The sequence below is a fragment of the Schistocerca cancellata genome, chromosome 6 (genome assembly GCF_023864275.1).
Source record: "Schistocerca cancellata isolate TAMUIC-IGC-003103 chromosome 6, iqSchCanc2.1, whole genome shotgun sequence".
Lineage (NCBI taxonomy): Eukaryota > Metazoa > Arthropoda > Insecta > Orthoptera > Acrididae > Schistocerca > Schistocerca cancellata.
In genome coordinates, this window is record NC_064631.1 from 400,885,143 (window position 1) to 400,957,231 (window position 72,089).

At 39.3% G+C, this 72,089-nt stretch overlaps 2 protein-coding genes across 3 annotated transcripts; one reads left to right on the top strand and one right to left on the bottom strand.

The window, feature by feature from the left end:
- Positions 1–13,107: 13,107 nt before the first annotated feature.
- On the bottom strand, positions 13,108–18,033 carry LOC126190734 (60S ribosomal protein L35). Of its 2 annotated transcripts, none has more exons than XM_049931223.1 (4): positions 17,965–18,033; positions 17,613–17,749; positions 13,375–13,456; positions 13,108–13,297 (listed from the first exon to the last, which is right to left on the bottom strand). In XM_049931223.1, exons 1-4 carry the CDS (start codon positions 17,965–17,967, stop codon positions 13,148–13,150), a joined length of 372 nt encoding a protein of 123 aa, XP_049787180.1. In that variant the 5' UTR covers positions 17,968–18,033; the 3' UTR covers positions 13,108–13,147. The 2 variants fall into 2 exon arrangements, with proteins under 2 accessions (XP_049787180.1, XP_049787181.1); XM_049931224.1 differs by having other exon boundaries at positions 17,863–17,991.
- A 192-nt stretch (positions 18,034–18,225) lies between these two features.
- Positions 18,226–44,809, top strand: LOC126190733 (actin-related protein 2/3 complex subunit 5-B). Its single transcript, XM_049931222.1, has 3 exons — positions 18,226–18,473; positions 21,639–21,711; positions 43,685–44,809. The coding sequence occupies exons 1-3, from the start codon at positions 18,328–18,330 to the stop codon at positions 43,922–43,924; spliced, it is 459 nt and encodes a 152-aa protein (XP_049787179.1). The 5' UTR covers positions 18,226–18,327; the 3' UTR covers positions 43,925–44,809.
- The last annotated feature ends 27,280 nt before the right edge of the window (positions 44,810–72,089 follow it).

The window sequence follows — 72,089 nt, forward strand, 5'->3', positions numbered from 1 at the left end:
ATAAACCTATAGGTCGCAGTCTCTGTTCAAAAAATACACATAGACAGCATGCAAGTACATTAATAAATATAATAAATGAGATACCAAAGCATGCTTGAGTTGTGGTCTTACTAACGAATACAGGAAGTACTAAATACTACAGACCAGTTTGATGACTGTCTTCATTCTCAAAAATACTGATCACGAAAGAGAGACTAATGAGTTACATGAATGAAGCACAGTATGGTTTTTCAAGCAGGAAATGTACAATAATGGCCATTACAAGAGTTCACAAATGTGAACTGGAAGCTCTCGACAAGGATGACTGTGCTACAGGTATATTCTTAGACTTGCCGATGGCTTTTGACTAAACAAGCTAGAAGCACTAGGTGCCTGAAGAATAGCAATAGAGTGGTCCCAGTCGTACCTGTAAAATTGGTTGCAAAAGGAAGACAGATTACACATCTGCACATGATAAATTTTTACTAAAACAATTGTCAGACAAGAAACTTGTTAGGTGTGTGTTCCTTAGGATAGTGTTTTGGGTTCACCCCTACTAAACAAAGCAAAAGAAACCCTCAAGGACATTCCCAATTGAAACTACTTATTAAATAAACATTTAACATAAAGAAACTGAAGAGTGTACACTTCAGCACAAGAAGGGAAAACGAATGTCGCATCAAGCATGAATGATAAATCAATAATAATAATAATAATAATAATATAATACGAAAATAAAGCTTTAGGAATGACTGCTGACTGCCAGTTAACATGGGATGAACACACACAAAGATAATAAATAAAAAGCACCAGTTTGCTTTTGTTCTACAATATTATTTTTATTGCTAACCGGTTTAAGGAAACTGGTGCTTTCCATTTATTATTATAATGTTGTTCTACCAAGAACCGACAGAATATTCTGTTAATACACACAAAGAGAGTGACAAAAGAATGTCCTCACCATGTTAAGCTGTTAGGGTTCTCTGTCGTCAGTTTGTAGCAGCTAATGAGTTATGGTGACATTCTGTTACAATATACACTAAATTCTTAGCTAAGGATTCTTTCTCAGGGACAAAAGGCATGAAACATTGACACAAACTGCAGAAAAGAACCTTAAGAATAAGTAGAAGCAATAGTTTGCCTCCCTGTAAACAATTTAAAACATATATTTTATCCATTTTGTTGGATAACACCGCAGCTGTTTTCGTAAATTACACTCTAGGAAGTACTGCAGCCATAAGCTTTCTTGAAATGTTATTTATAACATTACTTGTTTCGGACCTGAGCCCATAGTCAGATGTTACCACTGATTTCTTGCATGTTTCACATTTGTATCCTGTGCATAAGTTCAGAAGGTGCAAGCTTAAAAAATGATTCCAAAGTATATCAAAGCAAACAACAGCAAAAGTGCACAACTAGCAAGAAGTCAACATTACCATCTGACAATGGACTCAGGCTCAAAACTAGTAATGTGATGATAAAATCATTTCAAGAAAACTTGTGGCTGATTGCAGTACTTCCTACAGTGCAACAATTTAATAGTGGTTCTAAAAATTATCATGGAACGAGAGCCAGTTTGGACGCAAATTTACCAAGGAACACAAAATTCGAAACAGCATTTTCTAACAGGGAATAAACTTGCATAATTAATTGCCCAAGGAGATGAAAACAATAATAAAATATAGCTGTTTAAAAAAGACAGCTGAACTGCTCATAAGTAATGCATGCTGCACAAAGATCAATTAGAGGGCCCAGCCATGGTTAATAGTGAGTGAAATGGGACAACTAAAACAACAGCCACATTAAAATACATGGTCACAAATTTCTTGTAAAATCATGTGCAAAAATCTATAGTGCACCATAGTGATGTGGTCATCCCTTGTGCTCAAGATATCTCATCATGGTGTCGGGGGAGGATAGCAAATGACATGCATGGGGCATAGTTGCTTGTTTATGAGCCTATAGTCAGTTTTCCAAACAGACTGGACAGAATGCAAGAGGCATAGCAGCAGGTTCATAATCCAGGAATCACCAACTTGTGTCAGGGAGTGTTTATCTGGTGAAAACTGTAAGTAAGTCAAAGAACATTGCAAAATATGGACTAAACAAATGAAGCAGTACAGTTGTTAAAGCCATTTACACTGACTGACCATTGTGATTTTTGTTTTCCTAAAGCATTTCAGGCAAATGCTGAGTCAGTCCCTCCAGCGTGGCCACATCTGACTATCTGTCCTAGCCTCATACAAACACACTTATAAATTCTATGTATATTATGAGCTATTTATTTTCACTGTATTATGATGACATGCTATATCATCATGAGATGATCCCTGGATGAATAAATAAATCAAATTCAACTCCAAGTATGAACAGCACTTATCAGCATAGCGATGGTTTACTGTTAATACAGTATACAGAATAAGTTTCCACGTTTTGCTTGCCTTTGTATCTTGATTTGGTCCACATCCCCCTTCTTCGCACTATCTACCTTCAAACCTGCTAACACCCCCCCCCCTCCCCTCCCCCTGCCATATACGGTAATCCAAAGACCTCACCTTTTGCCCCAATCCCAAATTCAATCATGCAGGACTTGTTAAAGACCTTCTCTCCTTCTCCTGGTCCCTACTATTTCACCCACCACCCTACCAACCAGACTCAACCAAAGACCAATATTGAACCTTGCCTAACTCAGTTCACTCCTTCATCCAACTGTGATCCACTCCAACTGCCCCCAAACAACTCCGTTAACTTTCCAGAGTTTCTTAACCTCAAACTTTGCCTCACTATCATTCACCAAACCCCTCAACATGCAGACTAACCTTACATCCACAGAAATAAACACAGTCCACCATCTAAAAACTGATCCCAACATTATAATCCTACCTGTAGACGAAGGCTCCACCGATGTTGTTCTGAACCGCAAGAATTACCTAGCGAAAGGACTCTGCCAGCTGTCAGATACTTCCACCTACAAACCTAGCCACAGTTACCCCATTCTAGTAATCCAGCAGGATCTTGAGAACTACTCAAATCCTTTGGCCCATTCCAAAACCTCTCCCCCGAGTCCATCTCTTTACTCACACCTACCACTCCTCGTACTCCTACCATCTACATGCTTCCTTAAGTCAATAAACCTAACCACTCAGGATGCTCTATTGTGCCCGGTTACTGTGCCCCAATGAAAAAATCTCTGCTCTTGTAGGCCAACACCTTCAACCTACTTCTCAGAACTCAGCTTCCTATATAAAACATACCAACCATTTCCTCCACCGACTCTCCACAGTTCCTGTTCTTTACCACACAGTGCCCTGCTTTGTCACTATTGATGCCACCTCCCTGTACACTAACATTCCTATTGCCCATGGCCTTACCACTATCGAACAACTGAACACTACCTTTCCCAATGCCCGACAGATTCGAAACCAACAGCCTCTTTCCTAATCAACGTGACAAACTATATCCTCACCCACAATTACTTCTCCTTTGAAGGAATTACCTACAAACAAATCCAGAGTATGGCTATGGGCACCTGCATGGCACCATCCTATTCCAACCTATTCATGGGCTATCTAGAGGAATCCTTCCTAAACACCCAGAATCCTAAACCCCTCACCTGGTTCAGATTCACTGGTGACATTATTGCTATCTGGATCAAAGGTGATGACACCCTATCCACATTCCTCCAGAACCTCAACAACTTCTCCCTCATTTGCTTCACCCGGTCCTACTCAACAAGCCACCTTCCTAGATATTGACCTCCACCTCGAAGATGGCTACATCAGTACCTCCGTCCATATAAAACCTACTAACCACCAGCAATACCGCCACTTCGACAGCTGCCACCCATTCCATATCAAGAAGTCCCTTCTGTACAGCCTAGCCACCCGTGGTTGTTGCATCTGCAGTGAAGAGCAGTCCCTCTCGAAATGTAACAAGGGTCACTGAAGCCTTCACTGATTGTAATTATCCTCCCAACCTTGTACAAAAACAAATCTCCCATGGCTTATCTTTCCACTCTCCCACCACCTCCCAAAGCCCCCCCCCCCCCCAATCCAGCCATAGAGGAGCATTCCCCTCATAACTCAGAACCACTCAGGACTGGAGCAACTGAATTACATTCTCTGCCAGGGATTTGATTACCTCTCATTGTACCCTGAAATGAGAAATGTCCTGCTCACTATCCTCCCCACCCCTTCCACAGTGGCATTCCACGATCCACTGAACCTACACAATGTACTTGTCCATCCTTACACAACCCCTGCTCTCAGTCCCTTGCTTCATGGTTCATACCCCTGTAATAGTCCTAGATGCAAGACCTGTCCCATGCATCCTCCTCCACCACCACCTACTCCAGTCCGGTCACTAACATCACCTATCCCATCAAAGGCAGGGCTACCTGTCAGACTACTCATATGGTCTACAAGCTAAGCTCGAGGCGCTGTGCTGCATTCTAGGTAGGCATGACAACTAACAAGTTGTGTGGCCACACAAATGGCCACCGACAAACTGTGGCCAAGAAACAAGTGGACAACCCTGTTGCTTAGCACGCTGCCAAACATGATATCCTCCATTTCAATGGCTGCTTCACAGCCTGTGCCATACGGATCCTTCCCACCAACACCAGCATTTCTAAACTGCGCAGGTGGGAACTTTCGCTGCAATACATCCTACATTCCAATAACTGTCCTGGCCTCAGCCTCCGTTAGTCACTGTCCTCACCCATCCAGCCCCTTCCCTGCTCCCATTCCAGCACTACAAAGCCATCATACCCAGTCCTTTTTTATTTATTTCTCTCCTTTTCTGCTACTCCCCACCCTCCCCCTGCCCACCGTCCAACCTGCAGCACTGCACAGCCCGCCATACTATCTTTCCTCACCCAGTCACCACTCCCATCATGCACTGGTGCTGGTGCTGCTGCTTGCAGTGTGGTTTCAGTTGGCTGAGACTGCAGTCGTGTGTGTGAGTTGCGTATGTGGGTCTACTGTTGGCAAAAGCTCTAAGTGTGAAAATCTTTTTGTTGTGGTTGTCTGCAACTCAGCATCTCCACTATATGGTGAGTAGCAACTTTCCTTCTCATAATATAGTCACATTCCATTCTGCATTTTCCATTGTTTAAAATTTCTAGAAATGGTGGTGAATTGCACTTACTCTAAACATAGAAAAATGTTAGTATGTGGATGAGTAGGGAAAAAAAAAACAATCTTGTTTTGTTTGAATACAGGATTAGTAGTGTGCTGGTTTACACGGCCATAGAGTAAATATACTGGCATAACACTGCAAAGTGACACGAAATGTAACTAATATTTTGGGTTGGTAGTAGGGAAGGCAAATGGTCGACTGTTTTATTGGGAGAATTTTGGGAAAGTATAGCTATTCTATAAAGACTGCATATGTAACAAGTAACTCATCCCCGAGTGATGCTAGTGTGGTTGCGATCCACAACAGGGCAGATTAACCACATATATCCCATCGTATGATTTATCATATGCTTCCTCTTCTCAGGCATATTTGTTTTCAGAAGCTCTTAACAACTGAAATATTTCTTTCATGTTTTATTATTAGTTTGAAAGTCCATTGTTGAAACTAACAGTATCAGTGGAGATCAGGATTGTTTATTTCCTGGTGGGAAGCATTTGTTCTAGTGCTGTTGACTCTCCTGCCACTCGTGGACAGGCGGTAATAATAAAATCATAATTTTCAGGTTCATAATTTTTGCACCTATTATTATGGATTAGTAATCTGAATACCTAAATGCAATATACAAGCACAAATTGGAAGAGAGTACTTTGTTTGCTTTGTTGTGGTTCTGGCTTATATCTTTACAAATGAAATATAGGGTGGGCAGTAAGGGGTCCTATATTTTTGCAGATGTAATTTGGAAAAGAGAGGGATTTAGAAGAGGTTCTAAGTATCCCGTTCTTCACAGAAGATGATGATGACACTGTGTGACATATTTGATTCATGTCAGGTGCCTGAATTTGTACTTGTTCCACCAAACGATGGTGAGGACACTGACAAAGATGATGCAGGTAGTGATGCAGAAGGACAACCCACCACTGTTGCTTGTTTAGTGAAGAAGGTTCTGGGACAAATTGCAGATATAAGGTCAGTAAATACTGACGGCTTTGTTGAAAATGTTACATCTTTATTCACTTAAGGCGAAAACCCCTGCTGTTCCAAATCGCAAGGCGAAAATGCCTGCTGTTCCAAATCACGATCGCTTTCCCGAGTTACGAAAACAAGACCCTGAATAATAGAAAGACTAGACTCTTGACAAAAATTTGGGGTATCTCGTGATCTTACACTTGATATTATAGAACATCTCCACACATCAAACTCAATTCCAATAAATCTTTTTCGTACAGTTTCTGATGCTTATTTGGTTGAGATTCTAATGTGAGAAACTCTGAAACATGCTACTCAAAGGGGGACACGACATACAAATATGTCATGATGACCGCTACAAATATATCACTATTTTGCTGTTATCTAGATATTTTAAGTCATGCATAGACATACGTATTGGGAGACCAGACCTGACAAACAATGTCCTTGTTTTGAATTCTATCTCCAGAAATACTTTTGTCAAAATTTATAGATTCTTCCATGGCAATGATAATGACATCATTGAAAACAAAGAAAGTTTATAAGGCTCAGCCATTAATTTCACATCTAAATAAGAAATTTCAAGACATCATAGAGCCTCTAGGGTCCAACTTCTCCTTGGATGAAGCCATGGAGCCTTATTATGGACACCACTTTATGAAACAGTTTAAAAGAGACAAACCAATTCATTATGGTTTCAAATGGTGGTGTTTAGCTAGCTCTAACATATCTCACCAAATTTGAGCCATATGTTGGGGAAAGTCAAAGAGATCCCCATAAGCCACTGGGACATTCTGTAGTTGAAAAGTTCTGTGTGGGCTACATCCCTCAGAATAGTACAGTGTACATCGACAATTACTTTAACTCTTTGCCCCTACTTGAATCTCTTACTTCAAATGAAACCAAATGCATAGGAATCCTGATAAATAAGTGCTTGGAGAAGGCACCCATGCCAGATACAAAGCAGGCACCATGAGGTACTAGTCTTGTTGCACAATACAGAGAATCCTATCACACTTGTAAGATGGAATGACAATAGTCAATTGACACTGGAGATAAATCTATTAGATGAAGGTGTATTAGGTGAAAGTACAGGCTTGAGGTGTAACAGAGAATCAAGAAAGGTTTCCATACCACAACCTTCACTTGTACAGAAATATAATCGCCACATGGGAGGTGTAGATCTTTTTGGCAATCTACGATGTCTAACACTTTAATAAGATCAAAGAAATGGTATTGGCCAATGAGCAGGTTCTGCGTAAGTGGTGCTGTTGTGAATCCTATACCGGCAGCTAAATAACAGTTTAAGCTTATTGGAATTGTATTATACTTTCAGTTCTGACTTCGCCCAACACTGAAAACCCAAGATGTTTGAGGCCATGGTTTCTGTCACAGGTGCAAGACAGATTTGATAATGCTGGACACACGATTGATGAGCAGAGCACACAAAGAATATGTGGAGATTGTGGTACATGCATAAAATTACACTGTGTAAAATACAGGGTGGGACTCCATCCAAAGGGATGTTTAATTTTGTATCTGCAGCGCCAAGAAGACTAAGTTGTCTAATAAACTTATTTTTGTCATTTGTTCTTTATTATTGCAATGTCTTACTTTATTCATGTAATGCAGTAGTTATTTTGTTGGTTCTACTATATGAATTTGCCATGTATAAATAATGTAACCTTAAAATGTAAATAAAACTAACATTACAGTACATGTTTATTATTATTGTTGTTGTAATGACTGACAACAAAAAAAATCAACATATTACTTGTGATAAAATGGTGTAAGGAATTCTACCCCTTACTGCCCATCGTATATAATAATAATAAAAATGAATTTAAGGCCACCATCATAATGTGATTATCAACCCATGCAGGTAGAGCATCCGAAATTTTATCAAAATCTAAAAAAAATATCATGGGATATAATGGGTTAAAGTCATCAAAGCAATTCTCAAGCATGCTCCAAGATTTGTTACTATAAGGTTTGATCATCATGCAATTATTATGGAGATGTTCTGTGAACTCAAATAGAAATCCCTGGAGACAAGACTACATTCTTTTAGAGCGGTACTGTCGAGGAAATTTAGAGAACCAGAATTTGAGCAAGAGTGAAATGATTCTACTGCAACAAATGTAGATTTCACTTAAGGATCAAGAAGATAAGCTGAAGACTAATTAGGGTTCACGTGAAGGCTTAGAGTGTCTTTCCCTCAGCACTTAGGAGTGGAACAGAAGAGGATGGGAGGTAGATGTTGCCAGGGTGTATCTTTCACAATGTGGATGATAGTACCCTTTGTAATTTAATTTTTGAACTTTTGCAGGTTTATATTTCATATTTAAATAAACCATATTGTTCTGACAAGTTGATGCATGGAAAAGCCTTTGTAATGGACAAATTTTACTGACTCCCTCATGTGACTATGGAGATCAGGAGCCTCAATTCATACAATATCTCAATTTATTATTTAGCCACTTGCATGTGAACAGTAACATGGCATCTTTGGGGGCAATTACTTCCTACTTTTCCTCCATACTAGGGATAAGGGAAATTCATTGGCTTTTTTCAAACTTGACCAGCAGAAGTGAGCTACAAAGGCAACAACACACATTCCTACTGTTTTCAAAACCTGGTCTTTTGAATGGTGTGTGGGACACCAGATGCGGAAGCTTCCGGAAGGCCCCCATCCTCTCAGCTTTGAGGCTGTTTGCATCTTGCACAATCACTGATTGGCACAGATGGGCATGTGTAGTGGACATTTGAGATTGGCTGACACCACCCCTCTATAATATTTTTGTTAGGGACTCTGCATCTAGAAGAGGATGTTAGCCTCTAAGACCAGGCACTACTATCCCAGGCTTCACATAGTATGTGGGTTCTAAGAGTAAATTCGTGCTGAAATTTACAAGTTAGATTGGGTTCAAACCTGATGGCAACAGTGACTTCATTTTGTGCATTTCAACAATTTCATGAAGTCACGTCAAGAAGTCAGTGCAGTGTGATACTGACTCCTTTAGTTTCACAATCAATTATGGTTACGACGCATTTCACAATATTTCTGGAATTAAAGTTGAGTGAGTCTACATTCATTGTAAGATGGGATTGATTATTAGATGCATGCAGGACACTATCATATCAACCATAGTTTGTGCTGCTACAGTGTACCATCTGTTGCCAGTTTAAAGAATGCCAATTTTGCCTATGTCAGGTTTTCAAGATTACAAATAGACCTCAAAAATAGTAACTCCTGTAAACACTTACTGCTTACAAAGAGTACTTACACAGAAGCAATACAGTGCTTAGGATAATACAGTGTAAGGACTATCTTAAATTTCCCTGCACATTTTAAAAATAAGCCATTTTTTCAAATATTTTTGTATGTTGATACTGCCACAGAAAATCAAATCTACAAGCTAGGTAGGGTTAATTTAGAAGAACTCTGGGACAGAGATGGAACAGGTTTGGAATTTTTCTACTCTACAATGACCCTACAGGTATTCAGGTTTCCAGCACAGAGATATGACGTTAAGTCAATGAGGTCCGACAGGCGAAAAGAGGATAAATTGGCTTCTATACGAAATGTATTTGGTTTGCTTACCAAAAACTGCATAGCACAATATTCTCTTGGAGAATATGTCACTGTTGATGAAATGCTTCTCAAATTTCAAGGACGATGTTTTCGAATGTACATTCCATACAAACCTGGCAAATATGGAATAAAAGTGTTCAATCTAGCCAATGCAAGAATGGTGTACACATCAAATTTGGAAGTTTATTTAGGTGAGCACCCAGATGGACCGTATAGGATGATGATGTCAAAAGGTAGTGTAATCATATTTCCAAAACATCAAGGAACATAACAATGGATAACTGGTTTACGAGCTATGAAATGGCCCGGTCACTTCAGAAACACTATAAATTAACACCTTTGGGAACAGTAGGAAAACAAGACAAATTCCCCAAAATTCATGAACACAAGAGCTAGAAATGATTTTACAAGTATCTTTGGCTATCAGAAGACATGCACATTAGTGATTTACATACCAAAGAAAAACAGATGCCTACTTCTGATGTGTACTATACACCATGACAACAAAATAGGTACAACAACTGGGGAAGAAATGAAGCCAGAGATGATAACTCTGTGTAAGGCTACTAAGGATGGGGTAGATTTAGTAGATCACATGTGTACAACCTATGATGTAGCAAGAACTATAAGGTGGCTGTTGGCCTTATTCTTTTGCTTACTGAATGCAGAAGGCATAAATAGTCTCGTCATCTTCAGAACTAACAAGCAGGGGGAGACCCCAAGGAGAGACCTTCTGAAATCACTTGGAAAGGCTCTTGTTGGTGGGAAGGCTCTTGTCGGAGGCCAATTACTACACAGGGCTGACAGTATGCATATCACCCGACCTCTCAAAAGATCTGTCACCACACTGGCGGGGGTCAAACAGCAAGACGATGGGATTGTGAATCAGAGTATGGTGCCTAAGAGGACAGTCCTATAGGTGTGAAGATGGCACACGCAGTGTATTTGTTACAAACGCTCTAAGTCTGTGTTTTCAAAAAACACTCACGTTTAATTTGTAAAGTCTGCATGTAGTGGACTGGTGTGGTAGAACGACATGTGGAAACAGTACGTTCAAAACACATTGTGGAGACTCTGTCTCCTTACATTGTCTTCGTACATGTTTTCTATTCATCTGTTCATACCTGAGGTGGTTTTTCGTAGCTTTCATTGTTCCATTCTGTGTGCTGTGACACACAACAGTCACATTAGGCAACCATTTTTGTCCTTTACAGTATATAAATGTTAGAATCACTATCCAATTTGCTTACATAGTAATAAAAGGACAACAATTTACTCAAACCCAAAGCAAAATGTATTTGTTTACTTCATCTAGGCAACATACATGAATGTGAAGCCCCTTTTGTGCTCCCTATCCTTAACAAATCAGACATGTCCAGGTCAAGTCTGTGAGACCCCTCGTAACAATGGCAGTACTAACACAGTAGCAACACACGGTTAAGGGATCTTACTCATTTTGGAGGGACTCCCCCTTCCAACAGACTTTATTTGTGAAATGACTATTATTTAATAACAGGTGCCAGTAGGCTCACAAATTGTGTGTGTGATACGTGCATTTGCATGTGTGTGTTTAATTTTGACAAAGGCCTTCCTGGCCGAAAGAATTTACTTGTGACCGTCTTGTTGTGCCTGTCTGCAGCTCAGCATCCCACTACATGGTGAGTAGCAACTTTCCTTTCCACAATAGTGTCACAAAGCATAGTTACACATAACATTCGCACATTAGCCACTGACACTTCTGCCATCCACTGCAATGAGAACAAGGCAGCTCACACATGAGAATTTGAGTTAAAATAATCTACAGACTAGTAGCATAGTTTATCTACTCTAGTGCAACTACAGAGATTAAAAGTGTTACACGTCAATAAGTGATGAGATCTCCAGGTATATTTAAGATATGTTCAGAGTAGCTTCTTACTGCGTTAAATCCTTGACATACGAGATGGGCAAGTGTGTGTGTGTGTGTGTGTGTGTGTGTGTGTGTGTGTGTGTGTGTGTGTGTGTGTGTGTGTGTGTGTGGTCGCACGCGTGCGCAGAAATTCAAAATCTCTCTATCCATTGTCATGACTGTACATTGCATGCATTCAATTAGTACTGTAAGGGATAATTTGCATATTGAATCAGATTTCCAGAAGTAAATACGTAAGTATTTAATATCAACACAAAGATGCCAACTAACAAGTAAATTAGCACTTTGCAGAAAGGGCATTCCGCAACCTTTATTAGTGACAAGGTCAATAGCTTAGCAAACAAGGACGAACTATAAATGCTGTTACTTTACCTGGGATCATTCCACATGCCAAATTGTTCATAAAGACAAGCAGATTTAAAAGAAATCCTTGATCACTCCATTACATTACTCAACTACCTATCTGCAATAATTCAACCAGAACAAAATAAGTACATCATGAAAGTGCAACCATTGCAAGATCTGTGTCCATTAGCAGCAAGGAAAAGCACTGTAGCTTCACACCAGAAATATTTAGATTGCTTGCAGAGGTTTCATTTGAAACAACCCTACTACTGAAGCTTGCCACTGCTATTTTACCCAGAATGACATTTTATATTCCAAATATTGGCTTAAAATAATAATAATATGAAATTATAGGTGTGGTAATTTACAAATCCACTTAACCATATTGTTCCAATGATATTAAGGTAAGTTAAACAGCCAATACATCACAAATGGAGCCCTGAAATAATTATTGGGGCTAGTCTCTAAAACTTTTTTAAGTCTCCGTGTCTCAGTTATGAAGTTGTGTCCACCCCACCAGATCTTTTAGATTACAGAACCCTTCTTGTTGTATTCTGAGCAATTTCCACTATGGTAGCATTGGAACTGTTCACTGATCAGTTTCAACCAACTCTATCTCATTTGTTAAAATGCTTAGGTCTTCAAAAGTTTCACAGATAATCAATTTCCCCTGAACTTTTTGCAGGCCCAAGTTGGAAACATGTTAGCCATTCAGTTTTTCTCAACATTTTCAAGAAATTCATAACCAAGTCCTAATTTTAATTTTATAATGGTAGCAAAGGAACAAAAAGAAGAGGCTTTTAACATCACATGGTACCAGAAACCCTTTTTGTTTATTAAAAGATAACCACTGTGAAAAAACTGACATCAAAACCTTCAAGCTTATCTACAGTATTAATATTATCATATGACTTCCTATAACTCATCTGACCTCTCTGACCTAATTACCACTTCACTGTGACGAAGCAAGCTTGCTTCTGTAGGTACACTTTAATCTGTAATGGTACTCACTAGATGTTCAATGGGACTATTAATCTCTAAGCAAAAACAAATCTCTAATTGCATTGTACCTTCACTTTCAGTAAAGCTGACAATGTTGAGAAAATTCTTTATGGAAAATTGACAAAAATGTATCGAAAGGAAACAAAAAATTTTGAATAACTGCAACAAAAAGTTTCTTTTTACTTTTAATGCATTCAGTAAAGTACAAAAAATTATGCTTTTACAGCAAACTTCCTTGGGGGGAACACACGCTTTCTCCAGATTTCTTTCCTTGTCTTCAGTTTTGCCTCATGTTTTGTTAATGCACGGCGCATAGCACGAGTCTTCTTTGGCCTCAGATCAAGGGGCTTGTATTTCTTATCCTAAAAAATAAAATACATATTAATCTGTTGCCAGATGGCCTGTTTTCCATACTAGATATATGAACACTGTCACTCACCTTGAAAAAATTTCTTAAATTTTCCTTCTGTTTCTGATGCATTACAATGTATACTCTAGCAATAGCTTTGCGAACAACACGTCTGAAAAAAAAAAAATTCCAAACTGTTAAGAACAGCTAAGAATACAAAGATATAAGATTACAATTTCACAATACCACCTTTTTACACAAAAAAAGGCCATGTCACTGGCAGGCATTAAAAAATTCAGTACCTTCCAAACCAAAACAATCACATACTTAAAAACCATAAACATAACACTGCTAATTCTTCTAAAACCAGTGGTGCCTTATGATCATAAAAAGCATTAGCACAACAAACTCAGTAAAGCGATGAGAATATGAAAGGGAAAGTAGCTACAAAAATACAGAGTTTTAAGTAACAAGGAGAAAGCAACTGCCACAATCATGTGAGCACTTTCATAAATGATGCAAGAAACAAAGCAGTAATTATATTGATATCTGCATACATTCTTCCTCACCAACGGCCTTGCTGCAGTGGTAACACTGGTTCCCATCAGATCACCAAAGTTAAGTGTTATCTGGCTGGGCTAGCATTTGGATGAGTGACCATCCAACCTGCCAAGCACTGTTGACACGCAAGGTGCACTCAGTCCTTGTGAGGTAAACTGAGGAGCTAATTGATTGAGAAGTAGCGGCCCCCGTCTCGGAAATTGTCATACAGTCAGGAGAGCAGTGCTCTGACCACATAATCCTCCATATCCGCATCCAGTGACACTTACGGGCTGAGGATGATATGGCAGCCAGTCAGTACCATTGGACCTAAAAAGCCTGTTCGAGAGGAGTTTTTAATTTTTATACATTCTTCCTCTGTTCAAGGGTGTTTACCTTGCACATCAGAATAGCCATTGCCATATCTAGAAGTGACAGCATGAGAGCTGTAAGTCACCTACATAGAAAGTATTATGAGGCTGCTGCAACAAAATTTACTAATTAAATGGTCAAATCTATCTCTTCCATCCACAAATCAAACAATAATTAGAAGGCAGCATGGTCATCAAGAACTGACAACTCTGTGGGTTTTCCTTCTAACTATTCTTTAAAAAAAAAAAAATAAAAATAAATCATTGCCTCATCCCCTCTCCCCCACACAAATTGGCAGTTCCCATTATACCTCACAGCAAGCACTGACAACATTCCTGCACGGAACACAGAAGTGCGCAAATGGCACTATTCTACATTTTTACTGCCCGATTGAAATGAACTATTTCTGTTACCCTCATTTTATTTTGCTGCAATTCATCTTTCAAACTGTACGACTGCTCAAACTTCAGTACGCAAAAGGATTTTTGCAATCAGCAAACCCAAGTTTTTATTTGTTCCACCTGAACTTTACTCTCTTCGCAAATTTCTACTTTATTCCCTTCACAGCTTACTCCCCAAATTCCTTTTCAAACTATCCTAAAAATATACTAAAATGCTTAAAATTTTCATGTTTATAATAGCCATAATTACATGTCACCACACACTTTAAAGCACAAGTATGTGTGAACATACACAAAGAGCAGATGTTCGTAAATAAGCCTTGCTGTACCTGTTTTCCATACACTTGTTACTACTACTTTGACAGTAAGGAGTAACAAAATTTTAATTCTAATGTACTGCTCGCCCTGACAATACATACCCTGTTCTTGGGCTCATTACTAGAAGGTTGTACAAATTACGCAACCAACAATTCATATCAGGCAGATCCAATAGCAATTTCCAAAAAGCCTCGAGTATCTAAGTCATCCTTCACTGTGAGCAATATATAACATACGTGTGCCGAGGCACATTGAGTTAGTGGACCGGTGTAGTCACACATATGATATATTAATAAACATTGATCCACTCCAACGACTTAAAAAACTAAAAATATTATACCACATTCCCTTGTGAATGGACAAAATAATGTAAATACGGAAGCGTCCGATCCGGCCCGTCTGCTTTGACCCATGACTTCACAAATATGGCGGAAACGGCTATAAACCAAGATTCAAATATGGTGCATATAAAGTCGTTATGTACACATTATGAAGGCGAAAATATATCAAAAAACAAACACACACACACATACACACACACACACACACACACACACACACACACACACACGTTCCACAAAAAGCCTAATGACACTAACGGGACAAGTGCAGGAAATAGGGGTTTTTTGGGTGGAGACAAACTAAATATAAACAAATTTAGACACCCACCCCCATACAAAACCACGCAAAATGACAAAAACGACATCACAAAACTCCCCAAATACCACTAAACACAATATCATCTGGAATCGGACACTTCCCTTGAGCTATATAGCTCAACAGCAGCTCCTGATCCCATAGATTAAGACCTAACACTTCCCTTGAGCTATATAGCTCAAAAACATCTCCCAATACCAATATTCACAGCCACACATTGGGATCAAACACTTCCCATGACCTGTTATCCTTACGACATCTCCACATACAGCCGTCCCTGCTCTGAGACGCCGGAACTTTAAGCAAGCCTCATTTCTTCACGACTTCATCCAAAAATCCAGATAGTTGAAGAAATTTTACTAGAGACAATGCACTGTCCCCCATCATAGCCAACAACCGAAAACTGTTGACCCTGTCAGTCATATCCATACCTACCAAAGACATAAAAAAAAGCAATTTACCAAAATTCACACGACGCCACACTCGCAAACTAAACCACAAATATCACTTAACACATCACCAGAGAGCACCACCGATCACATCAAAACGACACCTACAAACACGTCACTCTCACAAACTAAATTCTGCGCCGTCGTGACGTCACACACCATTACAGCCTTATGTCATGGGTCAAAGCCGATGGGTAGGATCAGATGCTTCAGTTGACCCAAAATAATATTCAGGCTCCTACCTCCAATTATTTTTAAGTTCTCATTAATCCTTCCACCCAAAAGGAACCAAATGCTTGCTACTATAAGATGTTTGCATTAATTTAAAAAAACCAACGGGAGTCATATCCCTGCTCTTACAAAATATTTCTTGATGTATATCATTTAGGACTACTACACTGATAGGGGCCTGAACTAGCCTATTACTAGGTTAGAATGTAGTATAATTAGTTCCCCTTTAAATTTGGTGACATGCTTATTTGAAGCATATCTCGAACTCTAGGTCGAGTGGAAAATTGGGTGAAGCCAATGAATATGAAGCAGTTGTGGAAACAGACTATGTTACACCTAAAGGCCAAGTTCACAACACGTTTAATGCACTTTGTTGCCAACTACAAGATACATGAAGAAAAAATGTAAGACAAATATAAAGAGTATTTTCATGCACATTATGCATGTATAACTATAAAAAATGCAAGCGGGCATTGTGTAATTAACCTAAACACTGTAATCCATGCTCAACATTCCTACCCCAGAAACTACAACTCATTTCCTTGTAAGTTCCATACATGTAAACTTGCTCCACGAACATATCCCTGAACATTTAACAGCTGTGATGGTTTCAAGCAGTTTTTTTTGTGAATTAAGGTAACTTCTGCAGGTCTTCCTGCATTACATTTTCTGGCAATACAGTGTTACTCTACAGGACAGCACTGTAGGGATTCTAACAAACCATCCCCTACACTCTGATGGCACACCACACCATGTATAGCAATGCATTTTATCTTATAGTCATATCCTAACTTCTTCTCACAGCATGTGAATGCATTAAGCAGCTTAGCTCTGGCTCTGAGCACTATGGGACTTAACATCTATGGTCATCAGTCTAAGAAGCTTAGCCACTTTAAATACAATAATTGGCAATACAGCAGTACTGATGCTGCCAATTCTTTTCCTGCCTTTAATGCATTAAATATTTTCAGCAGGCTTGTTCCATTGAATGGTAAAAGTTTCTGAGGTTTAGTAGCAGCAAGACAATTTACATTGTATGGTACATTACAATTTCACACACAACATATTAGCAAACCCAGAATCATGCACTTATACCCCCGGCTCATCACTAATCAAATTTTGCTCAGGTTTTCTAGCAAGACTACAACATTATATTAGCCATTATGTTATTACTGACAGATGAAAGTTCCTCTGTATCAACTTATTTGGTATACAAACAGTACAACCATGCACCATTTACATCTTAACAATTCAACACAGTGAGTCGGATCCTTTAGGGCTGTATTCCTGTGACAATGGGGAAAAAACTAACTTGGTTAACAGAACGACAAAGATTCTAAATACTTTCGACCATACATACATTTTGGACAATTTCGACGCCGCCCCACCAGTAACCTTCGCAACTCGAAGATTCGTGAGTTCTGTTTTCAGCTCATCGAGCTGCTTCAGCAGCTCCTTCTTGTCTTTCGTACGAAGTTCTGAACACTTAACTTTCCCCTATACCAACAAAAAGAAAGAATTTGAAATAACGTGTACATTTACATGGTAATCTACACATCTGTAACTGCTACTGTAAATTCTAACAAACGAGTATAACAATATTATACTACCATTTCGTTAATATTCTATGCAAAGTTTCACAATGAATTTATCGTAACTCAGGCTGCGGATTGATCGGATACAGAAACATTCAAGAACACATGTGTACTCACCATTTTCGCTGCGTTGAGAACCTGAGCGAAGCAGCGATATTTCTTATATCAGAGATGCTCTGAAACATTTGGTACCAATATTGCACAACAAAATTCCGAGAAATTTTTATCATAAATTTATGTTTTTAAAAAACATTATTGTAGTTTCATCTAAAATAAGTTCATAATATAAGAATTATATTTCTGAAAGACAGCAATCACCAATGATTCATCCAGCTGGTGATAAAAGTTGCACCTGTGTTGACTTCCGTAGGCGTGGTTTTCAGATCTCTGGTTGCGTGGAGTGTTGTTGTTGATGTCATGTTTAATGTTTGATTGATGGAAGATTATATGTAATATTGCTGCAATTGTAATCGAGAAGTAATGGCGAAAAATACATCAAGTTCTGCGTTCCGGAAGATAGATGTTGATCAGTACAACGAGGATAATTATAGAGAGGAAGAGCAAGTTGAGTTACAGTCGACGCCCATCGGTCCGGATGAAGCAGAAGTCGGTGGCCTCATGAATCAGTATCCTTTTAAATAAAAACGACCACTATAATCCAATAGATTGTTAATTTATATAATTTTGTCTATAAGAAGGACATGCCGTGAAGTGGAAAATGTACCAGTTGTAGCGAAACGGTCACGAAGCCCCAATCTTAATGAGGAGGATCGATGTAATCAGATTGGTAGTAGTGCGGCATTTGCATTTACAAAAGTGTTGGATTCATTACCATACTGAAACTTTGTGAAGAAAATTATTTCATATAATGTAGCTGACCAGATATGTCTGTAAATGGTGGGTTATTTGACAGGCTGGATGAAACTTATTTCGACTTCAAGTTTATCGCATTTTTCTGCGTAGAGACAAGGAAATAATGTAAATTGTAGTATTTTTCAACAGTGATGTAATTTCAAAGTAGCACACATGACCGGAAAATGTTTCTGAGTAGCCAGCCACAGTTATGACAGCGTTTAGATTTGGTGTAAAAATTGGCAACTGACATTAAATTTTGTTATGTTTTAATGTCTTTAATTTTCCATCAGTAAGTAATAACTTATGTAACATGTATTCAAAGAAAAATTAGACAAGTTGTTACCTGTGTCTATATTAGAGATATAGAACTGATAATCACTTGATAAAGATAACTGACACCTCACAAAAAGGTATGGTACTTCATTCATGAATTTTGGAGGAAGAGCTTAGAAATGCAGTGGAGCCTACAGTCCCTTACTGCTTTCATACAGACCATTAAAACTAGACAAAGATAATAATTGTTGCAGGGGAAGGCTTACTGAACAGAGGTTCTTCCTGCAATCTCCTGTTAACAGAACAGGAAGAACAATTTCATATATTTTGACTCAATAGAAGACACCGACCAAAATACACATTTTAATGACTCTCAGAGTGAATTGGTGATTCATGATAGGAAACAATTTCTAATACCTACCGAAAGTTCTGAAGGGAAAGAGTTACCAACTTATTCAAATGTGGCCACTTTTGTAGTTGAAATGTTTGCTCTTTTAAATAGAAATTCTTGCAGCTTGAGTATTTTACATCAGACTATGTATGATACTCCTTAGAGTAGCTTATCAGTAGGAGAAACATTTTGTAATTGTATTTAAGTGCCATGTGAAACCAGGAAATTGAAGTTTAAGTCATTCCATGTCTTGTGGTCCAAATTTTAGACACCATCCCCAACATACCACAAGAGAGTTTATTTGTATTTTGTATGTGGATATGTATACGTAGTTCAGGTAATTCCACAAATTTTAAGCTCTCAGTACACCGTAGATGGATTTTAGGAATCCCCAAGTTGAAACTTTGAACTAAGGTGAAAAAGTTTTTTGTGATGATATTTATTTGCTGGAACACTGATTGGCAATTTTTTTTAAAAAAGGAACTAGTTCCGTAAGCATCCTCTCTGGGTAGATGTAACAATTTCCCAGAATGCTCTTTTAAGTAACTGATGCACATTAATAAACAGGCAATTTAAGTCATGGAATTTCTGCTTGTAATCTAGTAGACACCCATCCTGAAGTTTTGTAATCCTGGGTAGACAGCGCACTCTGGAGCTTCACAATCTGTGTTAAGCAAACTACCAGTGTTCTTGGGACCCTTGGAAAACTTCCACACCTGTGTCTGAACATGTCTGCCTATCAGAAATTGGTGCTTGGTGGTTGCTTGATTTGGGGAGGGGGACCAAAGAGCAAGGTCTTCGGTCCCATTGGATTAGAGAAGGATGGGGAAAGAAATTGGCTGTGTCCTTTCAAAGAAACCATCCTGGCATTTGCCTGAAGTGATTTAGGAAAATCACAGAAAACCTAAATCAGGATGGTCAGGCACAGGTTTGAATCGTCGTCCACCTGAATGCGAGTCCAGTGTGCCAACCACTGCTCCACGTTGCTCAGTGGTGAATGGTGATGAGAATACTATTGACTTAAGGATTGTAGTGGAAAAACCCACTATGGATAAATGTAAGTTTGTACTCAAAGATAGCTTAAGTATCAGAAACAAACCATTGCTAAAATAGACATAGCAAGTTTACCAGTTGATTCAAAATAAGCTGACAAATCTGCATGTAAAACTGTTCTTTGCAATTGTTTTTAAAAATTGCAACCTTTAACTCAGCAGGGTATTATGGGATTACTCTTGTCATCAAAATACATTTTAAAGCGTTAAGCAACAATATTATGAGAAAAATTGTCAATTATGTTTATTCATTTATGAAATTTTGATTTGAACCTATCTTGGATAATTTTGGAACCAGGCTACTTGAAACATGCTAGAATGAAATTCAGGAGTCTATGTGGCATAATGTTCTGTTCGCTTGAATACTGAATGCTTAACAAAAGAGGTGGTGTTTCTGAGATGTAAGAGTTGAAAATTGATAAACATAAAACAAAAAGAAAAGTCTGGATCAATATTTACCTTCTATTATATCAAGAAAGATCTATTACGGAAAGCTTAATTTTTGCAGAGCTCACAAAGAAAATAATATAGAACAAACTGTCAAAAGCAGAGCTTTTTACAGCAGTTACTTCAGAAAATAAACTTGTCATACATGAACTTTGAATGTCTTTCCCTACGATAAATGTTCTTGATGCCTTTGAGTGCCCTGGTTGCAGTGAATGGTGTATTAAAACTTTACAAGACTTGAGTAGCTTGTACCCTCAAAGCTGATGAACAAGCGTGCCAACTCTCACAAATGTAGTGCAACTATGCAGTGAATGAGATCACCTTCCTAATCACAAAATGTTGACAGCTTTGACATACAGAGCTCTTACACCAATATTGGAAAGCAATAATTTGTGGAATAACCTAAAAGACATATCTACGTACAAAATTTGAACAAAAACTGAGGTAGTGAAGTTGGGACCATAGACCAGTAGGCAACAAATGACCCCTTTGTGTCTTTTTCATTCCAGAGTTGTAGGCAAGTGTTATTCTGAATCAATGAGTCACTTGTTGTTGGATCTGTGTAGTTAACTTCTGTGTTTGTTGTTATGTAAATGAAAAATGAAAATTAAACATCTAAAATGGCTACAGCATTGACTTGTTTCCCTTCCATTGTTAAGAGATATGTATAATCAACTGTTGCAATTGTTTTTAAATTGTTTCCACTGTGAGAAAAGTTATTTGTAGATAGACTAACATGCCTGCATTGGGTATTTTTCTTGACAACTTTGTAGAGGACGCTATGTGGATGCATTGAAATTAGTACTAAAGAATGCTCCATTAGGATCTAAAAATCAGCAAGTTAAGGTATGTAGATTATATATATTATATGATTTATATATTTACATTATGTTGGCGTTATCAGAGTAGGTCAGGAAATAAATCTTGCATAGGTCCATTATAGTTCTTAATATGAGGGTGGTTTGAAAAGCTCTCAGAATCACCACAAGAGGTCAGTGCTACCACAACGAGTTGTTCACGTGATGTTCATTTGACTGTTGCGTGTAAACACTTGCCACATCAGTGCTCTTGGAAGAGAGCTGTAGTGGTGGCATGGCTCTGTTGTTGTTTTCGCATAGTGATTTGTGAATATGGAAAAAAATCGAGATTCGAGCAGTAGTAAGTACTTCGGAAAGAAAGGTATGAAAGCAAAGGACGTTCATGCAGATTTCGAGAATACACGAGGGGGGACTCTGCTCCTTCATGTCTAGCAGTTGCCAAGTGGACAGATGAATTTAAATTTGATCGGAAGAGCTTAGATGATTATCCTCGCAGTGGTCGGCCAAAATCTGTCACGACTCCAGAAATCATTGCAAAAGTGCACAAAATCGTCATGGAGGATTGCTGATTGAAATTGTGTGAAATTGCTTATGCTAGCCAGACCTGAAAGGGTACATCACATTTTAAGGAAGAATTAAAAATTAAAAAAATTATCTGCAAGATGGTTGCCGCGACTTGTGACGCTGGATCAAAAAATCAAAAACGCATAAGAATGGACCATCGGAACAATGTTTGGCCTGTTTTAGGAGAAATGAACTAGATTTTTTGTGCTGTTTTGTGGCCACAGATGAAACTTGGGTGCTCTGCTGTACCCTAGAGACAAAACAACAGTCAAAGCTGCGGAAACATGCTGATTCTCCGCCACCAAAGAAAGCCAAGACAATTCCTTCAGCATGAAAGGTCATTGCATCAGTGCTCGGGGAGGTGAAGGGGATTCTGTTTGTAGATTATCTCCCCACTGGGCAAAAAATTACTGGAGAATACTATGCTAACCCGTGGACAAATTGTAACAAAAGATATGCGAAAAACGTCAGGTTTAGCAAGGAAGATATTCATCTTCCATCAAGACAATGCGTGCCTGCACACATGCCATTGCCATGGAAAAATTACACGAACTATGGTATGAATTGTTGCCACACCAGTCTGCTACTTTTTTTGTGGAAATGATCTGTTCAATGTGGTTTACAAAAATATTTCCTAAGGCTTCTGAAACTGGGGACCCCATTGGTAATCCATCTAATCATAGCGGGAAGGTCGGGGAAGAAGGCCAGTGTTCACTCTGTCTGCTTGCCGGGGGGTCTCATCCGAGATGTGGAGGAGGCCCTACCGGCGGCGATAGAGAGCACTGGGTGCACCCGACTGCAAATTGTTGCTCATGTCGGCACCAATGACTCCTGCCGTCTGGGTTCAGAGGTCATCCTCAGTTCATACAGGCGGTTGGCGGAATTGGTGAAGGCGGAAAGCCTCGCTCGCGGGGTGGAATCAGAGCTAACTATTTGTAGTACTGTTCCCAGAACCGATCGCGGTCCTCTGGTTTGGAGCTGAGTGGAAGGCGTAAACCAGAGGCTCAGACGATTCTGCAGAGATCTGGGGTGCAAATTTCTCGACCTCCGCTATCGGGTGGAGAAATGTAGGGTCCCCCTGAATAGGTCAGGCGTGCACTACACGCCGGAAGTGGCTACAAGGGTAGCGGAGTACGTGTGGAGTGCACATGGGGGTTTTTTAGGTTAGAGAATCCCCTCCCTAGGCCCGACAAGACGCCTCCTGAGACGCGGCAAGGTAGGAGTAGGCAAAATGCAACAGGGAATAACAATATTAATGTGCTAATAGTAAACTGCAGGAGCGTCTACAGAAAGGTCCCAGAACTGCTCTCATTAATAAACGGTCACAACGCCCATATAGTACTAGGGACAGAAAGTTGGCTGAAACCAGACGTAAACAGTAATGAAATCCTAAACTCAGATTGGAATGTATACCGCAGAGAGAGGCTGGACAGTGAAGGGGGAGGCGTGTTTATAGCGATAAGAAGTGCAATAGTATCGAAGGAAATTGACGGAGATCCGAAATGTGAAATGATTTGGGTGAAGGTCACGGTTAAAGCAGGCTCAGACATGGTAATTGGATGTCTCTATAGGCCCCCTGGCTCAGCAGCTGTTGTGGCTGAGCACCTGAAGGATAATTTGGAAAATATTTCGAGTAGAGTTCCCCACCATGTTATAGTTCTGGGTGGAGATTTTAATTTGCCGGATATAGGCTGGGAGACTCAGACGTTCATAACGGGTGGCAGGGACAAAGAATCCAGTGAAATTTTTTTAAGTGCTTTATCTGAAAACTACCTTCAGCAGCTAAACAGAGAACCGACTCGTGGCGATAACATATTAGACCTTCTGGTGACAAACAGACCCGAACGATTTGAAAAAGTTAACGCAGAACAGGGAATCAGCGATCATAAAGCGGTTACGGCATCGGTGATTTCAGCCGTAAATAGGAATATTAAAAAGGGTAGGAAGATTTTTCTGTTTAGAAAAAGTGACAAAAAGCAGATTTCAGAGTACCTGTTGGCTCAACACAAAAGTTTTGTCTCAAGTACAGATAGTGTTGAGGATCAGTGGACAAAGTTCAAAACCGTCGTACATAATGCGTTAGATGAGTATGTGCCAAGCAAGATCGTAAGAGATGGAAAAGAGCCACCGTGGTACAACAACCGAGTTAGAAAACTGCTGCGGAAGCGAAGGGAACTTCACAGCAAACATAAACATAGCCAAAGCCTTGCAGACAAACAAAAATTACGCGAAGCGAAACATAGTGTGAGGAGGGCTATGCGAGAGGCGTTCAATGAATTCGAAAGTAAAGTTCTGTGTACTGACTTGGCAGAAAATCCTAAGAAATTTTGGTCTTATGTCAAAGCGGTAGGTGGATCAAAACAAAATGTCCAGACACTCTGTGACCAAAATGGTACTGAAACAGAGGATGACAGACTAAAGGCCGAAATACTAAATGTCTTTTTCCAAAGTTGTTTCACAGAGGAAGATTGCACTGTAGTTCCTTCTCTAGATTGTCGCACAGATGACAAAATGGTAGATATCAAAATAGACGACAGAGAGATAGAGAAACAATTAAAATCACTCAAAAGAGGAAAGTCCGCTGGACCTGATGGGATACCAGTTCGATTTTACACAAAGTATGCGAAGGAACTTGCTCCCCTTCTTGCAGCAGTGTACCGTAGGTCTATAGAAGAGCGTAGCATGCCAAAGGATTGGAAAAGGGCACAGGTCATCTCCGTTTTCAAGAAGGGACGTCAAACAGATGTGCAGAACTATAGACCTATATCTCTATCGTCGATCAGTTGTAGAAATTTGGAACACATATGATGTTCGAGTATAATGACTTTTCTGGAGACTAGAAATCTACTCTGTAGGAATCAGCATGGGTTTCGAAAAAGACGTTCGTGTGAAACCCAGCTCACGCTATTCGTCCACGAGACAGGGGTTCACAGGTAGATGCCGTGTTTCTTGACTTCCGCAAGGCGTTCGATACAGTTCCCCACAGTCGTTTAATGAACAAAGTAAGAGCATATGGACTATCAGACCAATTGTGTGATTGGATTGAGGAGTTCCTAGATAACAGGACGCAGCATGTCATTCTCAATGGAGAGAAGTCCTCCGAAGTAAGAGTGATTTCAGGTGTGCCGCAGGGGAGTGTCATAGGACCGTTGCTATTCACAATATACATAAATGACCTGGTGGATGACATCGGAAGTTCACTGAGGCTTTTTGCAGATGATGCTGTGGTGTATCGAGAGGTTGTAACAATGGAAAATTGTACTGAAATGCAGGAGGATCTGCAGCGAATTGACGCATGGTGCAGGGAATGGCAATTGAATCTCAATGTAGACAAGTGTAATGTGCTGCGAATGCACAGAAAGATAGATCCTTTATCATTTAGCTACAAAATAGCAGGTCAGCAACTGGAAGCAGTTAATACAAAAAATTATCTGGGAGTACGCATTAGGAGTGATTTAAAATGGAATGATCATATAATGTTGATCGTCGGTAAAGCAGATGCCAGACTGAGATTCATTGGAAGAATCCTAAGGAAATGCAATCCGAAAACAAAGGAAGTAGGTTACAGTACGCTTGTTCGCCCACTGCTTGAATACTGCTCAGCAGTGTGGGATCCGTACCAGATAGGGTTGATAGAAGATATAGAGAAGATCCAACGGAGAGCAGCGCGCTTCGTTACAGGATCATTTAGTAATCGCGGAAGCGTTACGGAGATGATAGATAAACTCCAGTGGAAGACTCTGCAGGAGAGAAGCTCAGTAGCTCGGTACGGGCTTTTGTCAAAGTTTTGAGAACATACCTTCACCGAAGAGTCAAGCAGTATATTGCTCCCTCCTACGTATATCTCGCGAAGAGACCATGAGGATAAAATCAGAGAGATTAGAGCCCACACAGAGGCATACCAACAATCCTTCTTTCCACAAACAATACGAGACTGGAATAGAAGGGAGAACCGATAGAGGTACTGAAAGTACCCTCCGCCACACACCGTCAGGTGGCTTGCAGACTATGGATGTAGATGTAGATAGATGTAATTACCTGTCATTTCTGACTGCTAGTGGTCAGCACAGCTACTGATTAGAAGATTGGAGAACTGAGTGAAAGGCGGTGGTTTTAAATTTTCTGTAGCCTTATGTCAGTGTTCGTTTTAACTGTATCATGATGCTTTTAAGTTTACTTGAGTTATGGATCTGAGGCAGTTTCTCAGCGTAATTGGGTGAGATTTCTGAGCATAATTTTCAATGAAAATCTTAATTATCTGCCACAACCAAAGGTTTTCAAAAGAATGAATGGCCAAGTTGGTTGGTATCTTCAAGCACTTTGGGTGAGAAAAAAGTAAAAAATCATGGGGAGGAAAAGTGCATAGTTTAGAAATACTCCGCACATGCCAAATCCCAATTTTGTGCACCAAGACTCAAAAGATCCAAGGGTCTATGAAGAGTCTGGTGAACTTTCACTTCCCATATAGCACTGGTGAACTTTCACTTTCCATACAGCAGCTGTCTCATATTTCCAATATACTGTTGAAGTTTTTTCTGTCCCACAGCCACCTTCTTCCTTCACCATTGCCCAGATGCCACAGGAATGATTATTCTTATCTGTTTAGGAGGAACACAGCCATTAGAATCAGAATGAAGATCCATCTATCTGCTCTAGTGTGGGTCAAAGTCATGTTGTTTGGAAAAAGGTCAGCAAGTAAAGCTTGCGTCATCTGAGGTTCCCAAACAAGCTTTGTAAGATTGAGGTTAGGTGATCAATCTGACCACTGATTTGTTCGCATTTGAAGCCTAACATGATCAAGTATTATTGTCGTTGACCTGTTGCATCGGCATAAGGGTGTTTGTCTGCTACCTTCAAACTCACATTTCAGTGGAGAAATATTTGAATGTTTGTGTGTTCATCACCTCACAAAATGCTCATGCTAACCAGAATGGTTGATTGAGTACAGCTTGATTGCATGTTGTTGTACAGCTACAATGTGGTTACAACACATTCGTCTTTCATGGGAGAGATTGGCTTTTCCACATAATTGTTTTATTTATTAATTTTTTATTTTGGAATGATTGTTGAACAGGAAATATTTGTGAGGTATGGGGTGCAATCAATCATCCAGGCATCCTGAATTAAGTTTTCAGTGGCATTCCCAAGTAACTTCAGTACATCTACTGGTAAACCCACTGATGATTCCTGCCATTTTCATGTGAAATTTTTCTCTGATTTTATCTTGATGATATTGGCAGACCTTTAAATTGTAACCTGCCCTATGGTTTAGGAGGAGATTAACTTTTGCTGTTGTGTGATTGTATGGGGAATAGAGGCAATGAACTGCTTAAACTGCACACAGCAGTGTTCAAAATAGGACTTTTACTCCAGAACTGAACCTCAGTTTTACGTGGAGACTCACAGTAGCCAGAAAGTGGAACAGTGGTTTATTTTGTTATACCACACCTCCATCGACTGCAACATAGCACACAACTTTTAGTTTTGCACTTTTAATGTGGCAATGTACATTATTATTTTTCGTTTTACATCTTTTGTACTAGATTAAGTGCTCGCTTGAGTAAAATATGTCTTGGTTGCACTGATGAAGGATGAAAAATTAAATGAGAAGAGGAGGAGCACTTGCTATCTCATTCTGTGACAGTCTTCTAAAGTGGATGCAAATCTAGTAGGCAATTTCAAAACTTCCTCCAATGATACAAATTTATTTACTGTGATACGGAAGTTAGACCTCACATTTTGCAGGACTGGCACTGGAATTTGATTAACTTCTTTGTGAATGTGATCATTCCGTTCCTGGATAGTGTGTGGTGTGTCACTCCAGGTCATCACATATTTCAGATGATTCCAAATGAAGAAATTACACGCTGAAATGTCAGAGGTTCTTGGAAGCCAGGAAAAGCCCCCATCCTTGGAAATGGAATGACCAGAAAAGATGTTCTGTAGCATGTTAATAGAAAGCTATGAGGTATGGTATGGGCCCCTGTTTTGTTAGAAGAATGTATTTACATTACACGAATATCAGCAAGCTGTTGAACTAGTAAATGGTGCAACATGTGAACATAACATTCTGTATTCACAATAACAGCATTACCACGAAAAAAAAAGGCCTTATGATTCCAAACAGTGGTATGCTGCACCACGCTAGCACTTTCTGATCATACTCACTGTAAAGTGGTGTTTGATGAAGTATTGCAGGATTTTCAAGTGACCAGTATCTAAAGTTTAGTTTGCTAACACAGCCTGCCATAAAAATTAACATCATCACTCATGATCAAGTTATTGAAAAGGCCTGGTGATCAAATTGTTGAAAAGGCCTGGGTTGTAATTCCAACAATTTCCAGCAAAAACATAGTCTGTTTGGGATGTCATCCACAATCAGTTTTTGCGCTACTTGTATCTCGTATGGGTGGTACTGCAGTTCCTTGTGCAATATTCACCATATACTGTGATCCAATATTTGATGCTTGCATGCGGAATGCCTGGCACTTTGGCTGCAGACTTCTTCCACTCTTGCAACATTCTCTGTGTGCACATGTTTTGTACTGCCACTCCTCTTTCGCACTGTACTATCCGTTTCATCAAAGTTTTGTATACACACTTTGATAGTCTGTGCAGATGGTACTGGGGTGGGATGCACGAGATTTTAATGAGCAAAAAATACTTTCTGCGCAGCCACATAGTTGTCATGGTTTTTATAAAATGTCTTCATGGCAACAGCGTGTTGTTCATCAGTCCATGATGTCGTCTGGACTGAAAATTTATATCAGGGTCAACGGCAAAGGTTTTTTATCCAAACAGCACTACTCTTGTTTGCTGATTCATGACATAACGCGCTATTTCAGGATTGCCATATCACCTGTTTCACTGTCACCCGTGTTAAGAGCTTGCTAGATTTAAGGTATATGTGGTGAGTTTTATCATATTTGTGTAGGATACTTCATTTAAAAAGTCATTCTGAAATTTTTGTTTCTAATACGGCATAGTAAAAGCAGACTGTCAGCCTGCAAAACCATGGAAGGCAATATATTATAACAGGAAATATTGCATACCTAAACGTATAACCGAAGTTGCATTTTCCTTATGCAGCGGGCTGCTCTTAGCCTTCTCCTGCAGCATTGGAGGTTAGAAAAGTCTCACAGTAACTCCTGCCTGTTGTAAAAGTAGACCTACCCTAACTGAGCTGCTGCATTGACAACATGGTTACTGTCAGGACAACCCTTAGAATTAGCTCTGTTTGTGAACTCATCCTGATACTATTCAGTTTAATTACTAAACAGTCCCATTCACGGTCTGTTCTCCATAACTTTTACAAATTTTACAGAAGTGTGGACTACCTGCAGCAGACGAATAACCCTTCCACTTTTTGTGAAGATCCTATGCAGTATTCATTTGTGTAGTTTTATGAATGCATCCAAAAACCAGCATGATAGTGAATCCATCTTGGCTGGGTTATCGTGTCTCCTCACGGGCATTGACAGGACAGCGATCACATTACTGAAGCCTGAGCTACAAAGTCCTACTCTGTGCCAAAGAGTAGGTACCTTTTCAGTCTGGGACAGCAGGACCCTAAGCAGTGGCAATTATGCAATGTAGTTATTGCCATGGCAGTATGATGCTAATTTGGAGAGCTTCTGAATGAAGGGAATGTCATGAGGACTGATGGCTATGAAGTGGAACAGACTTTCCCGAACAATATTTGAAACCAGTCAACAGAAGGAAATTGATGGAGTGATACAGGAAACTATTAAGAAAATTTTGCATGCTACAGAAACAAAACCCTGCATTTTTAAGGTGCTGCACTGAAAACATCTGTACCATGTTGGTTAAAGGGAATAGTTGCAGCTATCAGAGAGCATAGACAAGTGCTCCAACAACACACATTCCACACTTTCATTGACAGTTTAATTGCATTTAGAAGGTGTCGTATGTGACAACAAAAAGGGACGAGGAGAAGTGCTAGGAACTATAAGAGTTCACTATCTATCCTCCCAGTTATGGAAGTTCTGCTGCATTTGCAGCCATCATCTGTCTCCAACAGCTTCAGGAAATATTATCAGCAGCAACATTGGCAATGACCTGTTGGTCAGTGCAGTAAGCTACGTTGAACTACCCACATACAGCAATTACTACCTTCTTTCCTGACCTGTAAACACTTTGCAGAGGGTGCAACTTATGATTATCTACACAATGTCAAGAGCCATGCAATATTCTCATTTAGTGAATGGTAGTTCCACCATTATTTAGCAGTATTCCAAGATACAGCTTCTCTACCTGACAATATTCACAATCATGCATGATTTTTTGTCATATTTGGCAAGAAGGAGAATTTTCCTTCCCATAATGGGAGAGTATTATCATCCATATCCCGAGACCACAAAAAAGATCCACATATTTTAGATAACATAGACCAGTCTGTTTTGTTAAAAGAAAAGAAAAAATTCCTTGACGTCTATATTTATGTGCTGCTCCATGACTCTGCTGTCAATATCTTTATTCTTGGCTTGTGTGTAACTTCTGTGTTTTTCTTATAGTAAATGTGTTTTTTTTTCCGTGTCCAGGGTGTAATTACAAAGCTAATAAAATGTTTTCTTGCCTTTAAATAATATTTTTCATCAGGTTATGGGCCCAGTACACGTGTAAAGGCAAACAACACAGTTTAATTAAAACAATATTTGAAATGAGCGTATGTCTGTAAAGAAACATGACTGCTAGCGGCGATTATAAGGTTAGCATTGATAAGCTTGAAGGACCTGACGACTGGGCCAAATGGAAATGGCATATTTCTATGGTGCTACGTTCATATGGACTAGAAGATATCATTAACGGTACAAGTGAACATGTACAGTTGCCGCAAGATGCGACAAGTGAACAAAAAGAAGCGTATGTGTAATGGCTCAAGGACGACGCAAAGGCAGCAAGTCTTATAGCAAGTGCGCTAAGTAAACCTGTTGCAGAACTCGTCTTAACGTCCAAGAATGCTAAAGAAATCTGGGACAAATTACGCGCCCGATTTGAACGTAGCAGTACTCAGCGTTTGAATATGTTGATTGAAACATTTTTCCGTGTTAAACGTGATGAATCGGAAGATATTAGTGCACATGTGGCCAAACTGCAAAAGTTATTTGTGGACCTGAACGATGAATTAGCAAAACATGAAGAAAATACGCTATCTGAAAGAATCTTAAATGGTCGAATTTTGTCTACACTGGGAAAAGACTACGACAATTTTAAGGATCTCTGGGATACGATACCGACAGAAACGCAAAGTTTGAATTTATTGATTGAAAAACTCTGTACTATTGAACTGCGTGAACAAGACGTTAATGGAAGTGCAGCTTTTGTCGTTTCTAAAACAAGAAAATGGCAAACAAGTAATCAGCAAGTAAAGATGACGAAGTCACAATTAAAACAGAAGTTTCCGTGTAATAAATGCAAACAATTAGGTCACTGGGCAGCAGAGTGTCCACAGAACACTCGTGACAGCATTAAAAGAAAAGAGAAGAAGCAAGACAGTGAACACGCTGCATTTACTTCATACGCTATGGGTGTGTGTACCAGTAATCACAGTGACCCAAATAAGTGGTATTGCGACAGTGGCGCTACAAATCATATCACTCCCAACAAACAGTATTTTGTTTCGTATAGTGAATTTGATGTTCCTCAAGTAATTTCATTGGGAAAACAAGATGTCAAAATGTGTGCGTACGGTCAAGGAACAGTTTACATCCAAATCCAACGAAACAATAAATGGTACAATGCTAGAATGGACAATGTTTTGTACGTCCCAGATGTAAGTGCTAATCTTTTCTCTGTGAGAGCCATTGCCTGCAGAGGCTACAGTACTAATTTTAGTTATAATAATGTCTGTGTTCGAAAACAAGTCAGTGGCAATATTGTTATGACAGGTTATGTGAAAAATGGACTTTATGTGTTGAACATGCGTGTTGTTAGACATGCAAAAATGAATCGTATGAGCTTGATGACTTCATCCGAAACATTGCAAGTGTACCATGAAAGGTTTGGTCATCAGAATAAACAACACATGAAGAATATTTTAAAAGGAATGAACATTAATGTGAAAGATGCCAAGAGTGAATTTTGTGACGGCTGTGCGGTTGGAAAGATGCATAGGCTGCCATTCAAAACACGAACAATACACACTACCAGTACTGGTGAATTAATCCACGCGAATGTAAATGGACCAATGAGCACGAAATCTTTTGGAGGCAAGCATTATTATGTATGTTTCAAAGACGATTTTAGTAAATTTCGTCGAATTTTCTTTTTAAGACACAAAAGTGAAGTGTGTACTGTGCTTAAGCAGTTTTTAAATGAAGCACGAACTAATGGACATGTTGTCAAACAATTTAGATGTGATGGTGGCAAAGAACTTAACAATAAGAATGTCAGTGAACTGCTTGCAGACAGGGGAATAGAGCTACTGATTCCTCCTCCTTACACTCCTGAACAAAATGGTGTGGCTGAACGGGAAAATAGGACCATTGTTGAAGCTGCCCGGTCAATGCTAAATCCGAGTAAATTACCTAAAGGGTTGTGGGCAGAGGCATGTAACACAGCAGTCTACCTAATAAATCGTACTGGAAAATCATCAATTGAAAATAAGACTCCTTATGAACTATGGTTTAATCGACCAGTAGGACGACTTGATCATCTCAGAATTTTTGGCACAGGCTGCTATGTTCACATTAACAAACAATTCCGTTCCAAGTTTGATGATAAGGCAGTTTTTGGACGACTTGTTGGATATGTTAATGACAAAGATGGGTTCAGAGTTTGGATTCCATCTAAAAGAAAAGTGGTGTTGAGTCACGATGTAAAATTTAAGCCAGAAATTGTTTGTGATTTACATAGTGATCATGTTGAATTTGGAGTCCCTCGGGAAGAATTTAATGATCCGAATTCATCTAAAGATGACCAATGTAAATCTCCTAGGCTGTACACTTCTGGAGGAAGCCAAACTCAAGAAAAAATTGGCACTCTCGATTCTAGAGAAAGTCAAGAGTCGAGTGAATCTGAAGAAAATAAAGAATTAGCAGAATTTCTAAAAGCAGAAGCTGCTGAATCTTCTAATGAGGAGAAACAGAAGAATAAAAGACAACGAAGAAAACCAACCTGGATGGAAAGTGGTGAATTTTGTATGGCAACAAAAGTTGATGCACTTGGATACAAAGATCCAAACTGTTTTTCAGAAATATTGCAGTCAAACGAGAAGGAAGAATGGATGCAAGCTATTAGTGAAGAACTTCAATCACTTAAGGAAAACAATACCTGGGTGCTGGTTGACCGTCCGAAGAATGCCAAAGTATTGCAAAACCGCTGGGTTCTACGGCGAAAGGTCGCAGTCAATGGAGGTACTCGCTTTAAAGCCAGATTGGTTGCAAAAGGCTGTATTCAGAAAGCAGGAATTGATTATGACGACGCCTTTAGCCCTGTGGCACGTTATGACACCATACGAACTCTGTTGGCTGTAGCTGCTTCAAAGAAAATGCTGCTAGAACAATTCGATGTAAAGACAGCTTTTTTGAATGGAATACTTGAAGATGAAGTATATATGGAACAACCAGAAGGTTTCGAAGATGGTACAGGCCGAGTATGTTTCTTAAAAAAAAGTCTTTATGGCTTGAAGCAAGCGCCACGTTGCTGGAACAAACGTTTTGTTGAGTTCATGAAGAAAGCTGGTTTTTCAAACAGTGATGCAGACCCATGCCTATTTTTTCGTAGACAAAATGGAAATAGCCTTTATGTGGCAATCTACGTTGATGATGGCCTGATTGTCGGCAGTAACAAGAAAGAAATTGCTGTTTTTATGGATGTTTTACAACATGAATTCGAAATAACAACTGGCAGTCTTGACAATTTTCTTGGCATAAAAATAAAGCAATATGAAGATGGAGCAATAATGATAAGTCAAGAGAAATACACAGAAGAAATTCTGCAAAGATTTCGAATGGCAGAATGCAATACAATCTCAACTCCTATTGGACGTGAGGACAATAATCAAAACGAAGAAGTTTCGTCATCTGTACCCTACCGTGAAGCAATTGGTTGTCTCATGTACCTTTCAACAGTAACTCGTCAAGACATCACTTTTGCAGTCAATAAAGCTGCTCGAGCTATGGAGAAACCAACCACTGAAGACTGGAATAGAGTAAAGCGCATTTTCCGGTATTTGAAAGGGACCTTAAATTTTGGAATTGTATATAATAAAAAAGAAGAGTTAAAGATTTACGCTGATGCAGATTTCGCAGGTGATAACCAGACAAGGCACTCAACAACTGGAATTCTTGCAAAGTACTCAGGTGGTGCAGTGTCATGGACAAGTCAGCTGCAGAAAGTAGTGGCCACATCCACAACCGAGGCGGAAATAATTGCAGCTAGTGAAGGAGCAAAAGAGTTAGTTTGGTTACGTCGTCTGCTATCAGAATTAGTGGAAATGTCGGGGCAGCCTCCAGTTCTTTACATTGACAATGCTAGTGCATTGAAGTTGGCAAAAGATCCAGAATATCATCGACGTTCTAAACATATAGAGGTCCGACATTTCTATGTTCGTGAAAGATATCTGAACGGTGAGATTTTCTTGGAACACATTGATGGACACAACCAGTTGGCAGATATTTTGACGAAACCTCTTGAACGAGTACGATTTAATTTTCTATGTTCAGAAATTGGCATGCAAGAGACAAAGCAATAATTTCATGATTTTTTTCTTTTGGAGGAAGTGTTAAAAGAAAAGAAAAAATTCATTGACGTCTATATTTATGTGCTGCTCCATGACTCTGCTGTCAATATCTTTATTCTTGGCTTGTGTGCAACTTCTGTGTTTTTCTTATAGTAAATGTGTTGTTTTTTTCCGTATTCAGGGTGTAATTACAAAGCTAATAAAATGTTTTCTTGCCTTTAAATAATATTTTTCATAATGTTTAATGAATGGATTGTGTAAATTGTTTGAAAGGGCAATCCCCTGGAAGTCAGGGGACATCTCCCAGCTTCAGAGCAGTTATTGGAGAATTCAGAACCATCACAGGGTGTCTGATATGATTGGAATTCACAGTTGAAATGCTTTCCTGCATGCCTGACACCTGTTCTTTAATTTGCAAAACACTTCTGATACCATCTTGTATCATCATATCCTGTTTGCACTGCACAGGTGGTGTTTCTGGGATTGCATACTGTTATGCAGCATGTGTTATCCTTCCACTTGTTTCAGGTACAGTTAAATATGACCCTCAGCAACCATATGCAGAGGAGAACAGATTCCTTTAGGGGTCAGTTTTAAATGCCACCCTATTGACCACAACAATTAATGATATAAGAATTGCCATGGAATCTACAATTTCACAATAACTGTATGAATTTTGTTTTTATTTTTATTTTTTACAGGTTCAGGTATGTGTTTTAACTTACAGAGCTTTATCTAGGTAACCATTTACTTGAACAATGGAAAACCCAGGATGGAATGTAACAATATCAGAGAAGGAAAGTAGCTACTCACCATATAGCAGAGATGCTGAGTCGTGATAGGCACAATAAAAAGATTCACACACTACGAAGCTTTCGGCCATTAAGGCCTTTGTCAGCAGTAGACACACATACACACACGCACACACACACATACTCATGCAAAGGCAACTTGCACACACGTCTGCAGTCTAAGAGAGCTGAAACTACACTGCGAGCAGCAGCACCAGTGCATAATGGGAGTGGTGACTGGGTGGGGGTAAGGAGGAGGCTGGGGAGGGGAGGGGGAGGGATAGTATGGTGAGAGTGGCGGACAGTGAAGTGTTGCAGTTTAGACGAAGGGCAAGAGAGAAGGTGCAGAGGGGGGGAGGGGGTAAGTAGTGGAAATGAGAGAAATAAAAATAATAATAATAATAAAAAATAAAAATAAACTAAAAGACTGGGTGTGGTGGTGAAGTGAACAGCTATGTAGCACTGGAATGGGAACAGGGAGGGGGCTGGATGGGTGAGGCCAGGAGGGTTACAGGAACATAGGTTGTATTGCAGGGAAAGTTACCACCTGCGCAATTCAGAAAAGCTGGTGTTGGTAGGAAGGATCCATATGGCACATACCAGTTTATACAAAATGTCAGACAGACATCAAAGTTAAATTTGAAATCAAACTGAAAAAGTTTCAGCATGGCAAAATCATCTATTCTGTAGAAGAATTATCCAGTTACATTATATTTTTGTAATGTGTAGTTGTTGATTACTAATTCACACTGGGTGGAGGGGTGACCCTTGTCAGCATGTATCAATACCTATTTATGAGTGTGTTATATGAATGTAAAATAACTCGTCCCATATCATTATGGTTAGTCTTATAAATGATCCACGGAACATAAAACTAAGTTCACAACTGAGAAAACTGTTGATTTCTGCAAAGAGTAGTCACATGAAAATGAGACACATGCAAAAAAGTAAGTAAACTGCTCATTATTTGAAAAATAATCACCATAACTATTGATATACTATTCCCACTGTTAAGACAAGATGGTCAGTTGCTTCATGGAAAAATGTTTGTGGTTGCCTGTGGAACCGTGACTGTACCCAGGTGTGCACCTTTCATCCAAAGCAAATCAGCAGCCACAAAAGTCTTTCTTCAGCATTCCAAAAATATGGAAGTCACATGGGAAGAGATTGGGTGTCTATGGAGGATGTGTAAGGGCTTCCCAATGAAAATTCTACAGCTTACTCAAAGTAACCTTGGCAGCATGTGGGTGGGTGTCTTATAAAAATGCACTGACTATTTTTCTCGTATCTGTGTGTGAGGGGAGGGAGTCTTATTTGCATTTTTGTTGTAAGAAAAAGCTCTATTTTTATTTTAGTGATTGTTAAAAATAATTTATTGGTTTTCATCGTATAGTATTGCATGAAAACTGATGTTTCATTATACTACAGAACTCTGGCAAAAGAATGGTCCAAGTACTAAAATATTATTTGTCAAGAAATTAAGATTAACTTGGTACTTACCATTTGATTGAAGACACTGTAATCATTGTGCAATTATGCTCACTGCCATTGTCACTATATACATGCTCAGTGATACGGGAGCAGACTTGTGTTCAGGAGGACCTCTATTCACAGCATTATCAATGCATTCTGAGTAATGTTTCAGCCTTTTTTCCTCCCAATTGTAGTCGTAGTTTAAAGGCGCAATGATCTATGCTTCCTTCATTATTTGTGGAAAGCTGAACTAATCTTGAATCATCTAACAAGCTCAGCTGGTTAAAAAACAATATACAGGGAATTACAAAAGGTACTCCAATGTTATCGTAACTTTATTTATGTGAAACAAATACTAACAAAGAGATACAGGGGCTGGCCAGTACTTACCTCAGCTCAGTACAGCCGATAGATACACAAAAAACAGAACTGAAAATTTACGGTCCTTGCTTTCGGAACAAATGTTCCTTCATCAGGGAGGAGAGAGGGGAAAGAAAGGGAAGAAGGGAAAGTAGATTCAGTTACTCACAACCCAGGTTATGAAGCAACAGGGAAAGGAAAACAGGGAGGGTAGCAAGGATGGAGGCATGGTTGTCAGAGGGAAGCCAAAGATATTCTACTGTAAGTACTGTGCCAGCTTCAAACCAAAGAGGATTCATACAGAAGTGAAGAGGTATATAGTATAAAGATAAACACAACTATGTAGGATAGAAGGTACATGAATGGCTAAAGAGGAAAGGGAAAGAGGAGAAGACTGAAGAGTAAATGGGAGTGAGGTTGTTTAACGTAGGTTCAATCCAGGGGGATGGCGGGATGAAAGGATGTGTTGGAGTGCAAGTTCCCATCTCTGCAGTTCAGAGGGACTGGTGTTGGGTGGGAGAAGCCAAATGGCACATACGGTGTAGCAGGTTCCTAGGTCCCTAGAATTATGCTGGAGGGCATGCTCCGCTACTGGGTATTGGGCATCTCCTAGGCAGACAGTTTGTCTGTGTCCGTTCATGCGCTCAGCCAGTTTAGTTGTTGTCATACCGATGTAAAAGGCTGTGCAGTGCAGGCATGTCAGTTGATAAATGACGTGTGTAGTTTCACACATGGCCCTGCCTTGAATTGTGTATGTTTCACCAGTAGCGGGGCTGGAGTAGGTGGTTGTGGGGGGATGCATGGGGCAGGTTTTGCAGCGGGGTCGGTTACAGGGGTAGGAACCGCTGGGTAGAGAAGGTAGTCTGGGAATATTGTAGGGTTTAACAAGGATGTTATGGAGGTTAGAGGGGCGACGAAAGGCAACTCTGGGTGGTGTGGGGAGAATTTTGTCAAGGGATGATCTCATTTCAGGGGTTGACTTGAGAAAGTCATATCCCTGGCGGAGTAATTTGTTGATGTTTTCGAGGCCAGGATAATGTTGGGTGACAAGGGGGATGCTTCTGTGTGGTCTGGGGGTAAGAACATTGTTGTTGGACGGGAAGGAATGTATTGCTCGGGAGATCTTTTTGTGGACAAGGTCTGCAGGATAGTTGTGGGAGAGGAAAGCACTGGTCAGGTTATTGGTGTAATTGTTGAGGGATTCGTCACTGGAGCAGATACGTTTGCCACGAATACCTAGGCTGTAGGGAAGGGAGCGTTTGATGTGGAATGGATGGCAGCTATCAAAGTGAAGGTACTGTTGTTTGTTTGTGGGTTTGATATGGACAGAGGTGTGGATGTGAGCTTCAACAAGATGAAGGTCAACATTCAGGAAGGTGGCTTGGGTTTTGGAGAAGGACCAGGTGAAATTCAGATTTGAAAAGGAGTTGAGGTTATGGAGGAAATTAAGGAGTGTTTCTTCACCATGAGTCCAGAGCACAAAGATGTCATCTATAAACCAATACCAGGCCAGGGGAAGCAGCTGTTGGGTCTTCAGGAAAGCCTCCTCCATGCGGCCCATGAAGAGGTTGGCAAAGGACGGAGCCATCCTGGTTCCCATGGCCGTTCCCCTGATTTGTTTGTAGGTCTGGCCTTCAAAAGTGGAGTAATTATGGGTGAGGATGAAGTTGGTAAGTGTGATAAGGAACGAGGTTTTTGGAAGATCTTCGGGTGGGCGTTGGGAGAGGTAGTGCTCAAGGGCAGAGAGACCATGGGTATGTGGGATGTTTGTGTAAAAGGATGTAGCATCTATGGTGACAAGAAAGGTTTCAGGTGGGAGAGGAGTGGGAATAGATTTGAGGCGTTCTAGGAAGTGGTTTGTGTCTTTGATGTAGGATGGGAGTCTGCAGGTGATAGGTTGGAGGTGCTGGTCTACCAGAGCTGAGATACGTTCTGTTGGGACTTTGAAGCCTGCTACAACGGGACGGCCAGGATGGTTCTCTTTATGGATTTTGGGTAATAGGTAGAAGGTAGGGGTATGTGGCTCAGGTGGAGTGAGTAAGTCTATGGAAGCCGTTGTGAGGCCTTGTGAGGAACCTTGGATTTTTAGGATTTTCTGCAGCTCAGTCTGGATGGAGGGAATGGGATCCTGGGTAACAGCTTTGTAGGTTGAGGTGTCGGAGAGTTGACGCAGTCCTTCTGCCACATACTCCACACGGTCAAGTACGGCAGTTGTGGAGCCTTCATCCGCCGGGAGGATGACAATAGAGCGGTCTATTTTCAGCTCCTTAATGGCACGGGATTCAGCTGGGGTGATGTTGGGGGTTGTCGGGATGTTCTTCAAGAAGGACTGGGAGGCTTCACTGGATGTGAGGAATTCCTGAAATGTCTGCAAGGGATGGTTTTGGGGGAGGGGAGGAGGATCCCTTTGAGAAGGCGGTCGGAACTGTTCTAGACAGGGTTCAACACTGGGTCTAGTATTTGGTGGCTGTGTTTGGGTAGTGAAGTGATATTTCCAGTTGAGGTTCCGGGTGAATGAGAGGAGATCTTCAACCAGGGCAGTGTGGTTGAATTTAGCCGTGGGGCTAAAGGTTAAGCCTTTTGATAGAACAAATGTCTCTGGAGGAGAGAGGGATCTGGATGAGAGGTGTAGAACTGAATTGGGACTGGTGATATGAGCATAGTTGAGATTTGGTCTGTGTGGGCTATGTGCTGGGATGGGGAGATTGAGTAGGGTGGCTAGGCTAGGTTTGTTGGCTATGAGGGGGTTTTGTTGAAGGTTCTTTTGTGGTTGGTGTTTGTGAGGGATAGGGAGAGGGACCCCACTTCTTAGGTGTTGCACTAGCACTGTGGATAGTTTTTTCAGGTGGTGTGTGGCATGGAACTCAAGTTTGCAGCTGGCTTCTAGGATGATGTTCCTGAGTGTGTTCTTCAAGTAAAGGTTTGAGAGGTGGAGGACTTTGAAGAGAGATAGGAGCTGTTGGGAGTGGTGGTTACATGAAGTAGTGTAGAGATTCAGGACAAGTTGGGTAAGGGCTAAGGATTGAAAGTTCTGGAAGTCCAGGAGAGACTGGTGGAAGGAGCAATCCAACTGAGCCACGTACCCCTACCTTCTACCTATTACCCAAAATCCACAAAGAGAACCATCCTGGCCGTCCCGTTGCTTCAAAGCCCCAACAGAACGTATCTCAGCTCTGGTAGACCAGCACCTCCAACCTATCACCTGCAGACTCCCATCCTACATCAAAGACACAAACCACTTCCTAGAACGCCTCAAATCCATTCCCACCCCTCTCCCACCTGAAACCTTTCTTGTCACCATAGATGCTACATCCCTTTGCACAAACATCCCACATACCCATGGTCTCTCTGCCCTTGAGCACTACCTCTCCCAACGCCCACCTGAAGATCTTCCAAAAACCTCGTTCCTTATCACACTTACCAACTTCATCCTCACCCATAATTACTCCACTTTTGAAGGCCAGACCTACAAACAAATCAGGGGAACGGCCATGGGAACCAGGATGGCTCCGTCCTATGCCAACCTCTTCATGGACCGCATGGAGGAGGCTTTCCTGAAGACCCAACAGCTGCTTCCCCTGGCCTAGTATAGGTTTATAGATGACATCTTTGTGCTCTGGACTCATGGTGAAGAAACACTCCTTAATTTCCTCCATAACCTCAACTCCTTTTCAAATCTGAATTTCACCTGGTCCTTCTCCAAAACCCAAGCCACCTTCCTGAATGTTGACCTTCATCTTGTTGAAGCTCACATCCACACCTCTGTCCATATCAAACCCACAAACAAACAACAGTACCTTCACTTTGATAGCTACCATCCATTCCACATCAAACACTCCCTTCCCTACAGCCTAGGTATTCGTGGCAAACGTATCTGCTCCAGTGACGAATCCCTCAACAATTACACCAATAACCTGACCAGTGCTTTCCTCTCCCGCAACTATCCTGCAGACCTTGTCCACAAACAGATCTCCCGAGCAATACATTCCTCCCCATCCAACAACAATGTTCCTACCCCCAGACCACACAGAAGCATCCCCCTTGTCACCCAACATTATCCTGGCCTCGAAAACATCAACAAATTACTCCGCCAGGGATATGACTTTCTCAAGTCAACCCCTGAAATGAGATCATCCCTTGACAAAATTCTCCCCACACCACCTAGAGTTGCCTTTCGTCGCCCCCCTAACCTCCATAACATCCTTGTTAAGCCCTACAATATTCCCAGACTACCTTCTCTACCCAGCGGTTCCTACCCCTGTAACTGACCCCGCTGCAAAACCTGCCCCATGCATCCCCCCCACAACCACCTACTCCAGCCCCGCTACTGGTAAAACATACACAATTCAAGGCAGGGCCATGTGTGAAACTACACATGTCATTTATCAACTGACATGCCTGCACTGCACAGCCTTTTACATCGGTATGACAACAACTAAACCTGCTGAGCGCATGAACAGACACAGACGAACTGTCCGTCTAGGAGATGCCCAATACCCAGTAGCGGAGCATGCCCTCCAGCATAATTCTAGGGACCTAAGAACCTGCTACACCGTATGTGCCATTTGGCTTCTCCCACCCAACACCAGTCCCTCTGAACTGCGGAGATGGGAACTTGCACTCCAACACATCCTTTCATCCCACCATCCCCCTGGACTGAACCTACGTTAAACAACCTCAGTCCAATTTACTCTTCAGTCTTCTCCTCTTTCCCTTTCCTCTTTAGCCATTCACGCATCTTTTCATCCTACATAGTTGTGTTTATCTTTATACTGTATACCTCTTCACTTCTGTATGCATCCTCTTTGGTTTTAAGCTGGCACAGTACTTACAGTAGAATATCTTTGGCTTCCCTCTAACAACCATGCCTCCATTCTTGCTACCCTCTCTGTTTTCCTTTCCCTGTTGCTTCATAACCTGGGTTGTGAGTAACTGAATCTACTTTCCCTTCTTCCCTTTCTTTCTCCTCTCTCCTCCTTGATGAAGGAACATTTGTTCCGAAAGCTAGGAACGTAAATTTTCGGTTCTGTTTTTTGTGTCTCTATTGGCTGTACTGAGCTGAGGTAAGTACTGGCCAGCCCCTTTATCTCTTTGTTAGTATTTGTTTCACATCTTTATATGAGATTTTCCATTAATCATTTATATAACTTTATTTATTGCAACATGTTTACTTAGGTAGAAAAAGTAAAGTTTGGGTTGTCTGGTGCATCAGCTAAAAAAAAATTTTCTGGTTCTTTAATAAAGTTAGTGTGCTCTTCTTGCAGCATGTACATCATCTAGTTGATATTCCAACGTTGTCCAAGCCCATTCTCACATATGAAGTCATCTGTTTCAGTAGCTGCCATTATTCTTGCCTTCAAATGAGCAACACTTTCTTGCCTTCAAATGAGCAACACTGTGCATGGATGTGCAGTACATTAGGTCCTTTGACATGGTGAAGATGCTTTCGGAGCACCCAGTGTACTATTGTATGAAGGGTTTCCAGTTCTTTTAATCCCTTGCAAACAGATTTCTGTGGTGAACAGAGGAAAGTCTGTCAAATTCTATTCTATGTTCCTCACTTCTTGTTGGCCTGCCTAAATGGTGCGTCAGATCCAGACTTCCTGTTTCCAAGAATTTCAAATGCCATTTCCTTTAGAACGGCCAAGGGGATGTTGGTTTCCTGTATCATATTTTGAAATTCTTCTGAACTTGGGTGTCTGACTTCATTTCAATAAACCAAGCCACAAACTGTGTCTTATATTGTGTGGACCCCATTCTTTGATTCATTTATGCAACAACAAAGAAAAAACTTTTATCAGTTATGTTGCTCTTGTTTCTTGGAAAGGCAAACATTTATTCATTATCTTACACATAAAAAAAACTTTTTGTTGGTACATCAGACAGTCTTAATCTTTTTTTCGCTAATTTAATTACAAGTTTAATTATACAGCATTGAAGTTGTAAAGTACCTTTAGGGATACCCTGTATTTTCCCCTTCTCTTTGTAAAAGGAAAGGCAAACTTTGCAAAATCCAAAATAGACTGTAACTTTCATACATGTCTCCATCTCTCCTTCCTTTTCTGAATTTTCTGGTGTATTAGCGATTACAAGTTATTGTTATTTTACAGGACAATGCATTAAATTTGACATTGAGGGTATTATTGTCCATCAAGTCATCTCAAATAGAAGAAGCAGTTGCAGCCCTTGACAGAGACCTTATTGATGTCCTTATGAAGTACGTCTACAGAGGCTTCGAGATGCCATCAGAAGGGAGCAGTGGTCACTTACTGCTTTGGCATGAAAAGGCGTACGCTGTTGGAGGTGTTGGAAGCATTATGAGGGTGCTGTCTGACACAAAGAGAGCATAAATATGTTTCACGTGTATAGTTTTTGTGCATTGTTGAGAAACAAGGAGACTTGCAGTGTAACAAAGCTCAGTGTGAATGTGAATACAGTCTACAATGTGTAAAATTATTGATCATATTCAGTGATTATATTTTAATATTTTGTGTTTGTTGTTGGAAACTACATAATTATTTTGGTGAGTATAATTTGTTCAAGCATTGTATCACTGCTGAAAAATGCTGTCTGATTATTGCATCAGTGTTTGTACAATTCACTTTGACAGAAAATCTACACCTACATAGTTTACTAGGAAATGCACATTTGTGTTTCAATATAGAAATTATCATATAGAAGAGAAAAAACAAACTTTCATAGAGAAAAGTGATCAGTATTAGGCCATTAGATGCCACGACAATGGGCATCGCATATGCATGCTTTTTGATTAATATATTTTCATATCGGATATGAGATAACTGGAACAACTATAACATAGTTTCGATCCTTTTTTTTTAAGGACTGTGTGAAATACTATCCTTGTGAGTATTGTTTTTGAAACATTCACAGTTAACTTATTAGTAAAGTAAAATAAAAGCTTTGGTAAAGATGTGTTTCTAGATAACTTGTGCTTATGGATTCTCTGTTGACAGTTTTGTGTGGATATTTGATGAACATTGTGTAAAATCTGGGTTCCAGTATATGATTTATTCAGCGTGATTCATTCTGTTTAGTTTAATACAAGGAACTCAAATACATACAGAAAATTATAATTTTCCACTTTCTAAACATTTTGCTGTGAATCTGGATGGATATAATTCATGTGATTTGTGTATATGATTCTATGGTTCAGTGAATATACTGTATGGATGTACTATTTGTGTCTTTCAAGTAAAAACATTTATTGATGATAATACTGTGGAATATCCACATTTTTGTGCTTTTCATTTATAAATATAAAGTTATTATACCAAGCAGCAATGAAAGAATCACTTTGCTGTAATGGTAATATACAATAAAAGCTGAATTTACTGCAACATCAGAGATAATCAATAATGAAATGTTATCATTTTAATAACTGATGATTGGAACTTTTTTTTGTTTTGTTAGTCTATATATAAAGTGACATAAGGTTGAAAATGGTGGTTCTCAGTAAATTGTGCTGTACTACAGCAATATCAGTTGCCTTGTAAGACAACTAATACAGATATGATAATACATTGCAACCTAAGAGAATATGCACAATTTGTAAGGAGTAAGAAAACTAACAGAAATACAGGAAAAGCGGAATAACAACAACTGTTACACTATATCAGTGAAACTGGAGGAGGCCATAGGAGGGTAAGAAGAGATAAAAACCAGATACTTCAACATGTTGTTGCACTTCTGTTAGGTGCAACTTCATGTCTTTGTGATAACATGTACATTTTATTCCACACCCAGTTGTATTTTCTAAGAGTGTTGTAACAAGGAGTAGACTTATGATCAATAAAACACAAATGCATCAGTACAGTAATAGACAAACCTTAGATAGAACACAATGGTATCGTAAAAGTAAGTGCCTACTGTGTGGAGAAAAAAAATTGAGGGTTTAATAGGCACAGGAAGAAGAAGTTGAACATTGTGACCATAACACAGAAGCAAGATAGAAGCACACATGTTGACTGATGAATACTTCCTCTACACAGAATTAGTATTTCTCAGCTAAGTAAGAAACATCAGTTGATGTTCTGTGTGGACATAGCTACTGTCATACAATACATGTTTGACTCAATGTAGGCTGACAATATGCCCAGGTATAATTCACATGTACTCACACAACTGAAAAAGCAGCTTCACTGCATTGTTACTACTTGTATCCCACCCCATTACTGAAGGATTTGGCCAATTGTGATTTATAACAGTGTAGTCATACTATGATTTGTTCAGCTTATGACCAAACAATAAAGATTTTTGTTTTCTGTTGTTTCCTTAATCATTATTATGTAAATACAGGGATAATTCCATCTCAGGAGTACAGCAGATCCCTTGGTCGTCCTACATCCAATTGAGATAATATTACATTAATAATGACCTTAATGTCAGTGGCATGTTAAAATAGCTCAGCTGTGATAAAAGTGCTTTATTAACACACATCATGTTTAATGCAATTTGTGCAACAGTAACATGTTTGCTCTGTAAGAAGAGTTGAAATACATAAATATGTTTTCCAGTATACAGGGTGTATCAAAAAGAATCATCCAATTTTTAAAAAATCATAACTATTATATTATTTGAGATATGTGTGTAAAAATATGCTGTTGGAAAGAGCAAACTCTTTGAGTTTTACATGGTTCCCACTAGGTAGCAGCAGTGTGGGCCCACTTCAGTTCTAGTAAAAACGGTGTCAGGACAACAGAAAGCATTTTATGTTCTACGTTTTTCGCAGTGCGGGTCAGTAATAATTGTTCAGAGTGACTTTCATACTAGGTATGGTATGGATCCTCCTACAGCACAGAGCATTAGACGATGGTATGAACAATTCCGAGAAACTGCTTGTTTGTGTAAAGGCAAATCGCCAGGCCATACCTGAGCATCTGACACAGATGTCGAATGCATCCGCCAAAGTTTCACAAGGAGTCCACAGAAATCCGTTCATCGTGCAGTTTGACAGCTCAACATGGCCCCAGTGTCCATCTGGCATGTGTTTTGTCGATGTTTATACATGAAACCATACAAAATTCAGCTACTGCAAGCTCTTCATGAAGGTGAAAAACAACATGTGGAGTTCTGTAATTTCTTCTTGCCAAGATGGAGGATGACAGTTTTCTTCCATGTTTAGTGATGAGGCAACATTCCATTTAAATGGAAAGGTGAACCACCATAATGTGAGAATATGGAGTACTGAACAACCACATGAAGTTGTACAACATGAGAGGGACTCTCCAAAATTTAATGTGTTTATGCTGTTACATGGGGAAAGGTGTACTGTCCATTGTTCATTGCCAAGAACACTGTTACAGGAAGCTCATATCTCGATTTGCTTGAGAAATTTCTTTTCCCACAGTTTGAGACTGATTTGAACGAATTCATTTACCAATAGGGGGCCACACTGGCATCTGGAAGTGCGGGAATTTTTAAATCCAAGGATTACTGAATGATGGACCGATCACACTGGACCAAATGTTTCAGCCTTACAGTACTGGCCTCCAAGGTGACCAGGTCTGGCTACGTGTGATTATTTCTTGTGGGGTTTATAAAAGACTCTGTTTATATGCCTCTGTTACCAACAACAGTGAATGGACTGAGACATCGCATAAAAGCAGCTGTAGAAGCTGTAACTCAAGACATGCTCACTGCAGTGTGAGAACAATTTGAATATTGCATTGACATATGCCATGCATCTCAAGGGGGGCATATTGAACACCTATGAAAAGGTATTGGGGGGGGGGGGGGGGGAAGAGAGAGTTTCCCATTTACCAAGAACAAAATTCATGCTGTAGTTTTCAAGAAATTCAGCAACTGTTACATTCACTGTTGATGTCTGTTTCAGTTCCCCCAACATGTCTTCTCTCCTGATCACCGTACTGCTTCATTCTCTGATAATCCTTGCCATACCTTTGTGTCTGGCTTATTCTCAACTGCCTGTGTAATACAAATATGAAGTTCCCCAAATTTGAGAAATGTAACAATGTGTGGATGAAGTATTACAACTTTCACATCAGTGCAGAAGAGAGACACTAGTAAATGTATTTGAAAATGGATTACCTCTCTATAGATCGTGTTACACATGTACTGTGTCATGTCTTAATGCAGCAGATAATATACTTCTTGCAAGGTTAATTGCTTACTGCATTTGATATTATGGTTCATTTCAGAAATTTACATCTACACCTATACTCTGCAAGCCATCTTATGATGTGTGGTGAAAGATACTTCAAGTTCCCTTGTCTTTTCCACTCTGCTGTCTCCCATTCATTAACAATGTGCTGGAAGAACCACTGTTGGCAGGGTAGAATGACTCTCATTAAGGCTCTGCGTGTGTTCCAATTTCTCTCATTTACCCACAGTGCTCATTATACAAGGTGTTTGTAAAAGGAAGTAATGTGTTCTGAATTTTCCAGGAAACTGCATAACAGATTTCAACAGTACGCATTCTCCAATGTACACTGGTCTTTTGAAATATCTGTCACTGGAGACTGATTAACATCTTTGTACCACTTTCACACTTCCTAAACAAACTCACAACAAAACCCACTTCTCATTTTTGAATCCTCTCAACATTCTTTATAAATCCTGACCTTTAACCGTAGCAATATCAACATGGACTATGGGGGGGGGGGGTTACTTTATGCCAAAAAAATCATTAACTGTTAACTTTTATGAACTTCAGTTTTAAATAGTTATTGGTGTATAAGTAGGGTCCAGAACCTGAAAATAACTTTAAGCACAATCTTACCTAAACCAGCGCATTTTCTGCAATGTTTACACCTCTGAGGGGTACTATGTGACTACAACAACAATTTTTTTTAAAAAAATATAGATTTTGTTAATTGCCATTGAGTTTTTCACACCATGCCTTTTAAATATCCATAAATGTGTAAGAAGAGTCCTTAACTTGAAAATGTGCATATGACATTTGTTGCAAAAAGTCACATTCACTTAAATTTTTTGGGTTACTTTTTACTGAAAAGTTCAAAACAGTTGTGCAGTCTGGTATAAGAAATCATTAAAAACAATAAATTTTTTTTTGAAAATTTTGAAGTTGTTGTGGTGGTGGTGGTGGTCTTCAGTCCAGAGACTGATTTGATGCAGCTCTCCATACTACTCTATCCTGTGCAAGATTCATCATCTCCCAGTACCTACTGCAACCTACATCCTTCTGAATCTGCTTAGTATATTCATCTCTTGGTATCCCTCTACAATTTTTACCCTCCACATTGCCCTTCAATACTACATTAGTGATCCCTTGATGCCTCAGAACATGTTATACCAACCGATCCCTTCTTCTAGTCAAGTTGTGCCACAAATTTCTCTTCTCCCCAATTCTAGTCATTACCTCTGCATTAGTTATGTGATCTACCCATCTAATCTTCAGCATTCTTCTGTAGCACCAAATTTCGAAAGCTTCTATTCTCTTCTTGTCCAAACTATTTATCATCCATGTTTCACTTCCACACATGGCTACACTCCATACAAATACTTTCAGAAACGACTTCCTAACACTTAAATATATACTCGATGTTAACAATTTTCTTTACTTCAGAAATGCTTTCCTTGCCATTGCCGGTCTACATTTTATATCCTGTCTACCTCAACCATCATCAGTTATTTTGCTCCCCAACTAGCAAAACTCCTATACTACTACAGATTGAACAACACTGGGGATATCCCATAGTGCTCAGAGCCATTTGAACTCTGGGGATAGGCTAAAACCCTGTCTTACTCCCTTCTCAACCGCTGCTTTCCTTTCGTGACCCTTGACTCTTGTAACTGCTGTCTGGTTTCTGTACAAATCATAAATAGCCTTTCACTCCCTGTGTTTTACCTCTTCCACCTTCAGAATTTGAATGGGAGTATTCCAGTCAACATTGTCAAAAGCTTTCTCTAAGTCTACAAATGCTAGAAACGTGGGTTTGCCTTTCCTTAATCTATCTTCTAAGATAAGTTGTAGGGTCAGTATTGCCTCACGTTGTCCAACATTTCTACAGAATCCAAACTGATCTTCCCCAAGGTTGGCTTCTACCAGTTTTTCCATTCGTCTGTAAAGAATTTGTGTTAGTATTTTGGAGCAGTGACATATTAAACTGATAGTTCGGTAATTTTCACATCTGTCAACACCTGCTTTCTTTGGGATTGGAATTATTATATTCTTCTTGAAGTCTGAGGGTATTTCACCTGTCTCATACATTTTGCTCACCACATGGTAGAGTTTTGTCAGGACTGGCTCTCCCAAGGCTGTCAGTAGTTCTAATGGAATGTTGTCTACTCCCGGGCCTTGTTTCGACTTAGGTCTTTCAGTGCTCTGTCAAACTCTTCACGCACTATCGTAACTCCCATTTCATCATCATCATCATCATCATCTACATCCTCTTCCATTTCCATAATATTGTCCTCAAGTACATCGCCCTTGTATAGACCCTCTATTTACTCCTTCCACCTTTCTGCTTTCCCCTCTTTGCTTAGAACTGGGTTTCCATCTGAGCTCTTGATATACAAATGGTTCTCTTTTCTCCAAAGGTCTCTTTAATTTTCCTGTAGACAGTATCTATCTTACCCCTAGTGAGATAAGCCTCCACATCCTTACATTTGTCCTCTAGCCATCCCTGCTTAGCCATTTACCACTTCCTGTCAATCTGATTTTTGAGACGTTTGTATTCCTTTTTACCTGCTTCATTTATTGCATTTTTATATTTTCTCCGTTCATCAATTAAGTTCAATACTTCTTCTGTTACCCAAGGATTTTTACTAGCCCTCGTCTTTTTGCCTACTTGACCCTCTGCTGCCTTCACTCCTTCATCCCTCATTCTTCTTCTGCTGTATTTCTTTCCCCCATTTCTGTCAATCATTCACTTATGCTCTCCCTGAAACAATATACAACCTCTGGTTTATTCAGTTTATCCAGGTCCCATCTTCTTAAATTCCCACCTTTTTGCAGTTTCTTCAGTTTTAATCTACAGTTCAAAACCAATAGATTGCGGTCAGAGTCCACATCTGCCCCTGGAAATGTCTCACAATTTGAACCTGGTTCCGAAATCTCTGTCTTACCATTATATAATCTATCTGGCACCTTCCAGTATTTCCAGGCTTCTGCCATGTATACAACCTTCTTTTTGATTCTTGAAATAAGTGTTAGCAATGATTAAGTTATTCTCTGTGAAAAATTCTACCAGACGGCTTCCTCTTTCATTTCTTAGCCCCAATCCATATTCACCTACTATGTTTCCTTCTCTTCCTTTTCCTACTGTCAAATTCCAGTCACCCATGACTATTAAATTTTCGTCTCCCTTCACTATTTGAATAATTTCTTTTATGTCACCATCATTTCATCAATCTGTTCGTCATCTAGAGATGTTGGTTGGCATATAAACTTGTACTACTGTAGTAGGCATGGGCTTTGTGTCTATCTTGGCCGCAATAATGCATTCATTATGCTGTTTGTAGTAGCTTACCTGCACTCCTATTTTTTTATTCATTATTAAACTCTACTCCTGCATTTCCTCTATTTGATTTTGTATTTATAACCCTGTATTCACCTGACCAGAAGTCTTGTTCCTCTTGCCACCGAACTTCACTAATTCCCACTATATCTAACATTATCCTATCCATTTCCCTTTTAAATTTTCTAACCTACATGCCAGATTAAGGGATCTGACATTCCACGCTCCAATCCGTAGAACGCCAGTTTTCTTTCTCCTGATAATGATGTCCTCTTGAGTAGTCCCTGCCTGGAGATCCAAGTGGGGGATTATTTTACCTCCGGAATATTTTACCCAAGAGGATGCTGTCATCATTTAACCATATAATAAAGCTGCATGCCCTCGGGAAAAGTTATGGCTGTAGTTTCCCCTTGCTTTCAGCCGTTCACAGTACCAGCACATCAAGGCTGTTTTGGTTAATGTTACAAGGCTAGATCAGTCATCCAGACTGTTGTCCCTGCAACTACTGAAAAGGCTGTTGCCCCTCTTCAGGAACCACACGTTTGTCTGGCCTCTCAACAGATGCCCCTCCTTTGTGGTTGTACCTACGGATCTGTATCGCTGAGGCACGCAAGCCTCCCCACCAACAGCAAGGTCCATGGTTCATGACTAAATTACAGTATTTTTAAATGATGGACATAAAATACTTCTTCCCCCTCCCCATTGGTATTGCAAGGGTTAAGGCCCCCAGCCTGATAAGCAATACACAAGTATCAGATGGAAGATAATGTTTTACGCCACCTCTTTCTGGTGTGCATTAAATGAACATAATATTCTCCCAATTAATCTCTCTGGTATTTGCTTTTACTATAAATAGTACTATGTAGTCAAACATAAAAGATGTACCATAATTATACAACAGATGGACATCACTGAATAAGCCTATATGTACGTGCATCTTTCCTGATTTCTGGATCTATCTGTATACCTCTGTATGAGCTCTAATCTTCTTTTTGTGGTCTTTATGCTAAATGTTCATTGGCAGCAATGGAATCAGTCTGCAGGCAGCCTCAAATGCTCATTCTCTAAACTTTCTCAATAGTACTCCTCAAAAATAATGTCGTCTTCCCTTCAGTGAACCCCGTTCGAGTTCCCCAAGAATCTCCACATTACTTGCTTGTTGTGCAAACCTGTCGGTACCAAACCTAGCAGCCCACCTATGAATTGCATTCATGTCTTCCTTTAATCTGACCCGGTGCAAATCCCAAACCCTCAATAATTGATCAATCTAGGCTCCTGTATATGGTCTCCTTTATAGATGAACCACATTTTCCCAAAAATTCTGCCAAAAAAATCGAAGTTGACCATTTGCCTTCCCTACTATAATCTGTCCCACTCATTCCATTTCACATTGTTTTGCAACATTATGTCTAGACATGAGTGTGTCAAGCAGCACACTACTAACACTTTATTCAAACATTATGAGTCAGTTTCTCCTGCTCATCCTCATTAATTTACACTTTTCTACATTTAGAACTAGCTGCCATCCATCACACCAACCAGAAATTTTGTATCCTCCTACAATCACTCAGCAGGGAACCTTCCCATACACCACAGCGTCATCAGCAAACAGCCACAGACTGCTGCTTACCCTGTCCGTCAGGTCATTCATGTATATAAAAAATTACAGCAGGACTATCACACTTCCCTTGGGGCACACCTGGCGATAGCAATTAACCCTTGTCTGTGATGAACTCTCACTGTCACGGACAACATACTGGGTTCTAGTACTAACAAAGTCTTCGAGCCACCCACATATCTGGGAACCAATTCCATATGCTTGTATATTCATTAATAGTGGGCAGTGTGGTGCCGTCTCAAATGCTTTACAGAAATCTAGCAATATGGAATCTGTCTGTTGCCCTTCACCCATAGTTCACACCATATCATGTGAGAAAAGGCAAGCTGAGTTTTGCGTGATCAATGGTTTCTAAAACTGTGCTGATTTGTGGACAGAAGCCCTCTCAAGGAAATTTATTGTATTTGAACGTAGAGTATGTTCATGGTTTCTGCAGCAACCAATGTAAGGATATCAGTCTGTAATTTCGCAAGTCCAATTTTTTACCCTTCTTATATACAAGGATCATCTGTGCTTTTTTCCCAGTCACTTGGGACTTTGCACTGGGTAAGAGTTTCATGATAAATGCAAGTTAAGTAAGGGGCAATGCTGTAGAGCTCTTTTTATAAAACCAAATTGGGATTCCATCTGGACCTGTTGACTTATTCACTTTCAACTCTTTCAGGTGTTTCTCTACATCAGAAAATCTTATTATGTTCTCCATAAAGGGGTCTGTACGATGGTCAAATGATGGTATGATTGTACAATTCTCCTGCATGAACAATTTCTTAAATGTGAAATTTGAAACTTCTGCTTTACCTTTGCCATCTTTTACTGCCATACCAGACTGGTCAGTGAGTTACTGGACAGAAGCCTTAGACCCACATAGCAATTTCACATAGGGCCAGAATTTTATTGTGTTCTCAGCAAGATCTTTTGATAAGGTATGTCAGTGGTAGTTGTAAGGTACACTCATGAATTTCTATTATATTTTGCCTATCAAAATGTACATGTTCTCTTTTGAACCAAGAATGCATCAGCCTCTGATTCCTGAGCATTTTACAAATTTTGTTGTTAAACCAGTCATCTAGCAAAAGATCTGCCTCACATTACTTTCCTACCCCCTTCTTTCCTTGTGAGTCCTTCCCTATCACTTCCCCAGCTCCTTCTACACAGGCAGCTGCATTCAGTAATCAATATTCACTAATTAGTCTCACCACTACTGTGGGCATGCACGTTTGGGTGTGTTTGTGAATGTGTGAACTCTTATTAGAAAAAGAGCAAGAGTTCAAAAGCTGGTATAAAGTACATCTATACCATTACTCCCTAAGCTACCGTGTTGTGCATGGGGGTGTGTACCTCGTACCACTTCTAGTTATTTCCTTTCCAGTTCCACTCGCAAATAGAGCAATAGAAAAATGACTGTCTACCTGCTGCCATATGAACTCTAATTTCTAATTTAGAATTATTCAGCAGTCAACTTCAAATGCCAGTTCTCTACATTTTCTCAATAGTATTTCACAAAAAGAATGACTTCTTCCCTCTGGGGATTCCAACTTGAATTCATGAAGCATCCGCATAGTATTTGTGTGCTGATCGAACCTGTTGGTAACAAGTCTTGCAGCCCATCTCTGAATTGCTTTGATGTCTTCCTTCAGTCCTTCCCAGTGGGGGTCCCAGACACTTTGAGCAGTGTTCTGTGTGCAGTGAACTTAACTGATGACTCTCATTTTCTTAAAATCCTGTGTATTAATACTATTGTACCTATACCCAAGTTCTGTTTCATACTACTTTGCAATGCTATGTTTAGATATTTCATTGGTGTGACTGTATACATGATCAATGCTTTCTACAACTGTGGTGATTTGTAAACAGAAGTTTTTCCCTCTCCAGGAAATTATTATATTCAAACTGAGAGTATGTTCAAGGATTCTTGAGCAAACCAATGTTAAGGATATTGATCTGTAATTTTGTGGGTCCATTCTTTTACACTTCTTATATAAGGAGTTACCTGCAATTTTTCCCAGTGGCTTGGGACTTTGTGCTGAATGAGAGATTCATGGCAAATGGAAGTGTGCTACACACACCAGCCATCTATAGGTAAGTTATTGGCCTTCCCTTATATTACATATTTTTCCACCCAGGAATTTCCATTATTTTTGTAAATTGCTGATTTGGTTCTCTTATCCAGCTTTGTGATATTCAGATACATGTCCTCCCGGTCTTCTGACTTAGGTCTTCGGGCTTTCTCAGCGAGGCATCATCATCTTGGAAAATTGAATATCAGAAAGCTGGATAATCTGTGACAAAGGAAAGGGATGGTATTCATTACTCTGTTTTCTGCTGAAATGCTGAAAGAGGAGTTATTCCAGTATTCACTTGGGTGAAACATCACATAAATTCCACAGCAGCCAACAGGATTTAACACTGGGCAAGCTGAGCAGTAGTAAGGGGGAGAATATGTGATATGCACCAATATATAGACGTCATGCTCAGGGAACTACTATTTCTAACCTGTCTATTGCCACTGCTTTAACCAGCCAAGACTGGAACTGAGTAGATGACATTTCATGCTCTCTAGCAGGATGCGTCAAGAAGAAACTAATATCCTGTCGACTAGCCAAGTTTAATTGTCTCAACAACAAGGTGAGAATATTCATATGGTTGTTTAGAAGCAACTTAACAAGACCACATTGGAGGAACTTGGCAAGGGCTTCAACTTTAAAGTGACCCCCAGAAATGTCCCAGTTGCGGCTTTCATCAGTACGGTTGAGGAAGTGGCTTTCAAACTACCTACCAGTGAAGCCGAAGAAGTCCGACAAGAGACATTTATGGCGCACATCAAGACAAAGCTGCCTAATCACAGGTGATGAGAGGCTGGCTCTCAAGCAACTCCAAGAAGATGACAGCACTGAGGTGTTACTAGCAGATAAGAGGAATGCTACTGTCATCCTACAGAAACTAGGCTACTATGGCAAAGTTTGACAACTTTTGTATGACCCAGCATAAAGACCAATAGAAAGGAACCCCACAAATAAGGTGGACAGGAAGACAAGGGCCCTTCTAAGTGAAACGGCAAACCAAAAAGTTGTGAAGCAGTTGAGGCTAAAAGCTCCAGTACCACCTAGGCTTTATAGTGCCCAAGGTGCACAAAGAAATGGTTCCTCTATGTCCAGTTGTTAGCAACATTGTTGTGGCCAACTACCCCACTGCTCAGCACCTGAAGAAGATGCTCTCACCAAATGTGGGCAAATGTGCACAACACATTCCCAATTGTGGTTAGCTTTTACGCCGTTTCTTTGTTCCTTTGGGCACCACTGAATGAATCATTAGAGTTGATTGGAGAAAAGTTTGACAGTGCTGTCCTGGACTTGTTTGAGCACATTTTAAGTTCAACATTACTTTCGACGTGGGGGGGGGGGGGGGTAAATTCTATGAGCAAACAGAAGAGGTGGCAGTGTGCAGTCTGGTCCTGCCAATGATGCCAATCCTCTTTATGAAGAGATTTGAAGATGTACTTACATCAGCCCCCGATCAAGATAAGTGTGTCTTCAGATACGTGGATGATACCTTTGTTATTTGGCCCCAAGCCAGGGAAAAGCTCCTCGTTTTCCATCTGAACTCACGCCACATTAACATAAAATTCACAATGGAAATGGAGAAAAATGAATGACTCCCATTCTTAGATGTTATTGCCCAGAGTAAGGCAGATGGCACTTTTAATCGTAATATTTATCAAAAACCAGCTCTCATTGATCCGTACCAGCGAGGCCAATAGGTGCCACCATCCAGTGCAGAAGAATGGTGTACTCAAAACTCTGGTTCAACAGACGCGAATTCTTTTGGATCCAGATAACTTGACAACAGAGACAAAACATCTGCAGTCTGTGTTTTACAGAAATAGATTTTCTCCCAGAGATAGTCAGAAGGCACCGCACCCTGCTTCTCCACCAAGTACAAGAAGAAGCAAAGAAAGTTATTTTTTATTATATGCCGGACCAATACCTGCCTAAATCAGCAGAATTCCTCATCAAATATAATTTCAAGAGAGTTTTCTGCCCACCAACCAAGGTTAAGATTCTGTTTGGGAATGTAAAGGGTCGTCTGGGCATACAGAAACTGGGCATTTCCCACATACCATTACAATGTCAGTGTGGTATGTCATTTATTGGCCAGTCCACCAGGACTGTTGACATCAAGTGTAAGGTGCACCAACGGCATGCCAGATTCAGGCTTCCAAATGAGAACACTGTTCAGAATTCAATCATTCGATAAATTATGATGGTGTCAAGATTCTGACAAAGAAATCCAGGTACTGGGATAGCATTATTAAAAAATGGTTCAAATGGCTCTGAGCACTATGGGACTCAACATCTATGGTCATCAGTCTAGCATTATTAAAGACTCCACTAAAATACAGGTCACATACAATCTTATCAGCTGTGACACAGGATATCAGCTTAGCACTCAGTCTCCAAAAGACGCAATGGAGGCAACATCCAAACTCTGGGGCAATAACTTTGGAAATGGTGACTGAGCAAATAACCTAACACAACCAACATAGGGCACAGGGGCAGTGGTACTTCAGAAGGCAAATAAAATACCTGAGGACAGTCATTTTGAGAACAAATGGCAATTTGAATGCCAGCAGCCAGAAAATTAGGTGACAGCCACCCTAGCAGGCATGTATCTCGGAGAGATCACTTGAAATGATGGTAGTAGAACAGCACAGACAGGAAAGCATAAATGATGGCAATCAGAAGATTGAATGCACAGTACAATTTTGACATGGAACAGAATGTCAGATGATAAAATTATTATCCGATAGCAGTCGAAAAGTAAACACACAGCTATGGCTAGGAAATAATATAGTTGCTGCTACTGACTGGTGCGTATCTCGAACAGAACTTCTGGCGCTGTGTGGACCGATGACGGAGCACCTAGCCATACATAGGCATAAATAATGGACCAGTTCCACACTGGATTCAGCCTCAGGGAGCACTTGATGAAGATTGCGAGTTATGCGATCAAAATGTTGTACAAGTACAATGCAGATTTCCTGCAGAAAACACAGTTGTCCACAAAGGCATTTTATTCCAGTGCTTTTTTAAGACTTTTTCTGAACTACCAACTCTTACAGCTCTACTTGACTGTTAGTCAATTGTACTTGTTCATTTATAACTACATTGTACCATCACCCGTGTTTGTTGTTTTAGTGTCATGCATGTCAATGTGTGATCAGGCATATCTATTCATGAACACTACTACTACCTCCCACTTCTTTAAAACATTTCTCAGCTTACTTATAACTCCATATAGCTCTATATACAGTACATACCATTTATTCCTATTATAACAGTTTGAGGGTAAGTTTTCTTCTTCTTATTTTCAACTTTCTGAAACTGTCTGGCACATGGTATCCCACCAAATGGGCTATCAATGAAACTGGCATCTCAGGGTGTGCACTCATTCCACTGCAAGAACCTTGACATTTACCAGTTCCATCAATTCCTCACCCTTACCAGAATGATCCTTCAAACTCATACAACTGAAGCTCAAACTATGTTTGATAGCCTCTACTCCTTTTACAAAATCCTTTTAGATCACAACTTCTTTACTTCTATTACTGCAATAGAGTCTTTTGCCCTTCAACAGTTAAAACAGCATTCCCAGCATCATCTGGGGAAGTTGTTCCAGCTACTCCTGCCCTATGCCAACTTGGGATTACCTATAGCCAAGCAATAACACACCATTCTTATCCAATGTCCTATGTTCATCAGTCCCTCATAGCTCTTCGACCATGCCTTGCTGATATGCTCCACTTTTCATGTCTCCCAAAAACTTCCTCTAGTCTCCACAAAACACGTTATTCCTAAACACCCAACCTGTAATGCTGTTGTAAACCTTTCTGCCAAATTTCTGACCCCTGCAGAAATCTCAGTACTTCTAAAGGACTCACCTATAGCACAAAACCTAAATGCAACCATGCTGGATTTGTAAAGAACCTTCTTTCTTTTAGCCATTTTCTACAATAGAAACATTTCATCATCACTTCTTCCACTGACAACAGCCAACTAAAATCGCACATAGAACCTTGTTTAAAACAGATCCAACATTTCTCCAGCTGTGGTCCTCCTCCCCTACTGCCCGGTCATCCCCTGGTTATCTTCCAGGAATTCCTCAGTTCTAACTTGGCCTCAGTTTGAACTTGGCCTCACCTTCCTTTCCTAAATCCCTCCCCAGTGAGTCCAACATCCTTCCTAATGCACCCACAGCTCTCTGTAATCTGAAAACCGATCCAAATCTCATTGTCCTTCCCACAGACAAAGCCTCCACCGCAGTGGTCATGAATCATAGTGATTATGTAGCTGAAGGACCCCACCAATTTTCTGACATATCTGCACACAAACTTTATGACCATGATCCCATTCCAAAAGTCCAACAGGACCTCCAGCAGCTCCTCAAGGCTTTAGGTGCATCCCAAAATATGACACCTGAATTCATCTCCCTCCTCACACCAGCAACCCCCTACAGTCCTACCTTTGACCTATGCCCCAAACTCCACAAACCAAACCACACAGACCTCCCCATTGTGGTTGGGTACAGTGCTATCTCTGCCTTGGTTAACCAACACCTTCAAACCATTTTGCAGAGCCTCCCATCCTACATTCAAGACACTGCTCCCTTCCTTTCCACAGTTCCTGTCTCATTATCCCCATCTCCTTGTTGGTCACTGTGTACACTACATTGTTATACACTAACATCCCCTATGCCCAGGGCTTTGGGGCCATGGAACACTATGTTTCCTGACATCCTCCTGATACCAAACCCAACATCTTTTTCCCAATCTTCCAAGCCAAACCCATCCTGATCCACAATTATTTCATTTTTGATGGGAAAATCTATGAAGGAATCTGTGGTACTGCTGTGGGTACTCATATGGCACCATATGCCAAGTTATTTATGGGCCGTCTGGAAGAATTCCTACCCATTCAACACCTAAAACTCTTTATTGGTTCAGATCCAATGATGACATTTTCATGATCTGGACTCAGGGCAGGGACAATGTTTTCTCCTTGCTCCATAACTTTGACATCTATCCCCGAATCCATGTCATCTGGTCATAATCAACTAAATGAGCCACCTTCCTAGATGTAGATATCCAGCTCAGAGGGCTCCATAAATTCGTCTATTTGTATCAAGTGCACCAACCACCAATAGTATCACTTTGACAGCGGTCACCCTCTCCATGTCAGGAAGTTTCTTTCGTACAGCCTGGCCATGTGTGGCATCTGCTATGGAAAACAAGAATTGTTGAAATATACCAATAACCTTACCAGAGCCTTTACAGGTGCTATTGCAATATTATTAACAGACCAAAATTTAAACACATCATTGTTTGACCCTGCAGGAGGGGGAGACCCAATTCTATATCAATTCTTATTCTCTTAATTTGGGCATTTAGAGTTTTACATTTTAATTCTGCCAGGATTTGGTATTATCTCAGTTAATGTATATCAAGAAAGAGGGAAAATTGAATCATTTGGAATGTTAAGTATAATTTATGCCAAATTATCAATTGGATTAATAGACAATGATTATTGCTATTCCAACAGGAATTAAGATGATCAGATGATTACCTACATTTTATGGAACTAAGTTCAAGTTTAACCCACTGTTACTATGAGCTCTAGGACTTATTTTCCTATTTACAATTGGTGGGTTAACAGGCGTAGCATTAACAAACTCATCTCTTGCTATTGTACTTCATGATACTTATTATGTAGTAGCACACTTCCATTATGCATTATCTGTAGGAGCAGTATTTGCAATTATAGGAGGTGTCATTTAATGATATCTGTTATTTACAGGTCTAACTATAAACAATACATAATCAAAAATCCAATTCACAGTTATATTTATTGGAGTAAATTTAACCTTTTTCCCTCAACACTTCTTAGGTCTAGCAGGAATACCATGACGATATACTCACACTATCCAGATGCATATACATCATGATACTTAGTATCAAGTATTGGGTCAACAATTCCTATTGTAGGAATCATCATATTCATTGTAATTATATGAGAAAGAATGGTTACAAATTGAGGAATTATATTCAGAGCTAATATAAGCACATCAACCGAATGATTACAAAATAGCCCTCCTGCAGAACACAGTTATTCAGAATTACCACTAATTTCTAGAATCTAATATGGCAAATTAGTGCAGTAGATTTAAACTCTACAAATAAAGGTTTGACCTTTTATTAGAAAATTTATAATGGCAACATGATCAAATTTATCACTTCAAGATGGAGTTTTCCCGTTAATGGACCAATTGTCATTCTTCCTTAGTTTTTATTACTAATCACAGTAATTGTAGGTTATGCCTTAAGCTATATACTATTTATTGCCTATACAAACAGAAATACACTTCACGGAACTTTTATTGAAACCATCTGAACAGCATTGCCAACCGTTACTCTAATTTTTATTGCACTACCCTCGTTACACCTACTATATTACTTGATGACTCATTAGATGCAATAATCACAATGAAAACAATTGGGCAGCAATGGTGCTGAAGATGTGAATATCCAGACTTTATAGATGTAGAATTTCCACCTATATAACCCCAAAGTAAGATCTAGAAAATGACGTGTTTCGACTACTAGATGTAGGTAATCGAGCAATTTTACCCCTAAATACAGAACTATAAGTATTTACAAGAGCTTCACATGTTTTACATTCATGAGCAGTATGTGCATTAGGAGTTTGAATTGATGCCACACCTGGGCAACTGAACCAAGGAACATCCACAATAAATTGACCTGGACTGTTCTTCAGTCAATGCTCAGAAATTTGTGGAGCAAATCATAGATTTATACCAACTGTAATTGACAGAACTTTTAAACTTATTCATCAAGTGATTATCTAAGACAATCTAAGGAGATAATTAAATATATAACATTAGTGTGTCAATCTAAAATAACTAAATAATTAGTACAGCTTGAAACATTGGAAGTTGGTAAGGGTCCCTTAAACCAAATAATAATAAACTAACACCTACTTCTGATGGGGAATTATTAATCTAACTCCCTCAAATATCACTGCTAATATGATTCTCTCTAGTCATTGTATTTTCAGCCACTTTAATTTTATTCAACCAAATAAACTTTTTTTCTTTTAAACCTAATCTTATTAAAAGAGCAGAAAAAAGAGCAATTGAAATAAAGAACCTAACCAGAAAATGATAACAAATTTATTCTCAACATTTGACTCATCTACTAACACCTTTAATGTATCATTAAATTGAACTAGAACATTTCTAGGACTATTATTATTCCAACCACTATATTGACTTACACCATCATGGATTAATATTATCTGAAAAAATTAAATTGAACTCTAAATAATGATTTTAAAATCTTATTAGGATCAAAATCCTCTAATGGAACAACGTTCATCTTTATTCCAATCTTTATTATAATATTATTTAATGATTTCATAGGATTATTCCGTTATATCTCCATTAGAACAAGACATCTAGCAACCACTTGAGTCTCGTAACAAATAAATACCCCACTCATACGGTTATAGTTGGTGGGGACTTCAACCTTCCCTCAATATGTTGGCAAAAATACTTGTTCAAAACTGGTGGCAGGCAGAAAACATCTTCCAAGATTGTCCTAAATGCTTTCTCCGAAGATTATTTCGAGCAGTTAGTCCACGAACCCACGCGAATTGTAAATTGTTGCGAAAACACGCTTGACCTCTTAGCCACAAACAATCCAGAGCTGATAGAGAGCATCATGACTGATACAGGGATTAGTGATCACAAGGTCATTGTAGCTAAGCTCAATACCGTTTCTTCCAAATCCACCAGAAACAAACGCAAAATAATTTTATTTAAAAAAGCGGATAAAGTGTCACTAGAAGTCTTCTTAAGAGACAGTCTCCATTCCTTCTGAACTGACTATGCAAATGTAGACGATATGTGGCTCAAATTCAAAGATATAGTAGCAACAGCAATTGAGAGATTCATACCTCATAAATTGGTAAGAGATGGAACTGATCCCCCATGGTACACAAAGCAGGTCCGAACGCTGTTGCAGAGGCAATGGAAAAAGCATGCAAAGTTCAGAAGAACGCGAAATCCCAAAGATTGGCTAAAATTTACAGACACGCGAAATTTGGCATGGACTTCAATGCGAGATGCCTTTAATAGGTTCCACAACAAAACATTGTCTCGAAATTTCGTAGAAAATCCGAAGAAATTCTGGTCGTATGTAAAGTACACAAGCAGCAAGACGCAGTCAATACCTTCGCTGCGCAGTGCCGATGGTACTGTTACCGATGACTGTGCCGCTAAAGCGGAGTTATTGAATGCAGTTTTCCGAAATTCCTTCACCAGGGAAGATGAATGGAATATTCCAGAATTTGAAACATGAACAGCTGCTAGGATGAGTTTCTTAGAAGTAGATACTTAGGGGTTGCGAAGCAACTCAAATCGCTTGATACGGGCAAGTCTTCAGGTCTAGATTGTATACCGATTAGGTTCCTTTCAGATTACACTGATACAATAGCTCCCTACTTAGCAATCATATACAACCGCTCGCTCACCGATAGATCTGTACCTACAGATTGGAAAATTGCGCAGGTTGCACCAGTGTTTAAGAAGGGTAGTAGGAGTAATCCATCGAACTACAGACCTATATCATTGATGTCGGTTTGCAGTAGGGTTTTGGAGCATATACTGTATTCAAACATTATGAATCACCTTGAAGGGAATGATCTATTGATACGTAATCAGCATGGTTTCAGAAAACATCGTTCTTGTGGAACGCAGCTAGCTCTTTATTCGCACGAAGTAATGGCCGCTATCGACAGGGGATCTCAGGTTGATTCCGTATTTCTGGATTTCTGGAAAGCTTTTGACACCTTTCCTCACAAGCGACTTCTAATCAAGTTGTGGGCCTATGGGGTATCGTCTCAGTTGTGCGAATGGATTCGTGATTTCCTGTCAGGAAGGTCGCAGTTCGTAGTAATAGAAGGCAAATCATCGAGTAAAACTGAAGTGATGTCAGGTGTTCCCCAGGGAAGCGTGCTGGGACCTCTGCTGTTCCTGATCTATATAAATGACCTGGGTGACAATCTGAGCAGTTCTCTTAGGTTTTTCGCAGATGATGCTGTAATTTACTGTCTAGTAAGGTCATCCGAAGACCAGTATCAGTTGCAAAGCGATTTAGAAAAGATTGCTGTATGGTGTGGCAGGTGGCAGTTGATGCTAAATAATGAAAAGTGTGAGGTGATCCACATGGGTTCCAAAAGAAATCCATTGGAATTCGATTACTCAATAAATAGTAAAATTCTCAAGGCTGTCAATTCAACTAAGTACCTGGGTGTTAAAATTAGGAACAACTTCAGTTGGAAAGACCACATAGATAATATTGTGGGGAAGGCGAGCCAAAGGTTGCGTTTCATTGGCAGGACACTTAGAAGATGCAACAAGTCCACTAAAGAGACAGCTTACACTACACTCGTTCATCCTCTGTTAGAATATTGCTGCACGGTGTGGGATCCTTACCAGGTGGGATTGATGGAGGACATCAAAAGGGTGCTAAAAAGGGCAGCTCGTTTTGTATTATCACGTAATAGGGGAGAGAGTGTGGCAGATATGATACGTGAGTTGGGATGGAAGTCATTAAAGCAAAGACGTTTTTCGTCGCGGCAAGATCTATTTATGAAATTTCAGTCATCAACTTTCTCTTCCGAATGCAAAAATATTTTGTTGAGCCCAACCTACATAGGTGGGAATGATCATCAAAATAAAATAAGAGAAATCAGAGCTCAAACAGAAAGGTTTAGGTGTTCGTTTTTCCCGCTTGCTGTTCGGGAGTGGAATGGTAGAGAGATAGTATGATTGTGGTTCGATGAACCCTCTGCCAAGCACTTAAATGTAAATTGCAGAATAGTCATGTAGATGTAGATGTAGCTGTAGATGTATGATTAACATTTATGTTATTTGAATGAATTAATCATACCAACCACATATTTACGTATCTTGTACCCCAAGATATACTGCCTGCACTATCATTTATAGTATTAATTGAAACAATTAGAAATGTTATTTGACCAGTGACCAGGCACACTAGCAGTACAACTAGCAACAAATATAATTGCTGGGCATTTATTACTAATCTTATTAGGAAATACAGGAACATCCATAGCAATAAATGTAATCTCACTGCTAATTATTGGACAAATACTTCTATTAATTCTAGAATCAGCAGTAGCTATAATCCAAGCTTACATTTTCCCAGTCTTAAGAGCTTTATATTCTATAGAAGTATATTAAACTTTTGTTAACAAGGGGACTGATGACCTCAGAAGTTAAGTCCCATAGTGCTCAGAGCCATTTGAACCATTTTTTTGTTAACAGCATGATACTGACACTTCATAGGTGTAGCTTATTAGTCCTATGCATGTCAATTTATTGATGAGGCAGATAATTGTTTTTCTAGTATAAATAGTACATTTGACTTCCAATCAGAAAGCTTGAAATAAATTGAGAAAAACAATCCTAGTATTATCTACAAGAATTTTCATTAATATTATTATTCCAATAATTGTCATAATACTTGCAATAATTCTACTGTAAAAACTAATTAATGATGTAGAAAAAAGATCACCATTTGTATGTGGGTTCAATCCAAAAAGATCAGCATGAATACCTTTTTCCCTTCGATTCTTCCTAATTGCCATAATTTTTCTAATTTTTGATGTAGAAATTGCATTTATTCTGCCAATTGTAATTATCGTTAAAACATTAAATATTATAATCTGAACAGTATCAACAATATTCTACATCCTAGTACTTTTAGGGGATTAAATCACGAATGGAATCAAGGAGCTCTGCAATGAGCAGATTAAAAAGGTTGTAGTTAAGTGTAACATTTGGCTTGCATTCAAAAAGTATTGATATTATCAATCAGCCTTACACAGAATAATCGGGCAGGTAGGCAGGTAGGTTAGAAAATTTAAAAAGGGAAATGGATAGGTTGAAGTTAGATATCGTGGGAATTAGTGAAGTTCGGTGGCAGGAGAAACAAGACTTCTGGTCAGGTGAATACATGGTTATAAATACAAAATCAAATAGGGGTAGTGCAGGAGTAGGTTTAATAATGAATAAAAAAAAATAGGAGTGTGGGTAAGCTACTACAAACAGCATAGTGAACGAATTATAGTGGCCAAGATAGACACGAAGCCCATGCCTACTACACTAGTACAAGTTAATATGCCAACTAGCTCTGCAGATGACGAAGAAATTGAAGAAATGTATGATGAGATAAAAGAAATTATTCAGGTAGTGAAGGGAGACAAAAATTTAATAGTCATGGGTGACTGGAATTCAACAGTAGGAAAAGGGAGAGAAGGAAACATAGTAGGTGAATATGGATTGGGGCTAAGAAATGAAAGAGGAAGCCGTCTGGTAGAATTTTGCACAGAGCATAACTTAATCATAGCTAACACTTGGTTCAAGAATCATAAAAGAAGGTTGTATACATGGAAGAATCCTGGAGATACTAAAAGGTATCAGATAGATTATATAATGTAAGACAGAGATTTAGGAACCAGGTTTTAAATTGTAGGACATTTCCAGGGGCAGATGTGGACTCTGACCACAATCTATTGGTTATGAACTGTAGATTAAAACTGAAGAAATTGCAAAAAGGTGGGAATTTATGGAGATGGGACCTAGATAAACTGAAAGAACCAGAGGTTGTACAGAGTTTCAGGGACAGCATAAAGGAACAATTGACCGGAAAGGGGGAAAGAAATACAGTGGAAGACGAATGGGTAGCTCTGAGGGATGAAGTAGTGAAGGCAGCAGAGGATCAAGTAGGTAAAAAGACAAGGGCTATTAGAAATCCTTGGGTAACAGAAGAAATATTGAATTTAATTGATGAAAGGAGAAAATATAAAAATGCAGTAAATGAAGCAGGCAAAAAGGAATACAAACGTCTCAAAAATGAGATCGACAGGAAGTGCAAAATGGCTAAGCAGGGATGGCTAGAGGACAAATGTAAGGATGTAGAGGCGCATATCACTAGGGGTAAGATAGATACAGCCTACAGGAAAATTAAAGAGACCTTTGGAGAAAAGAGAGCCACTTGTTTGAATATCACGAAATCAGATGGAAACCCAGTTCTAAGCAAAGAGGGGAAAGCAGAAAGGTGGAAGGAGTATATAGAGGGTCTATACAAGGGCAATGTACTTGAGGACAATATTATGGAAATGGAAGAGGATGTAGATGAAGATGAAAAGGGAGATACAATACTGCGTGAAGAGTTTGACAGAGCACTGAAAGACCTAAGTCGAAACAAGGCCCCGGGAGTAGACAACATTCCATTACAACTACTGACGGCCTTGGGAGAGCCAGTCCTGACAAAACTCTACCATCTGGTGAGCAAGATGTACGAGACAGGCGAAATACCCTCAGACTTCAAGAAGAATATAATAATTCCAATCCCAAAGAAAGCAGGTGTTGACAGATGTGAAAATTACCGAACTATCAGTTTAATAAGTCACAGCTGCAAAATACTAATGCGAATTATTTACAGACGAATGGAAAAACTGGTAGAAGCCGACCTTGGGGAAGATCAGTTTGGATTCCGTAGAAATGTTGGAACATGTGAGGCAATACTGACCTTATGACTTATCTTAGAAGAAAGATTAAGGAAAGGCAAACCTACGTTTCTAGCTTTTGTAGACTTAGAGAAAGCTTTTGACAATGTTGATTGGAATACTCTCTTTCAAATTCTGAAGGTGGCAGGGGTAAAATACAGGGAGCGAAAGGCTATTTACAATTTGTACAGAATCCAGATGGCAGTTATAAGAGTCGAGGGGCATGAAAGTGAAGCAGTGGTTGGGAAGGGAGTGAGACAGGGTTGGACCCTCTCCCCGATGTTATTCAGTCTGTATATTGAGCAAGCAGTAAAGGAAACAAAAGAAAAATTTTGAGTAGGTATTAAAATCCAGGGAGAAGAAATAAAAATGTTGAGGTTCGCCGATGACATTGTAATTCTGTCAGAGACAGCAAAGGACTTGGAAGGGCAATTGAACGCAATGGACAGTGTCTTGAAACAAGGATATAAGATGAACATCAACAAAAGTAAAAAGAGGATAATGGAATGTAGTCAAATTAAATCGGGTGATGCTGAGGGAATTAGATTAGGAAATGAGACACTTAAAGTAGTAAAGGAGTTTTGCTATTTGGGGAGCAAAATAACATGATGGTCGAAGAGAGAGGATATAAAATGTAGACTGGCAATGGCAAGGAAAGCGTTTCTGAAGAAGAGAAATTTGTTAACATAGAGTATAGATTTATGCATCAGGAAGTCGTTTCTGAAGGTATTTATATGGAGTGTAGCCATGTATGGAAGTGAAACATGGACAATAAATAGTTTGGACAAGAAGAGAATAGAAGCTTTTGAAATGTGGTGCTGCAGAAAAATGTTGAAGATTAGGTGGGTAGATCACATAACTAGTCAGGAGGTATTGAATAGGATTGGGGAGAAGAGGAGTTTGTGGCACAACTTGACTAGAAGAAGGGATCGGTTGGTAGGACATGTCCCGAGGCATCAAGGTCTCACTAATTTAGCACTGGAGGGCAGCGTGGAGGGTAAAAATCGCAGAGGGAGACCAAGAGATGAATACACTGAGCAGATTCAGAAGGATGTAGGTTGCAGTAGGTACTGGGAGATGAAGGAGCTTGCACAGGATAGATTAGCATGGAGAGCTGCATCAAACAAGTCTCAGGACTGAAGACCACAACAACAACAACACAGAATAAAAATCAATTTATTACAGACAGTTTTGACCTGGAAGGTTGGTAAATATTTATCCTCATTCTGTTTTAATTCAAGTCAAAAAGAGGTGTATTACTGTTAATAATATAATTTAACTACAAAGTTCCAATTAAGGAAATGTAAAGCCAATATGAAAGTTGCTAACTTGTTATATTAGCAGTTAAACTCTGTTAACATTTCTTTTATATAGGCCTAGTTTAAATAAAACATTACATTTTCACTGTAAAAATAATATAATCTATATTTCTAAATACTTAAAAGTAAAAATATCTCCTTAACATCTTCAGTGTCGCACACTAATTATAAGCTATTTAGGTATAAGAAAAATAATACTACTAAAATAAATCTTAAAAAAATAAAAGTGAAAAGATAAATCTTAAAATTTGAGTCGTATCATCCATGAATGTAACTAATCAAATAAACAAATAAGCTATATAAATCTTGACCATCTAATAATGTACCCCAACCATAATCAAAAGACTTTGATGAGTAAGAACCTAACTTTAAAGGTATATATCTCTAATAAATTTAGTTGAAAGAAAAGGTATAAATTGCATAGAAACTGAAAATCTAACAATAGATTATACATGCAAAGAAAATAAGTTGTGGGAGAAATGAAACTTAGAAATAAGATAACCCAAATAAGAACCTAAAACAACAACACTAATTGTTAAAAGTATCAAATAATAAGGTAAAGCAATTACATGAGGAACAGGAAAAATCAATCAAGATAAAAGGCTACAACCAAAAACAGCAGCAAACAATAAACCAAGTATACCAAAGGAAATATAATAACCCATGTTATGAAAAGAAAATCTTCAATAAAAATTATTGTCTCCCAACATTGAATAATAAAATAAATAAAAAGAATAAGAAGCAGTTAAACCTCTAGAAAAATAAATAAAGGAAATAATTAAACAATTAATCCATCTTAAACAAACCATCTCAAACATTAAATCCTTTGAATAAAATCCAGCTAAAAAGGGCACCGTAAAGTGGGGTGACTTTGAACATTGTAAATTCATTTTTATAAATTGAACAGAAAATTCTTAAGATATTGACATGAAATCTTTTGGGAAGTTGCAAGAAGGATTGCTGACTATGGTAAAGCACATTATACATTTTTATCCCCCATGCTTAGTTTATTTTCTGTTAATTCTTCACTGTTCAATTTCACCCCATGTGTTGGGGTCACTTTGAACATGGAAACAATTCTCTTTTCTTTGGGAATCATGTCAATTACCATTAAATGACACGCCTATCATATGAAACAGCATGGTATATAAACGTAGTTTTGAAAGTAACTTATTTAGAAAAATTTGGGTATTTTTCGTGAGTTTTCTTTAATGACCTAAAACTTTTCATATGATTACTGCTTAATTTTGCTAATAATGAAAATGGATGCTGAGCTACTTATGAAAGAAGAAAATTATTTAAAAACAGATCATTTCAAAGTAATGAAAGAAAGGTTGTCACATTTTTAAGAAATACATCTGTAAACACTTACGGAAAGGAAGTCATCAGGAAAGAGTGCCTACTGTTGCAGATGTCATAGACATCAAATTTAAACGCAAAATGAAGCCTTCCCCTTCCATCTACCATAGGATTAGGTAGAATCCCACAAGTATCATCTTTCTCAAAACCTGACACATCACCGGCCGGTGTGGCTGTGCAGTTCTAGGCGCTTCAGTCTGGAACCGCGTGACCGCTACGGTTGCAGGTTCGAATCCTGCCTCGGGCATGGATGTGTGTGATGTCCTTAGGTTAGTTAGGTTTAAGTAGTTCTAAGTTCTAGGAGACTGATGACCATAGATGTTAAGTCCCATAGTGCTCAGAGCCATTTGAATCATTTTTTGAACCTGACACATCAGGAACATTAGGCCACACAAAAAACTTCATTTGATTCCAACTTGGAATGCCATTGCCTCATAAATATAATTTCATCATCAGTGATAACATGTCCAACATAATATTTTACACTTTTATTTGAAGAAAACGTCACTAAAACATATTTCCCATAAAGGTGATGTGTCAAAGAATATGGAAGGCACTGTTCAAAGTCACCCCCTGAAAGACAACCATTCACATTTTACTTTTAACGTCGCCAAAGAATAAATACAACATTTTATGCTTACTGTAAATGCCCACAAAATGTCGTTTCAAATTCTAAACTCAAAAATGCTTCTAATAATAGGCAAATGTTTTTGCAGTTATGAAGAAGTGAAAGGCATAACATTCACAATAGAACCTCTAAAATGAATATCCTGAGAATCCTTAAAATTATGAATTATTGAACCTGCTCACATAAATGACAACACCTTAAATAAAGCATGAACCAATAAATGGAAAAAAGCAAGTTTTGAATAATCCATTGCCAAAATTCTCATTATTAAATGAAATTGTCCTAAAGTAGAAGGAGCAATAATCTTTCTTACATCAAACTCAAAATAAGCCCCTAAACCAGCCATAAACATAATCTTACAACCAATTAATAATAAAAACCAACCACAATTATAAGTCTCTAATATTGGTCTAAAACAAATGAATAAATAAACCCCAGCAGTAACAAGTGTAGAAGAATGAACTAAAGCAGACACAGGAGTAGGAATAGCCATAGCAGCCGGAAGTCAAGAAAAAAAGGGATCTGAGCTTTCTTAGGTGTAGCTGCTAAAACAATTAATATAGTAATAACCTTTATCTCAAAAGAACTTCAGATAAAATCGTAGTAATAAAAAAATTACAACAACCAGAATTTAACATTCAGCCAATAGAAAGTAAAATGGCAACACTACCATTTCGTTTAGACAAAGCAGCAACATACCCAGACTATAAGGCTTTACATTTTGATAATAAATAACCAAATAATAAGAAACCAAACCCAAGCTGTCCCAACCTAATAAAATTCTAACCAAATTCAGACTAATAATGAAAAACCCTATTGAAAGAATAAGAATTAAAACAATAATAATAAAACAATTCATATTCTTTTCACTGGATATGTAATCCGCACTTTAATAAATTACCAAGGAAGGAATATATATAACAAAAGACACAAATAAGAGATACTGAAACCAAAATTAAAGTTATTACAACTGTGGCGTCGATCCATGGATCAATAGGCCAAAACATCATATGTGTATTATATCTTCGAGTTGATCTTTGTTTTTGTATACTTCTGGGACCTGAGTTCCCGCCTAGTCTTCGACCTGTATGTTCGTCATGTAATAAAAATATTGATGATTAGAAGAGAGAACTGTGGTCATTACCTTACCACCTTGATATCTCCTTCAGTGGTGACCCTGAAGTTCGAATAATCTGTCGAACCGAGTACAAAGTGACTACCACGCCGGCTTCCTCGTTCCGCATGGACCTTTGTCCGCTACACAATGGCCTTCTACAACATGTTGTCGCCGCCCAGTTTTCACCAGCAACAGCAGCTAAATTCAAGCATGCCAGCTGTAGTTGGTGCCGGGCATGAATTTCCGCAGTCCTATAGCCTCGAGAACCCACGGACCTCATCAGGTGCAGTGGTTTTGAACATGACGCCAGCGATCTCCGACTCCGGCTTTGTTAGCCCTGAAGTG

Coding starts and splice junctions, on each gene's coding strand:
- LOC126190734 (XM_049931223.1), bottom strand. Junction 13,457..17,612: donor GCGTCGAAATTGTCCAAAAT/GTATGTATGGTC, acceptor TTTTTTTTTCAG/ACGTGTTGTTCGCAAAGCTA. Junction 13,298..13,374: donor ATTTAAGAAATTTTTTCAAG/GTGAGTGACAGT, acceptor TTTATTTTTTAG/GATAAGAAATACAAGCCCCT.
- LOC126190733 (XM_049931222.1), top strand. CDS start 18,328: ATGGCGAAAAATACATCAAGTTCTGCGTTCCGGAAGATAGATGTTGAT. Junction 18,474..21,638: donor GTCGGTGGCCTCATGAATCA/GTATCCTTTTAA, acceptor ACAACTTTGTAG/AGGACGCTATGTGGATGCAT. Junction 21,712..43,684: donor CTAAAAATCAGCAAGTTAAG/GTATGTAGATTA, acceptor GTTATTTTACAG/GACAATGCATTAAATTTGAC.